The sequence below is a fragment of the Amphiura filiformis genome, chromosome 20, assembly GCF_039555335.1.
Source record: "Amphiura filiformis chromosome 20, Afil_fr2py, whole genome shotgun sequence".
NCBI lineage: Eukaryota > Metazoa > Echinodermata > Ophiuroidea > Amphilepidida > Amphiuridae > Amphiura > Amphiura filiformis.
The window spans coordinates 40260897-40317378 of NC_092647.1; the positions used below are offsets into that span (position 1 = coordinate 40260897).

Below are 56482 nucleotides of genomic sequence, written 5' to 3' on the forward strand. Positions count from 1 at the left end.
TTTTCACTCCCTGTGTGGAAGATTAAGTTCATGTCTTCCATAAGGGGTGTATGGATTTCAACTGGAATAGACTACAGAACAGGAATCACAAGATTGTGTGTAGAGTTGATGAAAAGAATACAATCTTTATTGTTTAGATATAGGTTATTCATCATCGTTGTGTATATACATCATAACTTTGTTACTGGTTCAAGCTTACATTTCACACCTAGCAACTCATTGAATTGTGTTGTTTTACATTTTGATTGTGGTTCCAACACAGATAGCTTGAACCATTTGACTAGGAAACAATTGATTTTGATGTCACACTATAACAGCAAATTGGTCGAAATTGGAACATTTATTATGACTGCAACCTGTGCTATGATATATACAGTGTCACAAGTAGGTAACTTCACCTCATTCATAGCCTAGGGTAGCAAGTAATATACTTATTATACACTAGCTTGCAGAGAAGAACCGCACTTGTTTACTCTTTTTAACGCACACACAGATGTGGGGTTCTCATTGGTTAACCCACAATCACAACAACAGACCGATTGGCCGATTACACATCAAAACTTTGTTTGGCACTCGTGATGGAAAACAAAGCCCCATCTATGTTACTCATCAACAGAGCATGTGCATCAATTAGTGCGAGAGAGCACTGTTCTTTTCTGCCTGCTACTCAGTACTGTGTTATCATATAGGCCTAGCTAGAGCATATCAATTTACAGTTGTCTCTATCCCTTCTATCTCGTAAAGAACAAATGGAAATGTCACAAAATTTAAGGGACTTTCAGAGATCTGTGGAGAGCCAAAAAGATATGTCAAATGTTCTGAAGTTGCTTAAAAATGGTTGATAAATCAGGGAAATACCTTTTTTTTTTAAACCACTTTCTTTTCAGAATTATCGACAAAATATGAAGAAAACAGAAAGGTTACGCCCGTCTTTGAGATTGTGTCCTTATTGAATTTTGAATATTGAATTTTACTTTACTGACTCAAGGAAGGTATACAGACTATAAGTATACATCAGTGAATATGCTAAAAGTGCAACAAAAGTCACTTGTGAAAAGTGTAGTTTGGGATTGAGGGATCTCTGAATGCTCCTTTAAAGATTGTAAATTAAGACAAACAAATACTTGGCTATGCCAATCCCACATGGTATGTCCTTGGTTCATGACAACCAATTGTATTAAATAGATACATACAATACTGAAATAATGACCACATAAATAGCCATGCTATATGAGGAGATTCACTTGTGGTCTGTCTCACAAGTTGCAGACAACACTGTCATACTTTTGCCTCTGGTGAAAAGATTCTGGCGGCTTCCTGGCGAATATGAAAATCCTGTACTAAAACAGATGCTATGAAAGTCACAGACTTTGCACATTGTTCCAAAAAGCATGACACCTGGATAGTTGCCCACCCTGTTCTATAATTTCTTAAGACTTACAGTTACAAATGGCAAAAATCATTCCGATTTTGTTACTACAATCAAGTTGCAACTTACGCTCACATAAGCATGCATCAGTAGCAAAGATGTTGTGTCTAACGGCGTGCATACCATTCTAATGATTTTTGATCAGAGTCTGCCATAAAGTCTCAAAAATTTGAGACCGAAGACTCTGAACACTGAATGATAAACACATTGGGCAATTGCAGTTGAAATCCACACACTCATATGCAAGACATGATCTTAATCTCCCACACAGATGGTGTGATTTCAAATGGAGTCACTCATTCAAGTAACACCATTTGGAATTCACACCTCTTTGTGGGAGATTCATGTCAAATCTTCCATAGGGAGTGTGTGATTTAAACTGGAAGAGCCCATTTAATGAAATATAACAAGTTTCAATTCCAAAATGAACCATTGATGCTCTTATTACGTCAATTATTTAAAACAACAATATGTACAATTTCCCGAAAACAGTACAGAGAATTTGACCTTATACAAATAGTTACTGTTTCCCATAGTACCAAATATCACTGCAATGCAGATGGATGGTATCAAAACACACACAAATTCAATCTACCTTGCAAAACCTTCATAACAGAATGAAAAAAGCATCAATATCTAGAATATTTGAACAAAAGTTTGCTACAATATCATGAATAAATACAAAGAATATTCAACATATTAATCAGGTTCTATACTGTGTACATCTGTATCATCATGAAGTTATACATCATCGCAAAAATGTGATAGCATTAAAACGTCCTTAGGCAGGACAAAAATCCAATGTGCATTTACACTGTGACCTTATACACTTAATTAGGGTTCCCGCACCTTGAAGCCTTTAAAATTCAAGGACTTTCAAGGTCCAAAAGCATGATTTTCAAGGACTTACCACAATACAAAAAGCTGCGTATTAACGAAAGTGACAGCTCCTCTCCACTCCCCAAATTTTGTCAAAATTATACTTTAGGTAAAATTCCAATTTTCAAGGACTTTCAAGGACCTTGTGCAAATTTCTAGGACTTTCAAAGCTTTGAAAAGGTGTTTTCAAATTCAAAAACTTTCAAGGACCGTGGGAACCCTGTCACTATATTTGAGCAATTAGGTAGGTTGTGTGTCTGTTCAAAACACCAACATTTTTGAATTGTATGTTTTGTTGCTTGCCTATTTGCTACATAGGTCACAGTGTACATGCACATAGAAGGTTTGTCTACTCTATCTGGAACAAAATTTATTATGTATTTTGAGAATTGCGATAATAAATTACAGTTAACTTTCTTGCAATTTACCAACAAAATATGTTTGATGTGCCATTTACAAGCGCCTATAATAATTAAGATGTATAACAAGTAATCTGCATCCCCGGCCAGAAGTTTTAAAAGTACGTGCATCAGTTGTTTCAATGCAAGGATCACAAAACCTTGCTCATAAGATATGTGCAAATGGTCCTTCACATAGGGGATGCGTTTTATAAGGTATCTAGTGCGTAGTCCAATACCATATAACATGGAGAATTCATTATTAAAGATTACAATAATCTGCCCATGCGATAGTATACAAATATTGACTGCTGGGAGCCTTACACAAACACAATGACTTCATGTTGCCTACTGTAATCAACCTTTCAGACCCATCTTAAATCTTAAGACATATTTTTGGAACATGGCATAAGATAGCATTGCTATTTACATAGAAAAAAAACACCTCCTTCCACAAACCATGGTTGTCTGTGGAAGCATACAATGATTGTAATTTATCTTGATTGTTTGGTGAAACTGAACTGTTTAAGACCTAAAAATAGAATTAAATCAAATCATATATAAAATTCAACTTCCCTTTTACCTATTTCAGATAACTTTGCCCTTTCATTTCATATACAGGATGGCATGCAATATCCAAAAATAATTTCAAGACTTTAATATTAGAAGACTGGACTTAGTACAAATTCTATGAACACATATAATAATTAAGTTATTTTTCATACCATTATACCCGGGCAATATACCCAAACACACATTGACCAACAGGGTCTTAGCTAGGTCTAGATTTCTAGATATCCTTTCCAAAATTTGAACCTGAAAACAAAAAACAGAGCTCTACACCTGGGAGTTCAGCCAGTTCATGATGTCACATCCTTGATTTATTAGACTGGTCTTGTTTTGAGTTCACAGAACTAATTCAAGCATTATTTTTAGAATTTAACACCTGTCAAAGGTACAAATGTTTCATGTCCCAGGAGCAAACTGCCCATCTAAAATGGCAGGTGGACAGGTGGCTAGCTAACACCCTGCTGAGTGCAAGAAGACTGTAAGTCCACTTGGCCCCTCAACATGTATACACTAAAGTTACGTATAGTTTCTTAGGGTTTTATAATGTTTAAAACATGTTCCAGGGTGAAAACATCATGAAAGGTTGTGAAAGATTCGTTTTGGCCCCTGAACATGTATAAAACATTACCAAACTATACGCAACTTTTGTGTATACATGTTGAGGGGCCAAGTGGACTTTCGGTCTTCTTGCGCTCAGGTCTTCATAATATAAGCGGCCATTTTTAAGTACTTTGGAAATACTATCAACATCATATTATTATAATTATTCAAATTAAATTTTATTTCAGACAATTCCAAAACAGAAAGTTCTCACCACAAACAATTTTGCTACAAAATCTTGATCACAGACTGCTGTACTTTTCTGGCTTCTTGGCAAGACAGTGACATCAGTGTGCATTTCATTGGGCACAACTCTTAACTTATGAACATTCATTCAACACACTGGGGTACACACCCATACTTTTAAGGCCTCGTATCCATAGGCTGTTCCCTTGTGGCGTGTGCCCTTGTTCCGTGTCTACTTTTTCCCATGTGACCTGCCACACAGACAACGAACCGTAGCGGCCACTAAGCAAAACAAAGGTTTGTTGTCTGTGTGGCAGGTCACATGGGAAAAAGTAAACACGGAACAAGGGCACACGCCACAAGAGAACAGCCTATGGATACGAGGCCTAAGATGCCAAATAGATGCACACACCACACAGCTGCCTCAATGTCACTATCTCGCCAAGAAGAAATAATAGCAACATTCAGCATTCATGCATATTTATTTGCGAGGGCAGACCAGCTCACTACCTCAGGGTTACATTGTTATAACTACAATAGCTGCACATTTCATGGATACATGGTATGAATACTAAGCCTGAATGAATGCGTAGAACTAGTGCAATATTTCAACAAAAATAACTGTATGGTTACATTGTTTACATCTGGGGTACAAAGGGGGTAGCACTAGGATCCACAACATGCTCATCTATCAGGGTGCAGTTCTTTAACCCCAATACATTTGTATATTCATTGAATGACCTTTGAAAATTGGGATACAAAAACTCGTACTCTGCAACTTGAGGTCAAATTGTGCACAATGATTGTTTAATTGAGGTTATTGAACTATGCCATTGGGATGAGGCCATTGTGGTTCATAGTATAGCAGACCTCTGTTGAATCTGCAAGATGGGTGCTAACAGTCAAAATAGCACTCTCAGCTTATATCTTAACACCCTTTAGTAAATAAATTTTCAAGTACTGGATCCACCTCAAATTTTCTTACTAGGAAGTAAACAATTTTACCCTCCGGCAGCAAAAGTTATAACAATTCAATTCCGAGGTGATGATTAAATACAAAGTAAAACGCTACAAGCAAGGCAAGGTTCTTATTTACAAAATGTGCTTGAATGCACATAACAGTATTTAGCCTATATACTAATGGCTATTCCAACTGAAATCCATTCTCCAGTGGAAGACATGACCTTAATCTCCCACACAGAGGGTGTAACCCCATTCCGGTAACCCCATTTGAAACACTCCCTCGGCAAGTCCCTATGTGGGAGATTAAGGTCATCTGTATGTATTTCCATTGGAATAGCTACTTTAGTTTCTGTCAAGTTGGACAGAATCTGTTTCCCCTGGTAGATTTTTTTCCCTTTCGATCATACACATATCCTACAAGGAAGTGAAATTTGCAAAACAATTACTAACCATAAATATCAGCCTCTTCATTTACTCACAAATGTGTCCAAATTACCGTCCAACCTCCTTATCCAGACCTCATTTATACAGATCTTTCCATTATATGACTGCATAATGTCTTCAAAGGGAAACATGTTTCCAACACCTTATTTTCATGCTCTGAAGCATTGTACAGTACTATGTACAGTACCGTGTAATCCTTAGATATCCCCTTTCCAGTGTTACTACCCCATATGAGCTAATATAATAACACACAATTCACTTCCTCTGAATTTTTTACTTATCCAGCATATGCTTGGTCCCATTACATCCGGATAAAAGAAGTTGGACTGTACCAACAAAAATACACTTTATAAGGAATAAGTACACAGTTTAAAACTCGAGAGTTGGGACAAACTCAGCCACTTTCTCTAGAATGTACAATCAATCTAGATTTATTTACCTTTTAGCTGCATCACGCCACAAATGGGCCATCCCAGTTGAAATTTATACACCCTGTGTCGAAAACAAGACTTTAGTCTTCTACACAGGGAGTGTGAATTTCATATGGGGTTATCTGATAGGTGACTCCATTTGAAATCTACACCCCCTGTGTGGAAGATTAAGATCATGTCGTCCATACAGGGGTGTATTGATTTCAACTGGAATAGGCTAATGAAACAAAATTATACCAGCTGAGCAAAGTGGTTCTTGTGGTATGAAATTCACTTCCTAAACTTATATCCTGATCCTGTATGTAAGGATATAAGTTTGAAAGTAAGAAATAAAAGTTGTAAAATCTCTGGTGTACTATGTACCGTATTCATTCCATTAACTGCTCAGGGCGCTTGCCATTTTGGGTGGGTGCTTATTTTTTATATCGTTTACATAATTACATGTAAAAAATAACCCAGAATATAGATTTTAGGTGTAGATGGTGCTGTGTTTGATACACATGTAGTTCCATGGAACCTGCACATAATGATTGATAGAGGATCATGTGTAGTAAAGTCGCTGGGTGGGCATTTGTAAGGCAATGGGTGGTTAATGGAATGAATGCGGTGATTACAAAATGCAATCTGATAATCCCACAAGTTTCATTGTATCATGCAATTCAAATATTATTTTGTCATTTTGAATGACGACATCATTTGTAACACGATCAGGAAAAACAAGTGGTTTATCGCTAACACCGATTTGAAGGGATGTCAGAAAGCAGGCTCTAAATACTTTGTGTGTATTAATTTCCGCAACATGAAACTCTAATCATCTCTCAGGATCAAAGGTTTCAATCAATTTCAATGAAATTGTCAGTAATTTGTTGTCTGACGAATGAGCAAAAGTAAGAAATGACAAAATCAATTCTGATTTCATTTGACACACAAGTCGCTTCATATGCTCAATTACATCACATTTGATAATTATCTCCCGTACAAATAAAAGCTTACAACATAGTACAAAAAGCAATAATAAAGATAAGGTTATGAGTCATTCAATAGTATGTAACTAAGTTTAATCCAAATTCTGGACTCACCAACCAGTTTTAGTTAATGTTGCGATTGGATGAAGGTACGGCGAAAAGCTCGCAATGAAACAAAATCGTTTGATATCCAGAACTTTGATTAAACTTTATCACCAAAGATGCTCGTAAACTTCTTATAAAGTAAGGCGACGAAAAAAAGAAACCTTGTTCTACGGGCGGACGGACCTTTCAAGTAGGGTCGGTCAGTCGGCTGTTTCTTTTTCTTTTTTTTTGAAATGACCCAAAATATCACCAAAATCTGTAAATAATTTGCAATTTGAGAAAATACAAAAAAAAAATTTGTTCCTGAAATTTCCGAAATTTGGGTCGGCATTCATTTGTATTGGATATTTTTTTTTTTTTTTTTTGTTTAAAATCTGGGTCGGTCGGGCCCGTAGAACAGGGTTTTCTTTTTTTGTCGCCTAAAAGGTACAACAAAATAGAAACTGAACTCAAAGCCTCTATATTTACACTAAAAAAATATGCCTATGTCTCCCATGCATGCTAATAGTCACTACAACTTCATATGAATTGACCATAACAGTCGAATACCAATTTTGATCACTTTATACTTAGTTTATTTCATCAAATGCTTGACACACATATTAGCTGCTCTTTGGTAAGGCTCTTCATTTACAAGTCATTCATTTCAGTTGTTTTCTGGTTGCTCAAACTCAACTACTGCTGATTGACAGCCCCCGCCTGGTTTCTGTTAAAACAAAGAAAGAAAAGGAATTACATTTACAAAGGACGGAGAGTTTTAAGAACAATATTAGTTTCCAACAAGGTGTAATTTTGTAGAACTTTTTGTGAATCACAATTAAATTGATTCTCACAAACTCATCTTGCAAGAATCAAGTTAAGGGGGTACTATACCCCTGTGGTAAATTTGTGACTATTTTTGCATTTTTCTCAAAAAAATAATAACACACTGGTAATAAAAGTTATGTATATTATTGGGGCAAGGAATCCAATTACTACACTGAAATTTCAGTGACTCAAGACAAGCGGTTTAGTATATATGATAGGAAACGAGGTACATCCTAGCGGTACCTTGTTTCTTGTCGTAAATAACAAACCGCTTGTCTTGGGTCACTGAAATTCCAGTGTAGTAATTGGATTCCTTGCCCCTATAATATACATAACTTTTGTTACCACTGTGTTATTAGTTTTGGGGAAAAATGCAAAAATAGACACAAATTTAGCGAGGGGTGTAGTACCCCCTTAACTTCCTGTGTGTGGAATACATGTAGGCTTGATTATAAGAGAATCAATTTTGATTCTCGCAAACTGAAATACGCAACACAGGACACGGTGGCTCAGTGGTTACTGCCTTGGACTCATAATCTGAGAGCTTGCTCGACGTGCGTTGGTTCGAGTCCCCGTCCCACCACCGTGTTGCGCCCTTGGGCAAGGCCCTTTGCCTCGTTTGCCTCACCCACCCAGGTGTAATGGGAAGCTATTAGGGGTAGTCACAGTCATTGTACTGATGAACCCTGCACCAATTGTAGGCTGCAAACGTGGTTCCGACATATTCTAATAACGGCAGAATAAATGTAAAGCGCTTTGAGGCTGCTTACGGCATAAAGCGCTATATAAATATCTACATTTATTTATTTTAACATACGATCGCGGTTGGATGGAGTACAGCTGTTGAAAGCTGCGTTCATTCAATTGGAATTCCTACTATACGTACATGTATAGGAGAATCGTTGGGAGAATAGATTCTCTGACTAACTCTCACTGAATTTACAGCTCATAATCAGAGCACTCATGATATGACATAAGTCCAGTCTAGTGACTAGGACACAAACTACACACAAACCCTCTGATCACTGAAGTCCTGAGACTGCGCCTTCCCTCTGATCGCAAAATATATCTAATGACAACTCACTGCCATAATCTAGTATGCCTCAGAGAATGTAGGTCATGGTTTTGACACTTGTTTTTTTTATTTTTATAGATAACGACTTCATCGAGGACTAATCAGGGCCAGATAGCTTTACAAAAATAGTTTAAGCAGCATGATATACTGATGGTATCAGACACAACATAGTGTAAGCTGCCAAAAACTCATGGTTCCAGTATTAGATCTCAATCAAAAATATGTGAGTTTCAACTCCATATATTACATTCATTCAATTAGTCTACCTATCGGCTAGTTGTCTTAATTTGATCCTGTATACATTTTTTGTACATTATTGCTTTCATTCCAGCACTGCAATTTTGGATAACTCTGGCATTCACTGAATGTAAAATGTTGTCTGTGAACTTAAATCAAAACTATGTCACATTCTTAGTGGTGGTGCACTGGTGGAGGTGATGTCACCCCAAGGTGTTTGTCCCTGTAACATTTTTAGGTGTCTCAATGCTTTCTCAACAGGATAAAGTCAAGAATGTTGCTAACAAATTTGACACTTACAATTGGTATTCCCTATCCATGGTTACTCCAAAACATCACCTGAACCAATTGATCGTTACCATTTCATCATGGGTCAAAGTAAATTGTAATATTTTGTTATTTCTTTCTTGTGACAAATCAACCAGGCCGATTAACATCATTTGGGTCCGAGGGAGTCATGAGACTCTGAAGCCACAAAAAAAAACCTTGGAATTAAAATTGAAAAAAAAAAGGTGAGCTATGTTGTGCCCGCCTTAAAAACTCAACCCTTAATGTTGTTAACAAATACTTACAAATGGCGTTCTCTCTCCATATTTACTCCAGAACGTCACCTTGCTGGTTGCACACTTTCCCGTTCTTTGATCAAAACATTTACACGAATCAAAAGGCGGCGAATACAGATGTAAGCTACATGCACTATCACTATGGCTCAAGTTCTCAACTCTATGAAGGCCTTTTGAATCTGTATAAAAGAAAATACAACACAGGTTTACTTTAAAATGAACATCAATACAATTGAAAAGAAATTAAATTGAATGAGATAAACGCAGTAGACTGCAGGCAACTTTATTTTCCAGACTAGTGAAAGAGGTTGAAAAAGAAAAAGCACTATCTACATCATGCTGTGGTCATGCTATGCTGTGTGTCAACTTGTGACAGTTGTTAGATTGCAAGATTTTAAAGATTTTAAAATGATGCGACATTTCTAATTTTTTGCTAGCATCATATTACGAAATAGTATTCAGGTCTATAATGTGATAAATTAAACACTGATTATCCTCCTAGTATATTAAAATTTATATCCTCCAGCACCAACTATATTCTCTAGTATAATTTCTGCGCTCTAGTTGACCATGATTTTCCTGTGCATTTCACAGGGATTTAAATAGCTGTAAAGTGTAATAGGAAAAAAATCCTGAAAACAGGAATCTGAAAAAAAAAAAAACGGGCCTCCGTTTGGCTCTTCTATGGTAAAACCCTCTAACTTCAACTTCAGATAAGATCATATCACAGTTAAAACCGAGGGCGCTCTTTCTGGTAATTGGTGATATCAGTTTAACACGACACCCGGGACACGACATTCTCCGTTACTGAGATAGCATCAGCTATTTTGGGCAAAATTGGGAAAATTATTTGCAAGTTTATATCCATACCCACCTAACTAGAAATCATAGTACAAATACATTGATTGTGCCAAAATTTAATTCAAATTCAGGGCTACGTACATTTCATGTGAGAGCAGCCTATGCATGGAATAATTTATCTCCAGTAGTTAGAACAGAGTTGGAGAATATTTCAATAGGCCAATTCAAATCAGAAGCTTACCATGCTTACCAAGCTCCTGTTTGAAAAGTTTTATCCTTGTGTACATTGTAATTTTCAATCAATTTCATTATTATCACATAACTTGTTTGCTGTATTTCTAGTTACTTGATGTTACTTTTTTAATGTGTACATCTTGTGTAAATTTTAAATAATTATGATGTTTGTATATAATGTACTTTGTATGAGGGCCTGCTTGGAAAGCAGTGCTTGTCACTGAAGCTGTTTTCTATCTATTCTATCTATCTATCTATTGCAATTTATAAGGTAAAAGTTGATGATAGAATCTTGATCTGTTTGGAGGAAGAACGGGCTAACTCCAAATACACCCCTTTTCATAATTTAAAACAAAGATCTTACATCCCTGTCTTCAATGGTAAACCAGTGTTGAAAAGGATTGTCTCCTTCAACCCATTGCGCAGTGATTCTGTACTTAATGCTTGAATTTATATCAACCTCCCGACAAATGTCATCTATATCAATATTTGACATATATGGTCATTTTCACGGTAAAGGGTGTAACTTTTGATTTTTAGGGTCAAAATTTCAAACCACTTAAATATGTTTCTGTTTACTGTAATCATGCATAGAAGCAACTTAAATTCCAGTAAAATAGTGTTTCAAGGCTTAAACCTTTTGATTTCTGATAAAAATTTGACATTTCCATAACATTTTGGTTAAAATCTAAGAAAAAATGTATTTTACATAAGCTCAGAAAATTATGACATGAAAGCTGGAATACATGTGAAATCCCATTCCAAAGTAAGTCAACAGATATAAGTTAAATTTTATACCATATTTTGCTATGTTTGTAATTGCAATTTTGAAAATTTTTAACATCAAGGGTCATTTGCAATGGAAATTTCCCAACCTTAAACATATTTTTTAAGTTTTAATTGGGTTCCTAAAATAATTTAAATGTCTAACTTCATGTACAAATACTACTTGATGAAAGGAACCTCCCAGCCAAGTTTCACAGAAATTGGAGTTATTTTTTAGAATTGGCAATTCAAGCGATTTGTGTTTCGGAGGCTTCAGTTAACAACACAGGTGATCATAAAAGTAAAATATTTGGCTAACTACTACAAGTTGACATGAAAAAATAGGTAAAAATATCACAATTACCAATTTTCATGCTTTGCTTCTAAGTATTGAATTTCAGTTGTGACAAAAATTAAATTATCACAGCAAGTCATTTTTTTTTGTTTCGGAGGCTTCATGTTTACAATGGTTAAACATGGCAGAAGTAGTTTTTTTGAAAACAACACTGTTGGGATCATCTAAGCTGTTATTTTCTTGTGTGTATTGAATCAATGATTCTATGCGGCAGATATTGCAGATTTATAACATGATAATTTTTTCACCCATTTGTTAAGTATGGTGTTATTTGCATGTGAAGCCTCCAAAGCGGGCTTTCTTGGATATCAGTATATTTTTCAAGCATTAACCATAATATCAATTTTTTTAAATTTATGACATTCTGCACATATCATGCAACAATTACAATGCAGATATCAATATGGAACATACAAATTTAGATATGCATAGATGATAATTAAGTTTACTGTTGTTTGGAGGCTTCATTTGTTTGGAGGCTTCAATTGTTAACGGAAAGTTTGTATTGGGTCCCATTTTCAAGCGGTGATATATATCTCCATGATTTAAAAACAAGTGACTTGAGGATCTACTTTGCTACATTTTGATAAATAGATTGGATGAGCTCTTTTATTTATATTTGCCCAAGCTTGCTGAACAGTTTGTTTGGAGGCTTCAAAAAGTTAACGGAAAATCGGCTCTTTGAAGTCAAGATTTTATAAAAATTTTAAAAGCTTGCAAATCAACTAATTTTTGTTACCCATTTCAAGTTAAGATATCAACTGTTATGAATCAAGAAGAAGTGAAGAAATAACCAAGAATTATGAACCAAAGCTATACCCACAAAGTTTGTTAACAATTGTTAACGGAAAATGAAGCCTCGAAGCGACAAATATCGAAGTCCGGTTCTCAAAAATACAGGGCTGTTCACAATTAAATCTAATGTGGCAGTGTTTACTGAACATATGACCGTACTTTCAGGATAAGAAAAATTATCCATGAACTAACTGAAGAAAACACAGGGTTTTACCAAAATGTTACTGTTTTTTACAGTTTTTCAAAATGGCAATATTAGGTACATTTAAGCCTGCTAAAACTGAGCAGTAACTCCGAAGATGATTATGCTACCCAAGGTAGCTGCTAACTAGATGACTTATGTGGCCAAAAATCATGGAATTCTGTGGCTTTATTAGAAAACTACGGATCAAAATGTTAAAAATCCAAAGTTACACCCTTTACCGTGAAAATGACCATATTGATTAACAATACAAACACCCTAACGTTGAGTGTTGACATACTGATACTGAATCATTGTAACTCCCAATCTTGTTTATCATCTATTTACATTAATTATATGGTCTGATTCAACTATTATCTACATTCTTTTACTATTCGTTCATCTCAACAATTAAGCAGGGTCAGAATTTTGTTTCAAAGTGCGAAAAACCAAGCAGAATAAATTTGCGGGAATCATTTGATTCTTGCAAATTAACTTCTGTGTAACTACAAAATTTTGCGAGAATGAACTTTGATTCACGCAAATCTGTTTCGAGACTCGGATTCTCGCCGAAATTCTGTTCCTGATCAAGTCAAGTTTGTCTACACTCCCAAGCTAGTCACCATTCAGTTGTTTACCACCAAGTCATAATTCACCTTATGCACTTTTCAATTGGGTAATGTGGGGCACCAATGCAGAATAGAAGTTGGGATTACATGGGGATTAGGCAGTTGATGCGCCCCAGGCGTGGGGTGGCCAACGTCTTGTATCTAATCCTGCAACCAGGGAGATTGACAAAGGTATTAGAAACAACAGAATAGTGGGACATGCAATAGTGTGTCTTGTCTCAAGTTGAGAGTAAAACCATGATTTGGTTTCGTAGTTAGCAGATTCGAATTGCACGGTAACCCAATCCTGCAGGGCATATGAATCCCCATAGATGGGCGATTTGTCTGTATGGTGGTCAGTGGCGCGGCGACGTGATACAACCACATTTTAACAGAATGATTCGAATCTGTCACTGTGAAAACATAGCGTTTCCCTCAACTTGAGATGAGACACACTATAACAGTGGTCCCAGGGATCAAGGAATGTACTTTGTAAATAATTACATAAAAATGTACTATTACTCCAAAAATTACAAGACCATCATTTCCCCTGGATGGGGGGGGGGGGTGAATAGTTTAATAGTGCATTATTTGTGTGGATTCTAACAGCACCTTACCATTGATATAGGCAACCTGATCTCGTTGATAATCATTCACCCCTATCTGGTTCATCGCTCTCCTCTTTTCTGATTCCGATGGCCAACTAAACAGCGACTCTCTCAACGTACCGTCTAAGACCTTCATGAAACAATGTGCATCTGAATGGCTGTGAATGGAGCTGCAATAGAACAATGTCCACACAATGTTAGTACTTGTAAGAACTGGATCTACACCATTTATTGAATAAATGGCAAGAGACTCATGAACTCTGTCTCATGTACAAGGTGTAAGCTAGTAGGAGACCTGTCTTTTTGGACTTACGATAGAGAAACCCAGCAGCCACATACTAGTGTGCATACATGTAGGGATGCAAGAGTCGCCTTGTTTCCGCAGATTTCCATGTTTTGCTTTGTTTTTATTTCTAGTGCCGCGGTTTTATTTTTCATAAATCTTGGATCCACATTTCTGACTTATTTCTGAATCTGAAGATTATGAAAGATTATATATTTGTCCATCGGTCTTATGTGTTGCGCTAAATTTGTATGAATGAGACTAAATTGCAGTTTGGCCGTGTCCCTAGCAAACTTTAATTGTGTTCTTTTACCGCCTCTGTGTATAATGCTAATTAATAGTGTACACTAAACACTATCCTGTATCTGTGTATCTCTATACTAATGATGCCAATTAAAATTCAATTTTGGACCCCCCCCCCTTGAGTAACAATCGCATACATGTGGCAGGTTTCCCATAGTAGTTCGATGCTCACTGCATATGTTTTTAAAATGCACAGTACACCGGTCTGTGTTGTCAGTAATGTCCACCAATTGTAATTGGGTATATTAGCTCAACATGAATGTAGACACCAGTGACAGTGTGTAGAGGTTGGGACGGACCTAACGGGCCATACCGACTCAAAATATTTGATGTACAATATTCGTTCAACACACAAGTAATTCATTACTTAATCTATTTCAATTAATTTTTATCTTTTAACGAAAGTTTGTTGACAGAAAATCAATTATATGTTATAAATGTCAGGTGTCTGGTGAAAATGTCATGATTTTATGGCATCAAAACATTCATTAGAAGTTAAACATTATCATAATGAAAATGTAAAATTTTGCATTTAGCTTGGTTATAAAATACTGAACAAAATGTGAAAGAAAATTACAATACATATCAATTATGTTCAACCACAGATTCAACTATAATCTGTGGTTCAACAAACTACTCAGATCAGAATTTTTGTTTCACCCAGTCATATTATTTTTTAAATGAGCTTGTGCAATTTGGTTTCAAAAACTCATACATGTGCCCCACACGATCTGATCATGTGGCTGAAATGTATTTAAGACCACTGATAATAATATGTGTATGCAATGATACCAGGTGGCTCAAAGTACTAAAGGGGAACGGGTTTCAACTGGGATCTCATCCAGGGTTATACACTTGATAATTCCCTATTTTTTGGTAAGCAAAAAAATAAGCACTTTTGGAAGTTCTGAAAGAAAACCTGGGCCTTTCACCTATTGAAAAACATTGATGTCAAGTTATGGAAATAAATATCTCATAAAATTGAAAGTATGAAAAAACAATAAGCCCTTTTGTAAAAATATACAACACTGCTCTCATCAAAATTCTTGTGAAATAAAATTCATTCATATTGTTGGGACAGTGCCAAATTGGCAAGCATGATACAATTTTATGGATGTAATGTTTTTGCACACACTACAATGGCTCCGGAGAAAGTGGGGGGGGGGCAATAATTTTGGTGGCTATGGGCAAGTACCATATAGGGCCCCTCAATTACATGTACCCCTCCCCCCCCATTATTAAAAACTTTTGGAGCCTCTGCACTATAGGATGACACGGAAATTCTGGTTTTATTTACATGTTACTAGTTTCAACATTTAAAATAGAAGCAATTTCCATTTTTTTGCCAGGGGGATTAAAAAATATACGTAACATTAGTCCCGTTATACAGTGACACTTTTAAACTTCAAATCCTGTTACTGTTAGGACAACATTTAATAAATTAAAGGATGTTTGAGGATGTTAATAAGGGATGCGGATTGCGGATGTAAAAGCAGGATCTATTGTAAATATTTGTTTCATGAGCCAAAACAGGATACATGTATTTTGTAATACATACATACATGTAAAACAAACATGTCCAGATCATGAAAAAACATACATGTTCAAAAAAAAAAAAAGGTATTAATCTATGTTTTGGTGTTTTGTTTTGTTTTTGCTTTTTTGGATGGCATCACAACATGGCAAGAAACATGTAAAACAAGGATTTTCAAGTAATAATATACTGATACGGGATCAGCATAGACTCTTAGTACCAGTATTTAGAGTCTTTTAAGCAATACATTTGCACATAATAGAAGTCAGTCACATACTCAATGCGCAATCAAGCGTGTATGTTTACAAGCGATTGACTAACTAGTGGAAGAGGTCAATGCATAATTTGTCAGCCTGTAAAAAAATCTTACATACTGACGAAAAATGACGGAACATTTGATCATTCTGGAAGCTAGTGAACCAAATATTTTTAGGTCTTTTAGAGGGAAAATGTATATCTTCAATAGTACAAAATGTCAAAATTTTCAAATGATAGACAGCTTTTCCTCAGTCTCAGCTTTAAGGGGGTACCGGTACTACACCCCTGCCCAATTTTGTGCCTATTTTTGCATTTTTCTCAAACATTATAGTGCATTGGTGACAAGTAAGATATGTATATTATAGGGGCAAGGACTACAACTACTGCACTGAAAATTCAGTAACTCAAGGCGAGTAGTTATTGATTAATTTGATTTATTGATCAAATATTGGTTTTCCCTCATTTTTGACTGTAACTCCACAACTGTTGTCTGTGCTGAAATAAAATTTCCAGTCCAGTAGTTATAGTCCCTTGCCCCTACATGTATAATACATATCTTACTTGTCACCAATGCACTATAATTTTTGAAAAAAATGCAAAAATAGGCACAAAATTGGGCAGGGGTGTACATGTAGTACCCCCTTAGGTACATGTAGATATCATTAGATTTATAAAGTTTACTTTGAGGACTGTTAAATGTCAAAAATATAGGCCTACATTTTTAATAATTTGACTTTTAATTTGTATTATCGCAAATTTCAAAATTATTTGATATCAGAAGGACATTCCCAGGTATTCAGAATGCAATTTGATGTGTCTGATGTGCTCTCATGTCCCACCGAAAATACTGTGCAAACATTGCTATCTGATAGAAAAAATTGCACCACGTAACATAAATGTCTGTTTTTGATCTCATACAGTGATCAATTCTTCTTTTTCACTTCAAACAGTGAGCAAATACTTCATTCCATCTTTAGAGCATTAATTTTGTAACCTACAAAAATGATTATCAAATTTAAGTGACTTTCTTTTCTTCTTTTCCTCCCTCAAACAACCTGAATCTTGCCCCAAATACTAAGTATGGTATTAACCCAGCCATCATGTGTATTATCCAATCCCATGATTCATGAACGAACCCTTTTCATCTTACTCAAAATATTACAATTTTACAGGGGTATCAAAATATTATAATTTTATAGGGGCTATATGAAAAAGAAGTAATGTCTAAATCGGTCAAAATTTTGCAAAAGTTTTAAATTTGAAGTAGAAAACTCCACTGCATGGTGGGGGTTGGTGTTAGCCCTACTAGGGCCTTTTAAACACACTATATCCAAGAACTGCTAAAACCCACTAACCGCTCCACCCGGGGGAAAAAAAGGCCCTACAATTTTGGCTATAACTCTGGGGAATAGCAGTCACAGGGTTTAGCAGTTCTCTGGATATATAGCCAAGTTATATAGCATGATTTTGGATCACCACATTCAAAAGGCCCTATACGAGTAGGGCTAGTTGGTGTAGGCCTATACACTACATATCCCAATACTTTTCCAATATTACCTCATAATCTTCCTTCCAATTCATTTTTGTTTGACAAATTGCAAATTTAAACTTAAGGTGGCCCTATCGGCTAATGCAAAAATTTAGATTCTCTTTCAATTTAAATATGTTAAAGCTCTTACCTTGTAGATTACAAAACTGAAAATTTTGTTTCAATCGGACATTCGGTTCTCAAGATATAGCCTGTCAAAATGGCGCGAAACCAACAAACAACTTTCTTTTTATTTTCTATATTTTTGAGTCCAGTTGCCAGGTAATTTTCTAATTATATATGCATGAATTATGCAAAGTAAAATTTTCAGAAACAATTAAAAGACCTATGGTACTGAGGCTTGGTACATGGGTAGTACACACAAGGTGCTACAAAATTACGGTTGCGTTTGGCAAATTTCAATTTGCATAATTAATTAGGGCCACTAATTAGAAAAGTTGATTAGGGCCCTAATTAATTATGCAAATGGAAATTTGCCAAACGCGACCGTAGGTTTGTTGCATTTCATGTGTACTACTCATGTACCAAGTTTCAGTGCCATACCTCTTCTAATTGTATCTGAAAACTTTACTTTGCATAATTTATGCATATATAATTAGAAAATTACCTAACAACATTGCATGCGAAAATAAAGAAAATAAAAAAGAAAGTTGTTATAATTTGTTGGTTTTGGCGCCATTTTGACAGGCCACATCTCGAGAACCGAATGTCCCGATTAAAATAAAATTTTCAGTTTTGTAATCAAGAGAGCATGGACTTTCACATATGGTCGCATGTCATAAGTTGGGTATGCTAAAAGGGTGGAGGGATTACACTTTTCTGAAAATTGCGATACAAATTTGATTGGCTTTCCGTAACCCCATATCCTACAGCAGTGGTTGATACCTCATTTTAAGCCTAATATTATACTCTTTCAGTCTACTGAAGCACATAATTATAAATTATTCAGTAAAAAAATCACATCAGTTGAAATAAAAAATGCCAGGGGTGGAGGAGCAGGCGGATGTGGAGCAGGCGGATGCGGGAGTGTGCAATAGGGCCTATGTGAAAATTCACATGTCAGCATGTCAAAACTACTGGTTACTTTTTCAAATCTAGGGAGGGTGTGATGTATTGACAGCTTTGAATGTTGAATTTGTACAACTAAAACAATTACTGACTACTTAAGGTGGCGCTACACCCTCTGATAAATTTTGTGACAAATTTTGCATTTTTCTCAAGAAGTAACTACACACTGGTAACAAAAGTTTTATGTATATTATAGGGGCAAGGAATCCAATTACTTCACTGAAATTTCAGTGATTCAAGACAAGGGATTCATTATATATGTTAAGAAGTCAGGTACATTCTAGCGGTACCTCTTTTCTTATCATAAATAACGCATGCCGCTTGGATTGAGTCACTGAAATTCCAGTGTAGTAACTGATTCCTTACCCCTATAAATATACATGACTTTTGTTACCAGTGTGATATTATTTTTTGAGAAAAATGCAAAAATAGTCACAAATTTATCAAGGTGTGTAGTACCACCTTAAAGGGTTATATGTTCCATTTTTTCATTTTTAATGAAATCCTAGTTGAATTTCAGTATTTTTAGCAATATGCTAATGTACAATTCTCTTCTTGATATTCATGTCCTCAATAATAGAATAACCATCTCGCTAATTACTCATAAAAAGGTCATTGACCTTTACAATGTAATTAACATACATACAATTATTTTAAATAGTTCATTTGAAGCATTAATGTTTTGAGAACATATCCTCCAAATTTGATGACATTCTTGCATAAAATAAAAATTCTACAGTCATTTTTGTAATTGAGGTCCGATTTGAGAAAAACGCATTTGAAAATTGAGATTTACATAGACGCCTGTGTATTAATTAATTAGTAATTAAGCATTATCTCAAAAATTAGGCAGGTGTTAAGATTAAAAATGGTGTTAATTATTAGAGATTGTCAATATATACAACATATCAAAGAATACATTTTTTTTCATTTTTTACCATGTAATGGAAATTGTACCCAACTTATGACATGCGACCATATTGAAATTAGAAAAAAATCTATATCCGATAGTGCTACCTTAAAGGAAACTAAAATGCATTGTGGGATCTTTTAAAACAAGTGTCATGTCCATTGAAGTGACCTTCCCTGATGTGACCATGGCCTCTAATGACATTGACCTGAAACTGTAAACTACAATTATTGCCTCCTATTTGTGGATGTGACCTTTCAGTGAGTATTTTCTCAATCACCTCCTTCCTGCAGGACACAGTTCTTCATCTCAAATGTACATTGTACTTGTAGAAGAATGGCCTTAGAATTAGATTGCACAGGGTACAAAATCTAACTTGAGGTAAAATTTTGAGGGGGGGCAAGGGGGTATCTGATCAGGCACGTCCAAACTCCAAAGATTCACGTAAAAGGGGTATTTTTCTCACAGTCGGCTGTGGATTTTGAGACATTATATAAGGCCTTTAGAAGTGTTAAAAGAAGCTTGTGTATGGGAGCTTTGGCATCAGAAATGATCCATTATGACAAAGACCACATTACACAAATTATGGCAAAAGCTGATAAACCCATTGAAGCCAATACACATAAATGAATTGGGCTGGCTGGCCAAAATATTTGGGGTCAGCACTCAGCAGTATATTTAGGGTGGGTCAGGCTACATGTACACCAATCAAACAATTCCTTTTTTTTTTTCCCTAACCTAAATACAGCATAATAGAGAGCTTGCGGTTTCCAAACGTCCATATCATAGGCCTGTGCATCTATTCAAAATCCCGTCACATGAGGGCGATTTTAAATAGATGCAGGAGCATATGATACATACACATTTGGAAATTGCAAGCTCTCTATTATATTTTGTCTCGTCTCTAGGATTCTTACCTGCCCTGACCTTCTCCCCAAGCCAGTATCATGAGATTGAATCTTCCATTGCCTTCATCAACCAAATTTCTTGTGTATCTGTGTGAAAAAACAAAACAAAATATTTCAGGTTCCGGTTCCAGTCCTTATGCTGCATTTTACATACTGCGACAAGTCATAAACCCACGGAATCGTTGGCTGGCCCACCAACAACATCCTTGTCGCTACCGGTCGGTGATCTTCTGCTTGGTATGCAAGGGGTCTGTGGTTCAAATCTCATGGTACCAAGTGACTTTTTGTTCATCTTCTCTCCTTTTTTTTTGTTTATCACTCAGTGAGTGGTGTCAAAAAAAAAAAAAGGAGAGAAGATGAACCACTCAGGGGATTATATAGCATTTTGAAATGAAAAGGACCCACCGGGTTTATGAGTGTCACTTCCAAGTGGAGAATATTTTTATTAAAAATTCTTAACTGTTTTCTATTTTATTTGACACTACAATGTAGGTCACTCTGGCATCATATCATATCTTTTTCGAGATGTGACTATTTCCTTTTCAGACCAAAAGGTTAGCCAGTAAGCAAGTAACTACATGTAACTAATACATAAGGCCGATACCATATTATAGTTCAGCAAAAATGTTTCAGTTCTCTCAGATGAAACATTTGTTTTGATTTGGTGCCAAACAGATTGCATAACCTGGGAGGGGATATTATTGCACAACATTCACGGATATGATTATTATGCAACATTCTCAGAAATAAGTAATGCACATGTGATGGAATTATTGGCCGTCATCCAAAGATGAACCTAGACTTGTTCCATCATTTATGGCAATAGGGTATTTTCTTATGGTCGTGCGCCATGAATTGGGGGCCAAATGCGTTACATACTAAAAAATTGAACAATTTACGACAGGGTTCGAGGTTTGAGTACGGTTTTACTGCCAAAATGGGGGAAAAATGAAGTTCATGTTATCATAACATTATACATGTTTTCTGGACTAGAATTTTGTGCTGAGTCCATTTCTGAAGTTTTTAATACACAGGCTATCACCATTTTAAAGATATGTAACAAATTCTAAGCGCATGTTGTTTTTACGAAGAATGATATGAAAATGTTAACCAATCCTGGGAGTCTACTTGGAACACAACTGTATTTTAAAAAAGTTACAGAGCATTATTACTTCAGTTAAAGTTGTTTTGAATCTATAAATATGTTAAACAAACTATAAAGACTGCTTAAACACTGTTCTCATGTATGAAAATGAAATGATGTTGGTACTGAGGCCCTGTATTCCTATATATTTAGTAAACATATAGCGGTCAGGTTTGGTGTCAAGACAATAAATCTATTGATGTCTAAACTCATAAAGAAATTATGTTCTTAAAGTGTTAATGTATAACTGATTACCTTTACACAATCTTAAAATGTTTATACTGAAGCATAGCACTTTATTCACCCCTGACATCAAAAATGGCTTGTTGATAGCGCAACTGAATATTGTGTGATCTAGCAGCACGGGCTGCATCAACTTTATTTTCTGATAAGTGGTTGATGTGATGAGCTGGTACAGAACTAAAGTTCTCTTCACCATACCACTTGACTAATACTTGTTTCAGTTTTCTCAGGATAGAACTTCTCAGATGTTCAGGTACATCAGTTGGGGAAATGACTTTAGCTGGATACCAGAAGCAACCATGCTTTGCCCATACTACATCTCCGGTGTGAAAGATTCTTCATCATCGGTGGTCATATTATCATCAGATCATCCCTTTATAATTACATATTTGAGGGCACAACATGAAAGGCATTGACTGTTCTTCCTGGAATAACTTTTATGGGTGTGACCTTTGGGTTTAAGGGGTTGATACATCAGAAAAATGGTGTGAACCTCAAAATGGGGCAAAATCTGAGTCGTAAAAAAAAATTATTTTGAAAAAAGTATACATGGCATCATTCCACAAATCTAATCGATTGTGGGGATTGGTAGAGTGCACAATCGATCAACTTTTCAGAGCTGTACCTCCATAAGTTTTTCCGAAATAATTTTTTTTACAATTTGCCATATTTTTTTCACGCTTAGGGGTAGGGGTTACATTTTTGCAATTTTCTTCAATTTTTCTTTTTTGAAGGAAGTTAAAATTATTATCAGTGTGTGGCAAATTGAAATATCATTAAAATGAGGGGTTAATGAGGTCTCTAGCCCCTTTAGATCAAATTTTATGGCTGAAACTAAGATACAAATCTCTCGAAAATGACCTTTTTGGGCTTCGTTTTTCACTTTCAAGTTCAACTTATCCGGGTATGGTATACAAAGTAAGCAATGAAATCAATTAAAAACAGTTTTATTTGAACAAATAAACCATCAGGTAATACAAAATAACAGAGAAAGACAACATTTATCTATATAGTAGAAAATATGAGGGATTAAAAATTAATGGTGAAATTTTTTTTCACCTAAAACTGGTCATTTTCAGTAAAAAATGGCCATAAATCCATGTTTAACCCAAAAACGACTTAAGATACAGTATTCTAAGTTAGAAAAATTGAAAATTCAGACATTTTTACCTTAGAAATAATATATATGCTCATTTTTAGAAGTATTCTTCACACCTAAATATTTTTTTCACACATTTGGCAGTGAAACCGTACTCAAACCTCGAACCCTGTCTTACATGTTTTTGTACTTAAACTGATCTAATTCATAAACTGTTCATCAAAACCCTATAAAATTATATATCACTATTTAGCTTAGAGTACCAGGAATACACACACAAACAATTGGTCAATATACAGGGTGACACAAATGTCATATAGGGTGGAAAAGTTAAATTTTGGTTCAAAAAGTATACAATTTTGTTCAGCTCTTATTTACTAACATGAACACCTGATCTGCTAAAACCTTTTTAGATGTGCTAATGACATTGTAGACTTTCAAAAAAAGCAAACTTGTAATGATGAGTTATGTTGCCTAACTGAGATACAGGGTGTTCAAAAGTCGTACAAAATTTCTATGATTTTTATTACATTTTCAATCAAAACTTTTTTCCTTCATGCCTTACACAAAAACCAATGGCATATTTGAATTCCTCATCAAATTTCCTTCTAAGAAATGATAACTTTTACAAAAGTAGGGTAACTTATTCAAGAAATATGACATTCAGAACATTTCGGAGCATAATTGCATGCTTAGTACAGTAACGTATAGGAAAAGCCTAGAACCCATGACACAGAATGCAGCACATTTACAACAAATTATACTAGCTTGGAGTAAAATTGGTCACATTACCTAATAGACATAAATACCAAAACAATGGTACATAATCCATCCCATTACCTTGCTGGGTTACAAAGTTACAGTAAAAAATAAATTCGAGAGGCACTCAAAATCAATATTCCCTATACTTTAACACATGCCTCAACCGTATTCGCCTCAACCGTATTCGCCGCCACCCGTGACACTACTTTGTTTGAATTGCAATATCTCAAGAAGGAAATGTAGTGTGAAGTTGTTACTTTCCAAGATGTTAGCTAGATAAATTAGGAACAAAATGAGACCAAAACTAGTTCAGTACCCCTCTCCATTCTTGAGATCTGGTATAGAATGTCCTGAAAAAATTGTAAAAATGTAACACCGCCACCTTTTCCTATACCCCAATTCATGACGCACGACCTTATAGATCATGCAATATCATGCAATAAGTACAAGATCAATGCGATGGAATTTCCCTTTCATCCTTTGTGAAGTATATAGATCACGAAACGCATTGTTCCTTTGCCGACATGCTGTTCAGGACAAAAGGGTTCCACCCCATTAAAGGTGGGTAACCTGATTGACAGCCTCACTCCCAGGGGTAGCGCGAGCACAAAAAAAATCAAGGGGTCCAATTTAATTTTTCTGGACCCTTTGGTACCTGAAAAAACCAACATTTAAGGGGTACGATGAGAATTTAAGGAGTCCATCTGTCCAAAATTCTAAACTTCAGAACTTGTCAAATATTCCAGTGAAATTATTAGTGTTGTTGGCCTATGGTGATTCAAAAGATTTACTGATCTTTTTATTTTTTTATTTTTAATTGATCATTTATGTCTCCGTGCATCGAGAAATTAAGGAGTCCATACAATTTTTATCGGACCCTTTGGTCACTTTCAACTTGAGATTTAAGGAGTCCAAAATGGGCAAAATCAAAAAATAAGGAGTCCCTGGACGCGCAAACTCCTTAAATGCGACCCTACTACCTCCCCCCACTTTACCCATAAAAATGCAGAATTTTGAATCACTCAGGTAAAAGCTCATATTTTTCTCATTTGACATATATTGAATGAAATTACCAACACCAATTCCAAATCGGTATATTTCCGGAGAAATCATCAAAATATATTCCAATATCAATATGTTGACAAAAGTTTTGCAAAATTTTGCAATTTTACACAGAAATGACTCTTTTTAGTAACAAATTATAATAATAAGGGCCTCCATCACCAAATGTTGAGAAAGTCCGGACACTTTATTTATTTAACTTGGCCTAATGCTTTACAATGCTCAAAAGAAAGTCATGTGAAAGCACCTGCCTGAGCGAGTGGTAACTTATGAGCTCACATCATCATGTCTCGACGATCATCATCCATCGCCAGTTTAGCGACCTAAATGGATTATGGATAGACTTGTCAATCTTGATCAAGTCATATCAAAGTGATTTTCAATAATCATCAGGTTATCAATGAATTAGGCCTAACAAAAAAATTGTTTGATTGGCGTAACCCGACCGACCCTTAAGATAGGCCCGACCCTACTTGTTTTCTATTTTTTCGCAATTTTTTTTTTTAATTAAAAAATATAATTAAATTTTTAAAAAAGAAACAAAAAAGTTGCAACGCCTTTATCATACGAAATTTACAGCTTAAAATGTGTGTGTTACTGTGTTTACAAAAAAAATTGCCAACCAACCTCCGTAATTTTTCTAATGGATAACTGATCAAATCACAGATTCATGTGTAATCTTTTGCAAGCAAGGTTCCTTGTAAACAAAGTTCAAGCGTTATAATATTTTGCAGTAAAACTTTGACGAGCATGTAATGTTTCAAAGTCGGCGCTAACAACGCATATCGCATACGGCGCAAAGTTCACTGGATAAATTTCCACTCGGTAACAGCAGATCGCCTCAGCAGCCAATCAGAGACAAGTGCGTTTCAACGTACATGTAGTAAATACGCGATGTACGCTTAAAATACGCTCTCGTCAAGAAATGTTTACTGCAAAATATTATAACCATGTGATGTACATGTATGCGCATGGCATGATATCAAGTGTGTACATGGAGCTTGTGCAAAATAATTAGCAATAATAATATGCTTAATTTGTTCAAGGAAATTTGCAAAAGATATCGAATAGGGACTACATGTAGGCCTATAGGCAAAATATTTAATTCTCAATCATGAGAGCCATTGCCAACTTGCATGTATACGTACACAGTCAGAGGTATTTGCGTCGAGCGTACTATATATGCAAAGCATAAAAGTCCGGCACTTATGGCGCAAACAGACCAAACACAACTTATGAGGATTGACCAATCAGAATCATGACAATATCGTTGCTAGGCAAGGTCAAGATTCGATCATGATGTAGGATTGTAGGTCGCGCGATCGTGTTATTCTATGAAAAGTACACTGACACTTACTCGAGAACTCTAGCTTCGAATTTGCACACGATAGTTACGCATTCGATGCTAGAGTACGTTGCTATCGTTTTTCGGTCGGACGGCGGCGGTGCACTTTTTTGCACCGGAGGTTATTTATTCTGTTAATGTTGAAATTTGGATGAAAGTTATTTCGATGAGTCAAATGACTGTCACTGTATCTTTTGAGCAAGATTTGCCTAGATTTAGTATTTAGGACAGTTTAAAATTTTGCTGAAGTGTAATTTTAGCAACAGCCAACATTTTTGATGCGAATCACCTGTGTTTACTTCTGAACTTCCATTGCTTCACAAGGTGTCATGCTTCTTCCGCGAATCCGACTAGCCTAGCCCTAGTCGATTAAATGTGAAGCTATCGGTGAGCAAATTCTTGGCTAGACTTTTCGAGCAAACTGTACAGAAGGTACATATCCTCTCATGATCGAGAATTAGTTCATGAATCATGAGTTATTTTGCCTATCAGTCTGATGATGCACATTGCCATTGACATGATTGATATCATTAATGATGGATATGCATTGAACAGCATGCAGTATTCTGAATAGAAAAATATTATATTATAAGCTTATTAAAAATTTCAATTACCGGTACACCCTCTCAAAAATGCTAAACCAGAGTTAGATATATGAAAGAATGTAAATCGATAAAAATGGCATCGTCAAACAGTCTCTGAACATCCCTTGGACTTTATTCATGTAATTTCCTTACCTGTGATGATCATATTTGGCAAATTTGTCCCAATCATCTTCATCACTTTTGTAGTTTTCCATTACTGATTGAACTTCTTCAACGTTGACTTTATCAGTAGAAAACAGGACATGTAAGCTCTCGATCAGTTCCTGTAATGTCTCAGGATTCAGTTTATAATCCCCACTCATGCTTGGAGTCACAAGGAATACTCAAAAACACAAGAAAACACGGAAAATTTGGATTGTTTACTAGCGGTATTTCGTAGTATAAATTCACTCGTGGTGTTCAACGTGGACGTGATCGTGACTGACTGACTGTCCTGCGCGTAAATGTACGTAAACAAGACCCCCAGCTGGTTCCAATCAGTATTATTTCACATGATTGACCCAAACAATTAACGGAGCTATTCTGCTGCTGCGTACCTCTATAAATAGTTCGCTTTTATTAGTTCTTGACCGCCACTTGTGGTCCTGGATCAACCGCGCTTTATACAAGGCCTTAAAAAATTGATTCCCCGGGATTGATTCACAAACACTTGTTAGGGGGCTGATGCAATGCAAAAAGGGGGCCCTTAAAATTTTTGACCCTCCTAAGGGGGCCCTGAAAAAAATGACCACAAATTTTCCTGGAAATTGAGTTTATAGGCCTATATGCTTATCTATGGGGTTGACCGATAATTTTCATGTCAAAAAAAGGTGGGGGGGTTGAAATCTTGGAGATCTGAAAAGGGGGGCCGAAATTTGTTTGCGATGAAATATTTTTTCAAACTAGGCCCCGGAAAGAGGCATATGAACCCCATGATTTTAAATGGCATGCCAAAAAATACTTTCCCCCTCACCCCGGGCCCTCACCATGCTCACGATTTGTTGGGTTCCCAATTTGCAAACTTTGTCTAGATGGATAGGCGATGAGGGGCTATATATATGCATGCAATAAATTTATGAGCCATGTGGAGGGGTAAGAAATCTTTGGCAAGCTAAAAGGGGAGAGGTGCAATTTTTGGCAAGCCAAGAGGGGGAAGCAATGTTTGGCACACATTCATGGAGCGCTACTATAAACCGCTCTAAGGGGTGGTGCAATAATTATGTGTACCCCGGGGTGGTGAATTCTCAAAATGGTCTGCCAAAAATCACTTGCCCTCCCCACCTTTGGCCGTGCCAAAAACATTTGCCCCCTTTTTTTTTGGCGTGCCAAAAATCTTCCAACCCCCCCCCCACACACACACACACCCCCACACACACATGCAAGATTTTGGGGAAACTGAATTTAAAACCTTAAATTGTCTTATCATATAATGCGAGCGCAGGCAGGAAATTTTGCATATTTGAACGTATTCCTAATGTCATTGTTTCCTACGCCTTTTTAGGGCGTAATATAGAAACGGTGCCCAAAATATCTGTGCCAAAAATTGCTTGCCCCCACCACTTACGACCTGCCAAAAATCGCTTGACCCCCCTTTCGACCTGCCAAAAAATGCTTCCCCCTTTTGGCCTGCCAAAAACTCTTTTCCCCCTTCCCCTATAATTCACCACCCCAGGGGTACACATAATTATTGCACCACCCCTAAGGCTTATAGGGAAAACAGTATACAGGGTTAGGGATGGTGAAATAATTATGGGAAATATCATATACCGTACCAGCTAAAATATGGGGAAGCTTATTTTATTTTTTTATTATTTTGGCATGTCGAAAGGGGGGCACGCAATGCCAAACATTGCATATATTTGGACATCGTTTCAAAATTGCGCTCTAGGTGTAGATATACGGTAGGTTACAGTGGCGGATTTAGAGGGGCGCACGCGGCGCGCGCCCCTCTATTTTGTGCAGATCGGCGCCTGACTCTGTGTATTTTTGCAGAGTGGCGCCTGACTTTGTGTGGGCGCCGAGCCGCGGCGGCGGTGGCGGTGGCTCGGCGCCCCCTCTATTGAAAATTCCTGGGGCCGGCTCAACGAGCAGAAATTTTTACCTAACCGGTAAAAATTTCTGCTCGTTGAGCCGGCCCGCGTATCATATGTCCAAACATCTGGCTACAAGGGATGGGGGTCACGGGTTGTGGGGCAAAGATTTTTAGCACTTACGGAGGGGAAATTTTGGCACAGCCAGGAGGCAAGCGATTATTGGCAGACCATTTTAACAATTCACAACCCCGGGGGTATGAACTGCACTTTATCGTCAAATGGGTGTGGAGGAGGTAGGCATATTTGGTGTTGTGCGCCCTCATGGCCTTTCGTACAATACCGTACGTTTTCCGTGGAGGTCCGAATAAAGGAAAATCTACTTTCTACAGTCCATGGTTAATATAAACTGACCTGATTTGTCCCAACTTATGTCCTATTTTGTCTTTAATACGGCTTTCGGCAACTTATTGTTGTTTCTAAGAATATTTTCCACGATTGGTTACATGCTTAGGATTATTTCAAATAATTAACATAGACTCTAAATGTAAAAGAGTGAAAAACTCACTCCCCAAAAGAGTGATTCACTTATAAGACCACTCAAAAAAGAGTGAAATGTGTTTTTTTAACTTTAAAACCACTCAAAATAGAGTGAAAACCACTCTAAAAGAGTGAATTTCAACTCGTTCAAGGAGTTAAATGAAGAACAACACATTTTTCGAGTTGTCCTTCATTTAACTCATTGAAAGAGTTAAAATTCACTCTTTTAGAGTGGTTTCACTCTATTTTGAGTGGTTTTAAAGTTTAAAAAACACATTTCACTCTTTTTTTAGTGGTCTTATAGGTGAATCACTCTTTTGGGGAGTGAGTTTTTCACTCTTTTAACATTCTCACTAGTTTGTGATTTGACTTTTTTCTGCAATCACTAAATAGCTACATAAAATACAGAGACTTAAGTTAAGTGCCCGGGTTAAGTGCATACTTATGGCCCGATTCTTGTCATGAACCTATAGCTAGAACTCGATGAAAGTACACACCTGGTTCACTAATGCCAAGTTAACGATTAAAAAATGCTAATCAGAATGCAAAAACAAAATACAAAATGAAAATTTGCACACAGTTGCCTACAATTTCATAGAGTAGGCCTAATCTCTGTAAAATGTTAATCAGAAAATAAAGTAGATTTTCATTTAAATTTTCAATGCATTTAATTGAATATATATTTTGGGATCTAGTGCCTATATAGTGCATCACAATGAAGTACTCAGCTGGTTTACTGATGTTTTATAAATAGAATGCAAAAACGCACACAAACTCTGCGCAAGTAGCACGGAAGACACACATTTGACCACTCTGCCCCACCCACGCATGTTGCGCATCCGCTTGTGTCAAAGCTTTCCGCCCTGAACAATCGAAAAATTGGGAGAAAGGGCGTTTAATAGGTGTTGTAAGGCAATATTTGCTTGATTTTTTTTCTTGCAAAATGAATGATAGATTACCACAAATTAAACCTTTTTGCAGAGAATTTGTTGACTCTATCAGTCTTGCTTTTAGGATAGGAGAACTCAGCAAACACAATTAAAAAATACGCTTTGGTCTTTCCGACATTTCTGTAAAACGTTTTGTGTTTGATGGTGAACTGCTTTAATTTCCTGTGTGGTTGAAACTTGAATAATATAAAAATATTTTAAGCACGGATTTTTAATTCTCACGTGCACCGTATGAAAACTCAAAACCGTTTCCACAACTACTTTTATTGTGAATTTGAATGTTGGTGGGAATTTGCCTATATAACTTAATGATACTCCGGGGGGGGGGCACTCCAACTTTGGAGGTGACGCGTATGTTGGGCTGTTAAGACCCCCTTTTCAGCATCGCTGTCACCCAAAGACCCCATATTATTTACGAACACATGCTCTGTCACCCGAAGACCCCTATTTTTCCATTTGATCTGTCACCCAAAGACCCTTACAAGTTCAATTTGAACAGCAACTTTCATTTATCACTGATTTTGTTACTTATTTTGAAAAAACAAAGAAATTTGAAGCCATTTAGAACTAGAAATTCGATTTTCGAGGTTTCTGTGGCGCTGTTTCGGTTCTCACCCAAAGATTCCATTTAAAAAAAAGGTCATTTAAAAAAAAAGAATATGCGCTTTATATTCCACCACATGGGAAGAGGAAACCAGGACGACCGCGCACACTGTACTTACAGTATGTCCAGCACCTCCTGGGAGATACTGAAGGGATCATGTGCGGCAGCCAAACAAAATTGTTTCGCTTGCCCAAGATCGCATTAGTTGGAGAAAGCTTGTAGTCGCCTGCTCCGCAGCCGACTGATGATGGTTAAACCGAATACAGATTTGGTACGTCAGAAAACGGTTAAAAAGTAAAGCCAAAAGTTTAGTAAGCATCATTTGTAGCCAGGCCCGTACGCAGGGCCCCCAAAAAGTATACAAAAAGTCCCAAGATATGACAATTTGCGAGCGTAGCGAGCAAAAAAATGGGGTTTTTACGCTTTTTTGGTCAAAAAAGGTCCAAATTTTTGAGGAAAAGTCCACTTTTCACAAAATCGCCCCCTGGAAAAAAGGTCTACTTTTTCAAAATCAGCACCCCCCCAAAAAAAAATCCTGCGTACGGGCCTGATTGTAGCTTTGGATAATCCCCATAAAAATATTTTTAAGATGCAGTTGCCCAACTCAGGATAAATATTTTGTTCCTATTTGAGCTCCGTGACATGCCTTGGGATTTCGAAACAACATAAAACATGTTTTACCTGAGAAGAAATCATCGAAGGGTTCAACAGACACACAAATGCTAGTGAAATTTGCTAGATTCGCAATTACGTCCTTATTTTAAGTAAAGGGTGCATCTTGACGTGGAAATAAGATAGGCCTGCACAACTTGTTAATAACCTTTGACTTGTTTGATTTTAACTTATGACCCAATTAATACAACTTAATCCACAGTTTTAAAATCCAACAAGTGCTCACCCGATCGAAGTCAACAACCTATGGAAAAGGACGGGGGAAAAGGGTCAGACTATACATCAGTCCCGATCAGAAAGTTTAAAGCGATATTACAGACTCATCACTTTCCGCATCTGCCTGTTTCTCTATTTTTACCTCTTCCCCACCCCCACCCTTCTTTTTTTTAATAGCGCGGCATATAGGCCGAATGCCGATTTTTTTTTATTCGCGCAGAGTAACCGTGCGTGTTTTAGGATTTTGTTCGCTATATCTACTGAAGATAGGCCTAGCATTTAGAATATCATATAGTCCCAAATCAACGCCTATATAGTCCCAAATTAAACCAAAACAAAATGTCACAACATTTAAAATTTTAATTTGATTCTGAGACATAGCACCAGTAGGCCTAATTCGATTCGAAAATATATATATCTCGCGCAGGGGACAATGAAAACATTTTATTTCAGCTATATACTAGGCCTATATAGTATTTAGTAGGTAGAACAAAAAACCCACATGCAATTAAAATTATAAACCAAAACAAAATGTAGCAACATTTGAAATTTTAATTTGATCTTCAGTAACATGATTCTATAAAATATCGCTTTAGGGTTCATATACCACTAAATCCGCCTGTGAAGCGGTTTCCGGTAAAAGTTTATCACGCCTATATGGTCCCAAACTTTGCATAAAAATTCTAGAAAATCGGTACAAATTATATTAACAATTTTAGTGTTGAAAATCGTATTTTACTAGAACTTGTGAATGTGATCTCTACAAATTTGAAAAGAAAATGCGAAAATTTGAGTGATATTTACGATTATGTGCCCATGAACAAACGAGGTCAGAACGCGGCTAGCATGCAGTCGGATGTAAACACGGGAAAATGGCCTTTTTATATAGCACTAATTTTATGAAAAATTAGTCGGACCTAAAATGTGTAGTCATTTTCAGAAATGTTATGCAGAATTTTGTTCTAGTTAAGATGATATCACTATTTCAAAGTTGGACGTAACTCGACTTATGGCCAAAACGCGACCCCTATTTATAGCACGTTAAGTCTCTGGAAAGCTTTTTTGTGGTATGTACCCTTAATCTCGTTCAGCAGACAAAAACGACAACCAACAGGCATTTAAATTTGAGCTATCTGCAGTTGATAGCAAAATCACACGAATCCGACAAACACCAAAATGGCATAAAAATGTAAAAGCTTTATTTCAAAGTGTGTTTCAGCGTCATACGGTATTCGGTTCTTGAGATATTTCAATTTTAATATTACCCATGTAAATCAATGCAGGAGCTCTATAGACACCTGTACCAGAATCGAGCAAATTACGGCATGTCTCGCCACATTTTCTTTTAGTATAAAAATCGGCACGAGGCCGAATGCAAAGAAATGTTAAAATGACGAAGCTGACCAAAATTGCTATCTTTAGAAGATAGTAAGCAAAAAATAATAATAATAATGATAATAATATTAAAAAACGAAAAAAACCCATAAAAAAACATTGCCTAGCACGCGTTGTAGGGCCTAGATGATGATTCAGTACGGCGCGAAACGACAAAACTGCATTGAACGGGGTTGCGCGCTCAGAGAAAAATTGGCATTAGGCCGACTGCAGAGCTATAAAGAAATGTAAAAATGACGAAGTTGACCAAAAATAAAAACGGAACTTATAAAGCAGAGATTATCATATGCCTGTTTCTCTATTTTTACCTCCCCTCCCTTTTTTTTAATAGGCCGAATGCCGATTTTTTAATTCGTGGCAGACTCAGTGCGCGTTTTAGGATTTTTTCGCTATATCTACTGAAGATAGCATTTAGAATCTCATCCCGATTCATTGCATCTTTCTACTCTAGAAGTAATGTTTTACATTATTTTCTCTAAATTTTACTTCATCATGTAGCGGCGAGTTTTTTTCTTTCTAATACATCAGTCCCGATCAGAAAGTTTAAAGCGATATTACAGACTCATCACTTTCCGCATCTGCCTGTTTCTCTATTTTACCTCTTCCCTTTTTTTTTTTTTTTTTTTAATAGCGCGGCATATAGGCCGAATGCCGATTTTTTTTATTCGCGCAGAGTAACCGTGCGCGATTTAGGATTGTTCGCTATATCTACTGAAGATAGGCCTAGCATTTAGAATCTCATATAGTCCCAAATTAACGCCTATAGTCCCAAAGTTTGCATAAAAATTCTAGAAAATCGGTACAATATTAACAATTTTAGTGTTGAAAATCGTGTTTTACTAGAACTTGTGAATGTGATCTCTACAAATTTGAAAAGAAAATGCGAAAATTTGAGTGATATTTACGCCCGGGGGTACTCAAGTTTGGTTTTGGTAGGGACGTGCCGCTGAGATTTTGGAAGTAGACCCATAAATATACCAATTTTTCAAGAAATTTGGACCCATTGATATACCAAAAGTCAAAATTTGTGGCCGAATTTACCCAAAATTGTCTTAGTTTTTACAAATTTTCCCAAAATTTTGGGAAAATTTTGAAAATTTTGGCTAGATTAAGGAAAAATTGGGCTGTTTTCCGAAAAAATTGAGAAAATTTTGAAAAGAGGACCCATTCATATACCAAAATAGGCTTTGAAAAGGGGGCCATTGATATACCAGAAGGCTGAAAATGCTACCCATGTTTGCGGCACGTCCCCGTATGGTCATTTGTACTGAGTACCCCCCCGGGTATTTACGATTATGTGCCCATGAACAAACGAGGTCAGAACGCGGTTAGCAGTCGGATGTAAACACGGGAAAATCTGGCCTTTTTATAGCACTAATTTTCTCAAAAATTAATCGGACCTAAAATGTGTAGTCATTTTCAGAAATGCTATGCAGAATTTTGTTCTAGTTAAGATGATATCAAATATATATTTCAAAGTTGGACGTAGCTCGACTTATGGCCAAAACGCGACCCCTATTTATAGCACGTAAAGTCTCTGGAAAGCTTTTTTGTGGTATGTACCCTTTATCTTGTTCAGCAGACAAAAACGACAACCAACAGGCATTTAAATTTGAGCTATCTGCAGTTGATAGCAAAATCACACAAATCCGACAAACACCAAAATGACATAAAACAGATAGAGAAATGTAAAAGCTTTATTTCAAAGTTTGTTTCAGCGTCATACGGTATTCGGTTCTTGAGATATTTCAATTTTAATATTACCCATGTAAATCAATACAGGAGCTCTATAGACACCGGCACCAGAATCGAGCAAATTACGGCATGTCTCGCCACATTTTCTTTTAGCAAAAATCGGCACTAGGCCGAATGCAAAGCTATAAAGAAATGTTAAAATGACGAAGCTGACCAAACTTGCTATCTTTAGAATATAGCAAGCAAAAATAATAATAATAATAATATTAAAAAATAAAAAAAAACTCGACTTATGGCCAAAACGCGACCCCTATTTAGCATGTAAAGTCTCTGGAAAGCTTTTTTGTGGTATGTACCCTTGATCTCGTTCAGCAGACAAAAACGACAACCAAACGGGTATTTAAATTTGAGCTATCTGCAGTTGATAGCAAAATCACACGAATCCGACAAACACCAAAATGACATAAAACAGATATAGAAAGGTAAAAGCTCAAAGTTTGTTTCGTTGTCATACGGTTTTCGGTTCTTGAGATATTTCAATTTTAATATTACCCATCAATGCAGGAGCTCTATAGACACCGGCACCAGAATCGAGCAAATTACGGCATGTCTCGCCACATTTTCTTTTAGTATAAAAATCGGCACTAGGCCGAATGCAAAGCTATAAAGAAATGTTAAAATGACGAAGCTGACCAAAATTGCTATCTTTAGAAGATAGCAAGCAAAAAATATTAAAAATAATAATATTAAAAAAAAACAAAAACAAAAAAAACATTGCCTAGCACGCATTGTATATGATGATGATTCAGTACGGCGCGAAGCGGCAAAACTGCATTGAACGGATTTGCGCGCTCAGAGAAAAATCGGCATTAGGCCGACTGCAGAGCTATAAAGAAATGTAAAAATGACGAAGCTTACCAAAATTTAAAACAAAACTTATAAAGCAGAGATTATCATCTACCTGTTTCTCTATTTTACCTCTTCCCCCCTTTTTTTTTTTTTTTTTTTTTAATAGCGCGGCATATAGGCCGAATGCCGATTTTTAATTCGCGCAGAGTAACCGTGCGCGTTTTAGGATATTTTCGCTATATCTACTGAAGATAGCATTTAGAATCTCATCCCAATTCATTGCATCTTTCTACTCTAGAAGTAATGTTTTACATTATTTTCTCTAAATTTTACTTCATCATGTAGCGGCGAGTTTTTTCTTCTATATCCTGAACATGTTTCTGGTCCTATCGGAAAGTCACTTCCGAATTGTGACTACATATTTGGAATTTGCAGAGTCAGGTAGCCATATATACCAAATTTCATAGTTCTAGGGGGTGTAGGCCCTACTTATGAAACTATTAACATCTCAACTTTCGTGCCATGATGCATAAATTTGGGTAATTTTGGTCAGATAAATGAGATAATCCCCATTTTTCAGGTGAATTGTGCAAACTGAGGACATCTACTTCAAATTTTCCAATTTTTGCCAGGTTACTTATTTGATGTCTAAGCAAGTTTTTATCACTACACAAAAATCATATCTAAATGTTTTGTTTTTTCACTGCACCCTACTGATCATAGGCATACCTGGTGAGTGTGTAGACTTTCCTTTATCCGGACCTCCACGGAAAATGAAATTGTACAAAAGGACATTTATGGGCGCACAACACCAAAATATGCCTACCTAAGCATTCATTTGACTAAGGTATATATGTGCAATGTGTAGCCTACCCCGGGTGGTGAATTATTAAATGGTCTGCCAAAAATGGCTTGCACCATAATTCCAGGGTTAAGAACACCCTTAAAGATTTATTAGGAAATCTAAAATGTTCAAAATAAACACGCTAAAGACATTCACGTTCCATAGATGTGCACCACCGAGCGAGCACCACGAATAATACAGATGCCTCAACGCTTTGACATCACTGCCACACCAGGGTGGAAAATGCTTTAATTGGGGGGGGTCAACTTGGTCAAACATTTCACACTTTGTTGACAGCTATAGGCCTAACTACTACTCCCTATTCCAGAAAAATAGAGCACCAATTTCTTTTGGATTTAAAAAATATTGTCCTGTTGACATAGCTAAATCCTAATCCTTTAGTTAGTTCTAACTGGCAATAAAAGTCGATTTTAATATGGGAAATAAGGACCATAAACGTGTGTTTTTAAGGCGTTTTTCCTATGCTAACACTTAGCCTATCAAGATTTGAATTGCTTAGACGTGTACTAAGTCTTAGAATAGCAAACATTATTAAAATTTGACTGTTATTTCCAGTTAGAACTAATCAAAGGATTCGAATTTAGCCGTTTCATTTAGCAAAACAGGATAATATTTTTGAATCCCAAAAAATAAGTGCTGTATTTTTCTGGAATACGGAGTATAGGGAAAGCTATTTAGGACTGAATTGCACTAAACTTGTTCAAAAAGGTGTTGGCTTTCAAAATCGCCGATTCAACAGTAGGGCCCATCAGATGAATTTTTTTCTGTAGCGAAGCATAACCCGTCTTTGGGGCTCACATGAATTCGAGTAAATTTTCCCAGTGTCAAAATCGTCCATATGAAATTCATCCGGGAGCAGTGGAGGCATTTTCTCCAGGGAAAATAACCTAACATTTTATTTTGTACACCCAAAATGGTGAGATTTGCTCGCTGAAGGGAATGCAGGATGCACTCCATGGAGGGGAAAGGAATTCAACCAGGGCACCACATCTGCCCAGGAGGCCAGTAACTTTTCGATTTCACATGGAAGTTTCCCGTCACATTTTCCTCTGGTGAAAGATGAGGAGACTATTTCATACCATGAAATTTAATAATTGCAATTTATTTGAACAATAATGGAAATTATATCTTAGAACACACATTTTATTAACTTGAAACAATGAGACAATATTTTGATTGTTTTAAATTTATTACCAAAATACTTAACTCTTAATACACAACAATGTCATCTTGCAAATACCCCAAAATTCTCGTGTAAGTCTGCGTGTCCGGGGACACCTTACTTTTGGTTTGGACCCCTTAAATTACAAGTTGAAACTGTGCAACAGGTCTGACCAAAACTTCATGGACCCCTTAAATTTTAAGATGCACAGAAGCTTGTAAATTCTTTAGCTTTCTTTGCTGAGTAGCTCATAAAAATGTCGTCATTGTTGATACAAAAAAGGAACCTATTATGACAAAGAAAACCTAAGAAATCTTCGTCAGATATATAACTTCATGATGATGAGGAGTCTGACTCCGATTTCTAAGTAGGTTGAAATATTCCCAAGACTGAGAAAAACAAAATTTTTGTAATGATAGGCGATCATAGGCTAGCCCTGTCTTCAAATAAATAACACCTTTGTGTTGGATAGTGACCAACACAAAGGTTTTCATAGTTTATCCTATTTTGAAGAAAAGACTATATTCAGTTATCATTACAAAATTTGTATTTTATGAAATCCATTGTTTATAGATCAAAGAAGTTTTGGACCGACATATTGTGCGGGAAAGTTATTTAGTGGACTCTAAATCAGTATTGACTATTTTCAAAGTTCAGAACTTCGGACCCTTTAGATTCTCACTGGACCCCTTAAATTTTGGTTTTGCAGGACTTAGGGTCCGGAAAAACTCAACTGAATGGGCCCTTTACATTTTTGAGCTCGCGCTATCCCTGTTTCTAGTCAGTTATAATGTGACCCATTCCCACAAAACCTGGAACACCTTAAAAGTTTAATGTTTGAGATTTGTATGTAGTCATGATGATTAGAATGCCAATAATTTGACACTAATTATTTGTTGCTGTATATACTTATATGGAAATTAATATAAAATGAAATTCCGAGAAATAAACCAAAGAATACATTTGACTCAATGGGGATCATATACTTAATGTTCCAAAATACTTATGTACACTCCTTTCTACAATACCTATGTGCACTCCTACTTTTTAAAATTACTCTTCCTTTCTAAAATACTTATGTGCACTCCTCCTCTCTAAAATACTAATGTAGGCCTATACTCCTCCTTTCTCAAATAATTATGTACACTCCTTTCTAAAATTCTTATGTGCACTCCTCCGCCCTAAAATACTTATGAAAACTCCTCCTTTCCAAGATACTTATGTAGTCTATACACTTCTAAAATACTTATGTGCACTCCTCATTTCCAAAATATTTACGGACACTCCTCCGTTCTAAAAAACTTATGCGCACTGTTCCTTTCTAAAATACTTATGCGCACTATTCCTTTCTAAAATACTTATGTGCACTTCTCCTTCTAAAATATATATGTACACTTCTCCATTCTAAAATACTTATGTATGTACACTCCTCATTTCTAAGACTTATGTGCACTTCTCCTTCCTAAAATACTTGTGTGCACTCCTTCTTTCTAAAATATGTGCACTTTCTAAAAGACTTATGTACACTCCTCCTTTCTAAGTCTATACTGTGTACTCCTTCTTTCTAAAATATGTATGTACACTGTCTAAAAGACTCCTTCCTATAATATTTATGTGCACTGCCTAAAAAACTTACATGCACTCCTCTTTTTAAAATATTTACGTACACTACTTTTTTCAAAATACTTATGTACACTCCTCCTTTCCAAAATACTTATGTATATACCCCTTTCTAAAATACTTCTTCCTGTCTAAAATACGTATGCACTCTTCCGTCCTAAAATAATGTGCACTGTCTAAGAGACTGATGTGAACTCCTCTTTTAAAAAATACTTATATGCACTGCTCCTTTCTAAAATACTTATGTGCGCTCCTCCTTTCTAAAATACTTATGTGCGCTCCTCCTTTCTAAACGACTTATGTGCACTCCTTTCTAAACGTCTTATGTGCACGCCTCCTTTCTAACTGACTTATGAGCACTCCTCCTTTCCAAAATACTTATGTGCACTCCTTTCTATGACTTATGTGTACTGCCTAAAAGACTTATACTGTATGCACTCCTCTTTTCAAAATAAAAGCCTTATGTGCACTCCTTTCTAAAAGAATTTATGCACTCCACCTTTATAAAACACTTATGTATACTCCTCCTTTCTTAAAGACTTATGTGCAATCCTCCTTTCTAAAACATGTGCTTGATGTGCATCACATCTCAAAAATCACAAAAACATACAATTTCAGATTTTTGACATTTTAGAAATAACATATCTTTGAAGACCTTTTCTCAAAATTATGTCTACCAACATGTTCCAAGTTTTGTAGTAACGGGTCGCATAATATTATCCTGTATTGTTTTTTCCCTTTATTTCATATACAGAACAACTCAACTTCTGAAGCACGTATCCCAGGCATATGATGAGACATCATTCTTGCTTACAAACCCAACATTTACCTTTAAACAAAATACCATATACATTTCAGTGAAGATAGAAAGATCTTACTCTTTCATCATTGTTATATTATGTTGGTCAAAGTAAGTAAGGGAATTCAAATTGCAATGCATTTGATACATTATAAACGTTTTATAATTATAACATTATTATATATATACAATTTCGGTCAAATTTGAATTTTGTTATTCTTTGCCAGAATATTAAAAAATATTCTTAGTAACAACTGTTAGGCAAGATTTCTTTCAAAATTCAAAATTGCTCCATTTTCTTAAAAGCACAACAAATTTGGATTAATCCAATTAAATGTACGTTGGGATTACAAATATGCCAACAAATCAGGTTTGAAAAACAAATTAACCGAACTCATTTAAAAACATTATATACATTATGGCTTTAAAAACCTTAATTTTAGGGGGTGGAACCTCTGGACAAGTTCATTTGAAATGTTAAATGCAATTGTAAAATTAGTTCTTTTTGTACATTGTATTTTTAGTTCTTTTTGTACAATTCCAAGAAAAGCGAAGGTGTTATACTCAGTCTGATGAAACCACTGTTGTAGCGTGTGAAATGTCACTAAAATGTGAGTCTAACACTTTAAATTTTCTTGGTATTATACAAAAAAGAACTATGTTAACAGTTAGGGGAAAACTGTCAAAATACAGAAGTAACATTTCTTTCAGTAAAGCCTGAAAAAATGTATAGTAACAACATGCTTTCTACTAGGGTCCTCACATAATGGCGCTCTCTCATGCCCATGCATGTTCCTTACATCAGGACCTCAAGGGACCGTTTTTGTCTGTATGAATAATATATGCTCACACTCATGCATATTCAAAATGTTATTTGAATACATGTAGACTAGGCCTATGCTGATGTAGTAAAACAGGTTTAACAAGCACGGGTACAAACATTCTGAAAAACTATGATGATCCAGGCAAACATTTTATTATAAAAATAATAACTCTTAAATAACATTTATTTGTTTCTGAATGTTACTTACAAAATGTTTTTTGTATAACCTGAAACTTATTTCGTTTTCTGGCAGCCTTTTCTAACATTTGGCAAATGTTTTCAAGAACATTTTGTATTTGCAGGAATGTAACAAATTATTAAATATAATAAAAAAATCCAGCCTGGTGTAGCACTTAAGGCACACAAAATGAGAATGGTTTTTTTTTTTTACAAAACTGCACAACTTAGTGTACTTTATCCCAGAACCTTGTAAATGCATGACAAAATGCTTGGGGAAAAATACAATTTAATATATTTAACTTAATCATGTTAATTCTGCACCATACTCTAGCTTCTTGTATATAATTTTCTTTTTGGCTATCGGAAAGGAAATGAGGAACGAAAAAGATGAACAAAATGCTTTACTTGGCAACCCCGGGATTCGAACCTTAGACCCCTCAGGTGCCTCGCACAAGATCACCGACCTGTAGCTACGACACCGCCGCGGCGTTGTCGGACAGCAATTCCCTGGGTAAAGGCTGGTTGCGTCATGCACGCCTCCATGTGCAATGCATGCATGCGCAGTGGTTTTTTTGTAAGATTTTATAGAGTTAGGGTTAACATAGACCAAAACAATTCTTTTCTTTATACACACACACACCCCACCCCCACATGTATATATTTAATCTGAAAATTATAAACACCTTCAGATGGTATGTTAAAATGTAACAGATTTTGAACACAAACGCATTCTTTTTTTTTTAATCGTCTTTGTTAACATTTATCCAGACATTACGTATCCTGGTGCATGAGTTCACTTTTGAGGTTTTAATTCTGCTTTTTTGTAGGCCTTTGGCCATTATTCATTCAAATGTCCAATTATGCAAAATTTGGATGATGGGCTAGTTGAACTATGCAAATTTATTATGCTAACAACCAGCCCATCACCCATATTTTCCATAAATTAATATGAATACCTAAATACAAAACCCACCCAAGTCCATGGAAAGAGATTTTGAACTATTATAAAAACAATGGGTATCATACATTCACATTCTCAATACAGACACGTAGATGGTGGATTTGGGTTAAGTTTTTTATACATATTACAGACTCAATTTGGCCAAAGTATGGATTTGGGCGGGTTTTGTATTCATGGGTGTATTCAAATGTATTAACATAACAGTTTATGGGTGATGAACACCTGTTCTACGGGTGGACATCATCAAAAGCTTGAAAATTCTGAAAAAAATATGAGAATTTGTTGTAAACACATTTTGAAAATTGTTTGAATTTTTATCAAAAATATCAGTAAAAATCAATCCGCTGAAGCAAAAACACAGTCCCCGATACATAAAATCTGGGACGGTCAGGCCCAGGGTTTTTTTGGTTGCCTTTATATAATAAATCGCAACATTAGCATAATGCATAAAAGCAGTATGTAAAGGTGAAAGCAACTTTTTCTCTGATGTCAAAAATTATCATTGTATGAGAAACATTATACATGCAATTTAGTATAGTAGTAATAAACAACCAGAATTATATAGCATATTATGGATCACTGATCCCTCAATGAGCTTCACAACAAAACTGCAAAAATGTACAAAATCAAACGAGACATTGTAATTAAAAGCTATTAAAAAATACACATTATTGCATAAAACATACAAAATATTTGCACCCTGCACATAATAGTCATAAAACAAACTGATAGCGTATTATACAAAGAGAAGTCTTGATACGTTTCACAGAGCAAATCTTAAAATATATGAATAATTAGCATAATTATACATACAAATACATTGCAAAGAGAAGCAAAGTTTTAAACATGATCAAAGATCTATGGCCATATACAGCAGTAAAAATATAAATACAATCGTCATTATCTAAATGAAGGTAAAACAAGTTCAAAAATCATGATTAAACCCTCAAGTATTTACAGTTCGTTATGCAAAATCACAATGTAAATTGCACACAAGACAAATATACAATCGACTAATGTTCGACTTAACCGTGGAGAGTCACTCTCGGTGAGAGAATCAGCATCTCGCTCATGTAAGAATGAAACATGATGAGAATAAATCATAAAACTAAAATCATAAATTAATATATTTAAAAAGGAGTCAACAAGACCTGTAATCCACATGAATATGTGAAAAGAAAAGAGCTGCTCACCCAGAAACTATTCAATGGGCAAATGTATACATGTACAGGGTGTCCCATAATGATCTATACCATGTTTGAACAAAATATTTAAAATATATTATCAACAACATATCTTATTTTAATATGTGCAATATAATGACACACATTTCATGTCACATACTTATTCTAGTGACTTTCAGTGAAAATGCCTGATTCAAGCTGTGTAATTTACAGTGCTCATAACACACTTTATGTTTACCACCATCGTCCAGCCGTACCATGCAATATATTGGATAAATCATAAATCCTTTTACAGGAAATACACTAAATTTGGTATAGATGTAATGCTTATAACACAAAAAATAAATCTTCATATGGAATTAAGTGATACATTTAAATATGAATTCAGATATTCGGGTTGAAAAACATACTTTTTATGTGCTTTGACCACAATTTTTACCCACGAATGTCATAATTACAAAGGATATAACGTCCTCAAGGAAACCTTGCAGCACATTTAATCTTCACCTTTAAGTAGCTGCCAGTTTGCCAAAATACTGTGAACATAAATACCGTACATTCTGCAATGTAGTAAGGACGAATCTTCTCGATACTTTTTTATGACAAATTCATCTCTACCGGCATTTCAAATGATAAAACTCACACACCGCAAAAGTTATCAAAACTGCCGCCAAAGAAAGAATGGCATTAAGGTTACTCAAGTGTAACAAATACTTTATTCCGTACAAAGATTGCTTCTTAACATCATAAATAATCAATAGATATTGCCTTTTTAGTGGAAGTAACAATAGGACACAGCAAAAATACCTGCATACATTTTTCCAAATAACTTTGTGCTGAATGGTGAGTAATTTTATAGATTTTTAAAATAGGATGTTTTGTCAAAACTAGGGATTCACCATTTTTCCCCAATATCCAGTAACTTCTATTAGAAACATCAATTTTTTAAAATCTAAAATTCCTAAATAAGCTTAATATAATTATGTAAAATCAATAATGCTGTTCATACTTTCCTGGTATTGATCATTTTGGGACACCCTGTAGATACTGCAGAAAAATATGCCCCCTTGTTAACAGATATGAATCATATCAATGAAAAATGTAATCAGGATTCTTCAATTCAGAAAACAATTTTGTTCTTAGGATGAGCTATGAAAGGATCTTGTGGTGCTGTGAAAAGCCACAGAAGGATCATCAAACCGATTATAGCCTTCTCCTAATTGGGAACCACTTAAGTATGCAAGAAAAGTGCACATGCATGATCAAATGTTCCCCAAAAAAAAAAAAAAAATCAAATAAAAATAAAACGAGTTTCAACCTACCAGTAAAACAATACCATAAACACAGACCCTATGCAGGTCTTTGGCCAACAAATACCATTTTGACCCAATTTACCAACAATTTTAGATAATTTAGACAGCACCAATCAAAATGACTAATGTATAATTGCTAAAGATATGAAATATTTCACTATTCATTTTATATAGAAATATAAATATTTGTATAGAAACTTTGGTTATTTTTTACTTTTTTCAATTTAGGGTGCTCAAATCCAAGATAGTAAGGGGGTCAGTTGTTTTGATTTGATAGGTTGCTAAAACCTGTTTTCAAACAGTTAAATAAGATAAGGTTTAATAGAAAAGACATTTTAAAACGTATTGCTGATGTTGAAAATTAAAAAAAATATGTTTGGTCCTAAGATGTAAAAATAGGCCTACTTTTCTTTCATAGCATTTTTAATGAACAATATTGTTTTAATAAAACAATACTTATTACAACTTTGTGTATAAATTTAATTGAAAGCATATTGAGATGGATTCACTTCGCTTCAGACAGTGTATGTTAATCATACTGTGTTCATTCAAATGAAATTCTTGCTGAAGGTGATTTAGATTTGGGGGCCGTTTTCCTATTTTTTAGTTGCCTTTTTTTTAGCCTGTTGTCCTGCTTTAGGGCCTTTCATAGCTGGTTGTTTTGGATTTTGAGTTGGTTTTTGTCCTGTTTGTATTTGTGCTGCTTTTGTTTTAGCCGGTTTTCCTTTCATACCTGATTGACTTGCTTTTTGAGCTGGTTTTGGTTGTGTTGCAATTTTTTTAGCAGCTTTGCCTGCTTTAGGGCTTTTCTTAGCTGGTGTTTTTGGCTGTGGTTGTTGTCCTGTTTGTGTTTTTATACCACCTGCTTGGTGGATGTCCAGGAATAAATTTGTACCTGGGTCAACAACATGAGTAGCAGGTGACATAAGCAGGTTTCCAAGTTTCTGGTCTGTGTCTGCCTTTTGAATTTCACTATCAATGTCAGACTTAAACTTGTCAACTTTCAGATGTGTATTCACTTTATTTATAAGGGTATCTAGTTCTTGTGACAAAGCGGAATCATTAATTCCATTCCTATTCATGTATTCTTGTGCAACCATTAACTGCTTGTATCTCTCACGATTCGAACCTAACAAAAAATTTTCTTTTTGCGTTTGGTTATTTAAATTATGCCCTGTGCTTGTTTGAGGTAAACCAGTTAGGTTTGCAGTTCTTATTTCATTTACGTCAGTCTCTTTTACATGTCTCAATAATGCGTGAACAAGTGATACTTCAGGACTGCGATCTGTCCTTAGTATCCACTTACCCTGTATTTTTGTACAAAATTCTTCCCTCATGTTGTCATGAAACTTGGGTTGTGTCTTTGTTACTTCTGTATTCGTTACAAATGCATTAGTGTGACCACGAAGTTGCTTGTTTTCATCCAACCAAAATGTCCAACGATAGTCCGCACGGTAATTAAAATGAATATCAAGTAACTGTTTCCATTTCTGCTTATCTTGCTGAAATATATTCGGTGAGTTAAAATACAAATCAGCTATAATGCTTCTGGGTATTAGCTCGTGATTGGTAAGTCCTGAATCAACAAGATCTTTCAATAACTTCTCTCTACCACCTTGACCATTATAGTTTCCTGGTTGCAATAGTTTGTTCATCACATCGTTCTTTTTCTGTTGTTGTTCATCGGTTCTTCTTTGTCCACCAACGCCACCTTTTCCAATAAAGTGCTTATGTATACCTGATTTAACAAGCTTCTGAATATGAGGATCTGTTTCAATTTTGTCTGCAATTTGATTTCGATTTATAGGTATTCCTTGCTCCTTCAGTGCCTCAAATAGACAGTCAAATTTCCCACCGTTACCACCTTCAGATCCTAGTGACTTCTTGGCATCTACTGGTGTTGAAAAGTGACCTATACCATCTTTACCTACATGAAAATCTAACACAACAGGCTCGCCTTGTTTTGAGCCACCTTTTGGTATAAATTCCCCAGGAATTGTCATTGTATCATCTCCACCATGTACATTTATTTTGATAGGTCTACCTATGACCTCAGCTACAGCTTGTGCACAATGAATATCAGCTGGGATACCTTCTCTTACAATACTTGCAAACAACTTTGGATCCCTTACTTTCCTCAGTAATTTCAGATTCTTCCTGATGTATTCATTGTGTATACTTTCTGATATGTTTGTTTTGGAATGCCCATCTCTGGTTGCTTTTGGAGAAGTACGTTCTTCCATTTGACGTTGATAGCCTGCTTTTAGCCTGTCAAATTCCCGATTATGACAGAATGTCTTTGTCTTGCGATATCCTTCTTTGACACCTTGTCCAGCATAATGTACTAGTTTTGTGCCAACTTTGTTCAGAACTACTTTGATTAAATCAGTCTCCAATTTCTCTGTGACTTTTTGTTTCATTTGCTGCTTCAATTCTGCTTTAATTTTGCTGAATAATTTGTTGTCAACCTGGTACTTTTTGCCATGTGTGCTGTCACTTATTCTTTCTTGAATCTGTTTTGATATTTTCTTGATTATTGAGTCACCCAAGGTGGTTGTGATTTCTACAATACACACCACAATTCCCCCTACTTCAATACTTCTGGACATTATTTGTGCTACTTGAGAAAGTATTTTTGCTCTTTCGTTTCCACAGGATGACATTTTCTTTGCAGCATTTCCAATGCCACTGGAGATACCTTCAACTAATTGCTTGATCTTACCACACACATCCTCTCTTTCACATTCCTCTTTTAAAACCTTTTTGATGATTTTATCAATTAATCGTCTAGCTTCATTGCTACCAACTTCCTTTTGTAATGCATCTATGGACTCCTTCAGATTGTACTTGTCAATCATCTGATCGATACCGGTGATGAATTCCCCGATACCTGAATCACATGCATGTTTCAGTTCTTTTCTAATTAGATGCTCAATAGCTATATCTATTCCTCCATTTATTAGGCCGAGGGCCGTTGCTTCTGTTATTTTCTTACCAATTCTCTTTGAAGCTTGCTTTGTTATAGCTCTCTTTCCTACTTCCTTAACCAATGCCTTTCCAGCACACTTCTTCAAAGCTTCACCACCAATTTTGTAACCAAACCTTGAAAACTGAGCACCTCGTGCATACCAAGCACCAACTCCTCCAGTCATAACTGTCACTACCAAGCTGAATAACTTATGCTTAGCATATGCTTCAAATGTGCAGTAACCTGAAAAAGCACATTCTATAGCAAACATGATGTCACCCAGACCCTCAGCAATGAGTCCACTGGCAATTAAAGTACCCCCACCCAGAGTGAATATCTCAAGCACAACTCCTGCAACAATCTGCAAAACTCCTATTGCTACTATAGTTGCAATTTTCAAAATACATTTCCATGACCATTTCTCTTCACAAAGGGATACAACATGATCGAGCCCATTGTTTGCAAAAATATCCAATTCAGCAGCCATCGAGCGCTTTGTATTTTTATCAAGCCTTTCGCTCAGATCAGTTAGTGTTGAATCAAGAGAATCATACTTCTCCAAGCCACTTTTCCACTTGACCAGATTATCTTGAATATCAGAACAATACTGTTTGGTCAACACTTTTCCCAGCAGCAAGTTTTGAAGTGGAACAATTATCTTTGCGGCTTCTTTTGGAGATCCCATCAGTTTGCTCAGAAGTTCACCTTCCTCTCGTATTTGTTTTTCATCAACTATTATTCTGTACCGATTTTTCCAGTCCAATGATACCCATCCGATCCGTGTCAATGTGTCAAGTATATCATATTTGAAATCATGAATTTCAGAAAACTCGTCTATTTCCTCCTTGACTAATAATGCATGCTCAGAAAGTTTGTTTTGTTTCCGCAGTTCATCTGTCCCAATAGCTGCTATTACGCCAAATTCTAGGATCTTATCTGTCAAATTCCGATCTACACCCGGGTCTACACCATAGAGTTCTTCTACATCTTCCTTGATTTTCTTTTCATCAAACTCCTTACTTACTCTTACGGGTGTCACTATTTCATGACTGATCAACTCTTGAAACAAAGATATGCGAGGATTCGGAAGCAAGCTATGTTGTCCATCTGCGACAAATTTTCTCAATGCTATGCGGTATTGAAAGGACCATAATAGTACATTGACCACCTCTGTTCGATAGTGTTGATATGTGTCCAATTGTATTTGAGTAAGGTCTGTGGTAGTCAATCGTTTCATCTTGCCCCTAACAGACAATATTTCTTGATCACAAAGCATTTTAATGATTCTTTGAGAAGCCAAATCATCAATACCATCAATGATGCTGAATGCCTTATCATCTATCTGATCAAACTTTTCTAGTGATACATCTTCTGGTTGTATCTCTCTTTCAATCTCAGCCCTCTTGTTAATCTTGATGATATTTTGTTCTTCTAAATCAGTCCATGCTTTTAAATGACCCAGGCAAGATTCAAAATCATCTTTCTTTATCAACATTTTGTCTTCTACTTGTTCAGGATAAAGCCACACTACACTATCTGATGGTGAGACCAATGGCCGCTCTTTCCCCTTAATTATATCAAGAAATTCCTCTGAAGTAAAAAAGGTACTGTCCTTGCTCTAAATCTTTTTCTTATCAACTAAAACAAATTCTTCTTCACCTTTCAAAATGCCTGCCATTTTCAAACAATCCCAGAACTCCTCTCTACTGGGTAAGCTTTGTTCAAATTTGTCAACAGACGGAACTTCCCCCTTTTCCCAAAGACTGAGCAGAGTGTCTTGTATTGTTTTGAAACCCAAGGCATAGTTCTCTTTAAGTTTGTTGAGTTTCTCTTCAAAGTTGGAGCCAATTTCGTGATCCACTAAGACTCCTCTTCTGAATAAATCATCATAGATGACTCTGGCATGTAGAGGATCATTTACAATATCTTGTATCATTCTGGGAGTCACTTCATATCCATATGCACTGTCAATTGACTGTAAATGAACTTGATATATGCCAACTTGGCCTTCTTTTTGTTCTTCATAGCCGTCTTCCATAAGGAAACTATGTTGACCTCTAGTATACTGCTCACTGACAGTTTTAATCAAATTTATTGCTGACTGCAACTCATTTACTTGTTTTTCCATTAATAGTTTAGCTTGATTCAGGCAACTCCTGATTTCCTTCCTTTGTGTGTCCACATCAGACTCTTCGCTATCATTTAAGCCCACAGTCGTACTTAGATCCTGTTTTGATTTCAACACTAGACAGTGTGCCTTATAATAATATGCTGCTCCCGAAAATTCTGGTTCATTTTCTATTACTTTGTCAAACATCCTTTGAGCTTTATCATTTTGTTCCTGATCAAATATCAGAACTTTCCCCAATTTTGTGAGATTTGGGTAGCCTTCAATGAGTTCATGTAAGCTGTCAGTAGCCAAGTTGGTCATGTTGGTTCTTGCTTTTTTAATGGTGATATTGAGGAACTCTGTTAGTTGTTTTGATACGTTATTGCCTTTTTCTATGTCTTCCTTTACACTGTCCAACCAGAGTGCCCACCTGTCTAATAGACCCTGGAGTAAAAGTGAGACCTCACTTTCATATGCCTTGCCACCTTCCTTTCCTGTAACATTTTGGAGTAAAGATGAGGCAGCATCACGGATGTATGTCATGTCACTTAAGCTTTCTTTATATTCCTTTTCTTTAACTCTTTGCAGTTCATTTCTAAATGATATAAATTCTTCTTGAAATTTAAGGAAAATTTTCTCTTCTTCAAGGGTCTTACATTGATAGTCAGTTTTTATTTTGGCAATACGCCTTTGTTCAAGCATGTTTCTCTGAGACAGTAAAGTCATGAGCGAGACAATGCTGCTGCTTGAGTCATGATCGTCATCATCAGAGGGTCGTAGAATTATCATTTTCCCACTTCCTTGTTGTCCTTTTCTAGCTGTGCGTCCAGTTGCTTGTTTTTCAATTCTGATGTTACCAGGCAAATATGTCAGACAAACAAACAAACCACCAGAACTATCATCTGCAACTTTGATATCTGTTCCACGCCCTGCCAAATTTGTTGCCAAGACAACACAACCTGCCTGAACTTTGTTTTCTAAGATGTCAAGCTTTTCATAACTATGTTTGTAAACATGCAACTTCATACCATTCGTCATGCTCATATTCTGGCGCATGTATTTTTCTAACATGTCCACTTCCTTGATTGTTTCACAAATGACAAGGACTGGTCTTGATTTTGAAATGCTTGATACATACTGTGTGATTTCGTAGAGCCATACTTCCTGTGTTGGACACACAATACCATCTTCTTCTATGAACCTAGATCGGCGGAAACGAGGCACTGTTACATAATCAATATCATAGAGTTCCTCCAGCAAGTTTCTTTCCTGCTCCGACCCTAGTGTTCCGGTTAACCCATAGATATGTGGATTATATCGCTTGAAAAATGTTATATTGGACATGAAAACTGCCTTCAAGCTCTCTGGACTTATTCGGCAACCATGTTTAAGTTGTAAGAACTGGTGTAAACCTTGGTTCCAGTGAGAGTTATACTGCTCTGTCCCGGTGCCAGTGTCCATGATAATGACTTGTGAATATTCCTGATAGTTTGTGCTCATGTCCATGTCAATAATATAGTGCTCTGATTCATTCATAAACCTTGCCTTAAAAGCATTCCTTATCCAAGCTTTTAGATGTTGCTTTATAAATGGTTCTAGATAACGGGGAACAGAGAATGCTGGACCTTTGCGTATCGTATCCTTCAAAGCACACTTTGTGCAAGCAACAATATATTCTTCTCCCTCTGCATCTTTTGGACATTGAATTGTGCTTTCATTGATGTCAGCTTCTGTCATCAAAATTCTACCATCTGCATCAATCAGTTTCCCTTCCAGAAGATTCTGCCACAGCTCTTCCAACTCATCTGATGATAATGTTATCTCTTCTCGCAATGCTGATTGAATGTCATCTTTTCTTACAGTTCCAAACATAGCATCCATGGTTAGAGCATAGACCGTTTCTTCATCTTCACTTGTTCCTACCATATCTTTGGCATTGACAAAAAGCCAAATATAAACGTATACCTGTTCAAGACTGTCTAACCCTGCTACATTGTGTGATAGATACAGAACATTTTGTCCTTTATCCAGCAGCATACTATCGACCTCATCTACGATAACATTTTCACTCCCACGACTACCCATGACATTCTTATCATAAAATTCATCTAGAAGTATGTCCCTTTGGAATGTCCCTATTTCTCCATACACAATAGAGGATTTATATGCATTTCTTCTGTCATCAGTATCTTCACTGCAGTTATGTGAGACAGTTGCATTAAACATTTTGTATATTTCTTGATACTCCTCAGCATCACGTTTAGCTAAAATCGAAGAGCTTGTAATGATGTCTACCTTTTCACCACTCAAACATTTGATGATAGCAAGTGCAACAATAACAAGAGATTTCCCCTCGCCAGTTGAAACCTGTTCAAGCATACCTTTCTCTTCATTTAATAAAAATAATGCTATGGCTGTGTTTTGACTGTCCCGTAGTTTGAAACCTTTCTTGAGTTCTATGGCTCTATTTATGACTGCTAATATCTCTGGGATATTTTTTTGGACTATGTCTTCATTCTCCTGTCTCATGGATTTGAGTATTTTCCTCCAGTAGCCAATGTTGTTGTCATCAAAGTTACATATTGGGATTGCTTCAGTCTGCTCATTAGTTTTCATTGCATGCTTTTTTATGATTTTTGATGGCAACTGTGTCATATCTTGCATTGATTGCAACATTTCTTTCACTTCATCATATTTCTGTTTAGAAAGTGAGTTGTTGGAGTTGTTTAGCATCATCTCAAGTAACTCGCCAACTTTGCGATCTTCTGTTGCACACGGACGACTATTCAATGCATGCTCCCATTGACTGCTTGGTGTTGTACTAATGATGTTAAGGGTTTCACTATCTGATTGCCAGCGATTGGAAGACAGATTTTTAAAAAGCATTACCAAGTGCATTTCTCCTATATCTCCCTCATGGGTATTGAGCTTTGACTTTAAATTTTCCAGGAATTCACTTCCCTGTCTGTTTCGTAATTTGCCTACATAATATGCAACTTCTACTTTTTTCAAATCACTTGCACATTTCACGGACAATGACTGTAAGTAAACAAACTCACGCAGTAAACGTAGTTGAGATGGCCAATCACGCAAATTTATCTTTTGTAACTCAGCTTCTGTATGTATATCTAGGTTTTCATCTTGCACAGCTATGACAATTTCTTTGATTGTATCGAAAGAAAATGACAATTTACTCTCACTGCAGGAAGCTAACCTTTGACTTAATAGTAAAAGCCATGCTTGGTGTTTTACCTTTGACAACTGTTTACGTAGCAGACATTCCATTTCAAGTGGAACATGACTGAGTGTTTTTCTCAGTTGCGCAAGTATGTATTCTTGTAACCATTCTTTTTGCTTTGTAAAAGCAAATATTCTTGTAAATTCAGACACTACATTAAGATCATCATCAGCATCATCATCGTCCTCATATCCAATGATTGATGTTATCAACAGTTTGAGAGTTCCAAGGGGTATGTGTAAACCTTCACAATAAATCCTATTCAGTAAAACTTCTCTCAATAATTCGATTCCCTCTATGTGCACAAAAGACAACTTCTCTAAGCAACACTTTACATCAGAAGAAATTGATAATAATCTGATACCTTGATTAAACCTGACTATCTCATCATCATTGACTCTTTTGCTGTCTTCATCTTCAGTTTCATTATCACTGTCAGTTTCACCATCGATTTTGGCATCATAATATTCGTCATCACTGTCGCTTCCCTCCATCTCAACCAACTCTTCATCTTGGCTGCCACTCTTAGCATTGGTCTCATCATCACCAACGCTTCCCTGTGTCATTCTTGCACCACTCTCAACCTCTTCAATATCTCCTTTACTGTCACTTTTAGTATTGCTTTCATCATCAAAGTCAGTTTTGGCATCATCAGATTCGTCATCACTGTCGCTTCCCTGCATATCAACCATCTCTTCAATTTCTTCTTTACTGTCACTCTTAGCATTGCTCCTACCATCACCATCTCTTCCCTGTGTCAATTCTGCTCCACTTTCAATTTCTTCTTGACTCTCACTTTCAGTATTGCTGTCATCATCACTGACACTTAGATCTTCAGATTCTTCACTAATAATATCATCAATGCCATCACTTTCATTTTCTCCACATGCTCTTTTTATGTGGTCTCTTAGTCTTTTGGTGAAACACTTTTTTTGCTCATCTAAACTTTGCTCAACAAACTCATCAACTTCTTGCTTAGTGCATTTCTGCATGATTTCACTGACCACATGTGTGTATCCTTGCTGGCTCTGCTGACGGATACATTCCTCAAGATCAGATGCTTCAATATCTTGGTAATTTGTTTCTAATAAAGTGATGGCACTTTCATTAACACCCTGCAGTGATATATACTTCCACTTAATGAGCAACACTTTACGTATTGATTCTAAGCACGTGACAATATCACCAAGGTTTTGTCCTACCTCTGCATATATTGATTCAAAATGGTTTTGTGCTACATTCTTATAATCTCCAGTGGTACAGATTACTATGTTGTGTTTAATGGAATTTGTTGTTCTAATTACAAATTCATAAAATGTTTCAGTCTGTGCTTTGTCTAGAATGTTACCTGATAGAACGTGCTCGAGAGTTTTCAACAACTTTACCAGACAAAGTTGATCTGTATGATTGCTCCATAAACATTGTGTATTGTCACAGATGTCTTCCAATGTTTTCAGTTGATCCAACCAAACTGTGAGAGATGTATCATTTCCATTGCATGCATTTATTACTTTCTGTAGCTTTTGATTCACAGATATTATTTGTATAACATCAGGATTGCGTTGGTGATTATCTAAATCTTCTTCATGCTGCTTTAATGATGGAATACACAATTTTGCATGTTCTTTTAAGTCAAATTTGTCATCTGTCATGAAAACCTTTTTATGCTGACTCTGTTTCTCTTTTGTACAATCCTTTGCCGCATCATCTGTTTTTACATTCTTCATATTAATAGTTTCAAATGTAGCCATTTGATCGAATGATTTCTTTTTCATCACTTCTTGAAACTGATTCAAAACATCAGTGGTTACAATTGGATCCTTTTTGCGAAGTTGAGATTGCTTCTTACGCTCTTTCCTGGATGAAATTTTTGTGTTCTCACCCTCATCTCCTTCAGCAGCATCATACTCAGCATGGCCCTTTGATCTAATGATATTAGCATATTTTTTCTTATTTGGGCACCAAGCATAATATCCTCTTTTGTTATAGTCATCATTATATTTTAGTTTCAGATGACCAGGGCCATACCATTTTGTTGGTCTTTGTGCATATTCTGTGACACGTGCGTTATCAAGACCTTTCTTACCATGTTTTCCTCCAGCACCTCCAATCCCATCGTCACCCTTTGAACCATCCTTCCCCTTTTCACCTTTTTTTACTTCAACCTTTTTAAACACTTCAAGCCATGCTTTATTTTTCTCTGAAAGGCACATCAAACTTCACATCTCCATGATATCCTCCACGACCTTTATCACCTCCACTGCCACCATCACCACCTTTTTGTCCAGGTTTGCCCTTGGTGCCATAGTGTATGCAATAAGATTGTTTAATATCAGACGCTGTAGCTCCAACAAGGAAACCAATCCCTAGAGTAAATATCCCCGTAACAATTGCAGCCTTTTGTACATTAGGATTAGTGTAATATCCAGACACACATACATCATCCTTACTATTTCGGTTGGTTACTCTAAAATAGTGGTTCGCATCAGATCCAACTTTTCCCCATATCCATGTGTCGTCACAGCTTCTTTCCAATTCTCTTGCACTGTTGTAGCACTTTTTTGCATTCCCTGAGCTGGAACCAAACTTAACACCAAGAACAGCTGGATCAGGAAACTTTTCTTTGAATTCATCTTCATCTAACCCTACCCCGTTATCACCATCCATTCCCGTGTACCCATTGCCTCCATGTTGTCCATCACATCCATTTCCCCCATTTGATTTTATTGTTAAATGTTGTCCATTTTTCAAGCAATCTGTTACAATAAATACATTTCCACCACTTTCCCCGTGACATCCATGCTTTCCTGCCAGACCATCTTCACCAGGCCTTTTACCATCTAGTGCTTTATCAGGTTGATAATTTTTTGCTGATTCACCAGATACATCCCAGACACAGTTTCCGTCTACATGGTCTACAACAATTTCTTGTGATGCTATTATGACATTTGTACCATGCCAGTGAAAGCTCACATTTGCAATTAACAATTTCACAGCAAATATCTTTATCTCGGTAACATCATCCATTTTGATCTGTTTGTCTCCCAGTTCCTTTTCTATTTCTTCAACTGCCTCTTTTAAATTGACAAATCTGTTTTGATAAAATACATATATCTTTTCTCCAGTTTCCTCAATAGATACATGTGGAGGGGATCTGATAGCATTCATCACAGACTTAAAATCATCAGAAATGGCTTCCTGTAAAGCATCATCTTGAGAGCTGCAAACAATTTCATATATGTTTTTGAATGTTGGGA

At 36.1% G+C, this 56482-nt stretch overlaps 1 protein-coding gene across 1 annotated transcript; it reads right to left on the bottom strand.

Moving 5' to 3' along the window:
* Positions 1-5049: 5049 nt before the first annotated feature.
* Positions 5050-27510, bottom strand: LOC140142958 (cysteine dioxygenase type 1-like). The gene is made up of 5 exons (XM_072164986.1): positions 27205-27510; positions 20822-20899; positions 14009-14169; positions 9662-9831; positions 5050-7676 (listed from the first exon to the last, which is right to left on the bottom strand). The coding sequence occupies exons 1-5, from the start codon at positions 27372-27374 to the stop codon at positions 7617-7619; spliced, it is 639 nt and encodes a 212-aa protein (XP_072021087.1). The 5' UTR covers positions 27375-27510; the 3' UTR covers positions 5050-7616.
* Between the last annotated feature and the right edge of the window lie 28972 nt (positions 27511-56482).

Excerpts from the sequence above, each read along its gene's own strand:
- LOC140142958 (XM_072164986.1), bottom strand. The coding sequence starts at position 27,374 with ATGAGTGGGGATTATAAACTGAATCCTGAGACATTACAGGAACTGATC. Across the intron at positions 20,900-27,204 it reads GCCAAATATGATCATCACAG|ATACACAAGAAATTTGGTTG; the intron begins GTAAGGAAATTA and ends TTTTTCACACAG. Across the intron at positions 9,832-14,008 it reads TCAGGTTGCCTATATCAATG|ATTCAAAAGGCCTTCATAGA; the intron begins GTAAGGTGCTGT and ends TCTTTTATACAG.